The 72089-nt window shown below is 37.3% G+C and overlaps 1 protein-coding gene across 1 annotated transcript; it reads right to left on the reverse strand.

Annotated features, from left to right (window-relative positions):
- Positions 1-3084: 3084 nt before the first annotated feature.
- On the reverse strand, positions 3085-31463 carry LOC119877848. Its single transcript, XM_038583246.1, has 8 exons — positions 31304-31463; positions 25287-25411; positions 24903-25059; positions 24061-24816; positions 23150-23825; positions 22057-22240; positions 20911-21057; positions 3085-3328 (listed from the first exon to the last, which is right to left on the reverse strand). Exons 1-5 carry the CDS (start codon positions 31461-31463, stop codon positions 23638-23640), a joined length of 1386 nt encoding a protein of 461 aa, XP_038439174.1. The 3' UTR covers positions 3085-3328; positions 20911-21057; positions 22057-22240; positions 23150-23637.
- Between the last annotated feature and the right edge of the window lie 40626 nt (positions 31464-72089).

The raw sequence follows: 72089 nt of genomic DNA on the forward strand, positions 1-72089 counted from the left end.
CAATTCAATAGTTAAGATATGAATCCTCTAGATTATAATTAGCAATATAAGGAAGCTAATGGTACGTGTGAAAGGAGTAATAGCAAGGTGAGAACATGGAGCATTGGGTGGTCAAGGAAGGTCATGCTATGTTAAATCATGTAATAAGCAGACTTTAAACATTTCTGAAACAATTATAATGAAGGAACAAGACACAATGTGTTTGATTACATACTACACAGGAGTGACTTTCGGGCATCTTAAGAGAGAATATTTGAAGCCTACTCTCCTAGTTTCCTAACTTTGGTTAGGCAGTCATTTTTTTTTTTAAGCTAATGGTTAATAAAATTGTGTGAACATTTAATTATCTTAATTGGATTTAAGAGCTTTTTTTAGCGTGTCTTCTTCCATTATGGAGTTCACGATACTACAATTAAATAAAAAATCTATTTCCCTTTCTAGCTTGGAATTGTTTGCAAACATTTTTTTTTCCTTTTCTAATCTGATAGTTTTATCACTCAATTGTGAGTGTAAACAAGATTCAGAAAAACCTTTTCAGTTGTCAGAGTTTGCTCTTACAGACTGAGTTGATTTGACATGGTGAAAATACGTTCATATAACATTAAATTTCACTTTAAATAAGACCAACAAATCTGCACTTTATCTTCACTAAGTAATCTGGAGAAAACATTGGATTCTAAAGCTATTTCAAAAAAGGAAATATTTAGTAAGAACAGTAAGTCTGGCTGTATTTGACTGGAGTTAACAGCAAAAAGAAAACTCGAACTGAAGGACACAATTGTTATGTGGGAATATTTTTATCAGGCTGACATTATCTTCTGTTTGTTAATTTTGTTCCTTGGAAATCAGCAAGGTTATTATTTAAAGCTGCCTGTGGTGAAAGACAAACTAGTTGAAACTGAAAAAACACTTATTATACGACAGATTTTGACATCCTTGATTTCCTGTTCGGTTTCTCCCTCTCTAGTTCATACTCCATTATAAAGCATCATGACATCTATCAATAACTGCCGAAGGATTCTAACTTAGTCTATTTCCTTAAACTTGGGCATACTATGGTCCACTTACCTGCCCCAGCAATGAGGTGGGGAGTAGTGGGGAGTGAGGCAGGATTTGTATATTCTCCATTTTTACCCCCATCAAAATCCACTCTCAGAATAAACTGGAAAGATTAGTAATGACTCACAGCGCTCCTTCTTCTAGAGGGCACTTAACCTAAACTAATAATTTCCAAAGAATGTAGTTATAGAGGAAGAAGGTTTCTGATTATAGGACCCTCCCCCATCTATAATATCACTCCATGTAGACATAGGACCAACTCAGCAAGATGCTCAGAATAGATTTAGGTTTTTGTTAAGCAAAACATAAACATTATATCATAAAGTTCCTGATTAAACACTAATATAAAAATAAGGCAAGATTTACAGACACAAAGATTCATCCTATGATTTTGGTAAGAATATACTTATTGAAGCGACAACCCAATATTGACTATCGATATCCTTGAGAAATGAAATATTTTGCTGACAGTTTCCACAATGTTAAAGGCACAATTCTAACTAATAACTAGTACCAATGAAGACACGTTTCCATAGGTGTACAAAATATTCCAGGGGCTCCTGGGTGCCTCAGTTGGTTAAGTGTCTGACTCTTGACTTCAGCTCAGGTCGTGATCTCAGGGTCCTGGGATAACCCCTTCACTGGGCACCCTGCTCAGGCAGGAGTCTGTTTCTCCCTCTCTCTCTTCCACTTCCCCACTTTCTCTCTCTCTCTCTGTTGAATCAATCAATCAATCAATCAATCTTAAAAGAAAGGAAAATATTCGAATAGTGCCTTCAATTCCTAATATCATTAATTTTCTTGGAAAACACTAAAAGCCCACAAAAATAGACACAATTTTATGGCTGTATATTTGGGCACAGGAGGGATAAATGATTAAAATAATACAGAATCAAGAAACACAGTAACAAAATACCCAGTAAGGTGGGGTTTTGACTCACGATCACTACGTAATGCCTATGTACGTGTTTAAAATTCATTAGACATTTTTTCATCCTTATAATTTCTTGCAGAAATCCCCACTTGTGTTAGATAGCAGAAATGTTATCCTTCCCATTTTACTATGACCTTAGAGCCCTTCAAGGCCCTTGGAAGATGTGAGAGGAGGGGAGCAAGCCGAATCACACTGAGTTAGCACACTTCTTCAACTTGGAAAAAAAGAGAAAAATGGTCTGATCCAAAACCTTGCATGATATCTGTGCTGCGCCGCACACAATTGGCTATTGATTCTCACAATGGTCTTTCTGTGAAACTTGTGTGGTCCTCCTGAAGAAGCCAAACCGTGAGATAATGACAATAGTGCTTTTTATAAAAATCACATTTTTGATCACTATGTTCGCTGCCTCCAATTTGTGGTTTACATTTCCCATTATTAAGAAAAGCCAGCTGGTGTCAAATCACCCAGCAGGCAGCCCAGACTCAGCTCCCCGTCCTCCCATTTTCCAGGAGCCGGGGCCCCACGCACACCGCTGTCAAGCCGCTGTGCTGCTGGTCAGCCGCAGGCCACAGGACACCGAGGCCGGCCGTGGCTATGTGGGGGCACGCATGGGGCAGAGCCACTGCCCGTACGCAGCTGCCAACTGTGAGTTTATGGCAACGTCCTGTGAGAAGGGCAGGGACAGAAGAGCACAGCCCAGAACCCTCAGGGCCGGGGGCTGGGAGCGGCTGTGTCTCAGGGTGGCACCGCGGGGGGACCAACTGTCGGTGCCCTTAGATTGGAAGGCTTTAGAAAAAAAGCCAAATCTATAAAATTCCTCATGGGGATTGGACCAAACACATCTGTTTTTCTGAAATAATTGCAGGCCAATAAAGGTGCTGAATCCACAGGGAAGACGTTACTCGGGTTTGCCAGACATAATACGCAGCGTAAGCTTGCTCTTCGTCAAATGTCCCCAGAGCAAACTCAGCCTCTAATGTCATCAGTTATGAATGAAAAGTGCATTAAACAGAAGCTTTTCTCTATTTGAATAAACTGGCTTGCATTGCATATTGTTTACCCTGAAGTTAAGACACGATGCAAAACAGTTGTTTCTACATATCTTATTTATGATTATAGAACCACATGGAAGTGAAGATGGATTTGAAGCGTATACGAATGACTAAAGAACCCAGGTAAATTGCGGCACCGGGTGGCTCAGTCAGTGAGGCTCAGGTCATGGTCTCATGTGTGGGAGCTGGCTCTGTGCTCGCAGGAGCTGCTGGAAGATTCTCTCCCTCTGGCCCGCCCCGGACCTGCGCTCACTCTCTCTCTCTCTCAAAATAAAGAAATCTTTAAAAAAAGAAAGCATATACATTTGTTAACTTTATATGTCTATTACAATGCATATACAGATAGACGAGATTTGCAAATACCTGAAAAGCAATCATTTCTTGATGATGAAATTGGTAATTTTTAGTTCATCTCTGTTTTGTGTGACTCTCTACTGGGCGCAATTTGTTTATCAATATTACATTTTTGAATCTTTTGTTATGGAAATTTTTGAAAATAACTAAAGCACTGAGTAAACTAAAATGATGACTAAAGAATTTACAAATTAAATAATATCCACAGTGAGAAAAGACTTATGATTTCATATTTGTGCACTTTAAAGATGTTTAAAATTAAATAAAATCAAGACAGAAAAAAAGCAAAAGCATGGCTTCCCTGCCTGGTAATAGATTAAAGGTAGAGAGGATTTAGAGTGACAGTAAATTTCTAATGTTAGGAAGGATAGCTGAGTGAAGTAAGTCAGTCGGAGAAGGACAAACATTGTATGTTCTCATTCATGTGGGGAATATAAATAATAGTGAAAGGGAATATAAGGGAAGGGAGAAGAAATGTGTGGGAATATCAGAAAGGGAGACATAACGTAAAGACTGCTAACTCTGGGAAATGAACTAGGGGTGGTAGAAGGGGAGGAGGGCGGGGGGTGGGAGTGATTGGGTGACGGGCACTGGGGGTTATTCTGTATGTTGGTAAATTGAACACCAATAAAAAAAAAAAAAGGAAGGCTATTTCATTGATAAGATGCTAATGTCAAAATGTACTTCAACAAAAAAACTTAAATTAAGAAAAAACTACCTAAAATTTTTGGGTATTTTTACCCACACAATGGGCCATTGAGTAATGCACTAGATGATAACTTTTAGGAAAAATCCAAAAATCATGCTAGATCATATAAAATTAGCAGCCCTATTCCTGAAAACAGAGAAAATGAGATGAAAACAAATACAGCAATAATTAATATTAGAAGAGTTGAGACCATAACCCGTTAAGTTGTCATACTAAAGCCCAGAGTACATTAGGAAATAAGTTAATATAATGATTAAAAAAAATAGTTGTAATCGAAAGATAATTCACACATACACACAAAATAAGACATAGTATAGTTTGAACTGGTTGAGACATAGTGAGTTATTACAATTGATTTTTCACAGTCAGTTATAGATCAAACTTTTTGTTCTTTCACCTCTTCTCACTATTGCCCTGACTAGCCTTTGGAAAAAAAAAAAAGATGAAATTAAAAATTAAAATCAAATTATAAAGTGCAGTCTGATTTCTTGCAGATGTTGATAGATTTAAAAATTAAATTATGTACTTCCAGCAGTTATGAAAGATAGCATTCTGTGCATGATTTTATGTTTTCCTATCTTTTAATATTTAAAAAAAGACATTCAAATTTAAAACAATAGAAAAGTTGAGAAATACAGAAAACATCCCTTGAGTCTGCAAACTCTATTCCTATTTCAATGTTTTACGTAATGCAAATGGAAACGTATATTCAATGTGAATTTTAATCTAAGTGTAAAGTTACATTCAGAGTTTAAGAAGTATTTCCTTATTGTTGATATGTAGGTCGGAGTGGCCCCCTTCCAACTGAAAAAGCGTAGGAGGAAATTTTAAACTAATATAAGCAAAAGCAAGAACCGGTAAGAACACCTACGTTGGCTAGAGCAGCCTGAGGCTGGTTGGGGAGGCTCAGCAGCTCTGTCTCCTTCTACTGCTGGGCTCTGTGCGCACTGGTCTCCTTCAACACCTTGGAGTCAGGAAGCCTCCGCGATGGCCATGGAGGTGATGAGCCTCACATCCTCCCAGGCAAGCAAGCAACCCCAGAGAGAGAAGGCCTGTCCACCCACAGCCTCCATGTAACAGGGAAGGTCCCTACAGTTCTTGCTTAAATTCCACCTGTCACTGTGTCCAGCCGACGGGACTAATGATGGGTTGGTCCTGGGGATGTGCTCTGACCCTGTGTGTGTGTGTGTGGAACATGTTTCTGAAGAATTAGAATGAACACAAAATAAGAGTTTGGGAAGATAAAAAGGACTCCAGAGTAGGTGGTTTCCAATTACTTATTTGTATTTACTTACTCTTTTAATTCTGGCTTAAATTTTAAAATGTTTAGATTTTAGACTTTTAGAAAAAGAGCTAGGCTTTGGATTTATTCTTTTAGTTTACTCTTTCCACTTTCTGTGTTGAAGAACCGTGAATATTAGAGAACTATTTTTCTCTCATTTGGAAGCTTGGGATCAATTGCTAATAAAACTACCTGAGATCAAGAGATATTTAGTAGATCTCCGATTTTTCATGACAATTTATCTAATTTATCTATATAATAATTTATCTAATTTATCTCTTTTAAATTTTTGCTCATCTAATTTTGAAAGTTTTACTTGACAAATAAATCATTAATTTCATTGCTATCTTCTGTTTAATTTAATTATAATTGAGTATGTTTGTTTCTTTTTCATATCACCTTTTCCAAAATGAATTTGTTTGCTTTCATTTTTTGATTTGCCTATGGTTTGTCTAGTTTTAAAAATAAATATATTTTAGTCTATATACTAATCTGTCTCTCAAATTATATTCTGTCTATAAATTTTCTATATATTTCAAATTTATTTTTTATTTTCCTATAATTGTTATCTTTAGATTTTCCTCTTTATAAAATAATGCATTAAATAATTATATATTTTCCCTTTCTCTATATTTCTTGTTCCTTATTTCCTAGCTTATGGATCCAAGAATAGTTGTTCATTTTTCCTCTATTTAGCTTTTACTACTTGTTAGGATGTCATGGTGACTTCTAAACTTCTTACACCAAACCAGAACCTAAACATGTGAAAAGATTTTTAAACTAAAGATAAATTTACAAGCAGGGTCATTTAGGTTGTTTCTTCATTATTCTTGGATTTTAATATTATCCCTTTTTTCATTATTGTTGTTGGTAATTTGCTTCTTCTCTCCTTTTTTTCTTGGATAGTCAGGCTAAATATTTGTCAATTTTATTGCTCCTTTCAAAGAACAATCTTTTGGTTACATTCATATTTTACTGCTTATTTAAAATTAATTTATCTCTGCTCTTATATTTATCTCATTTCTTCTCCTTACTTTGGGTTAATTTATTCTTGTTATATTTGTTTCTTAAAATGAATTTATAGATCATTGACTTAAGATAATTCTTATTTTCTAATATTTGTGTCTTTTCCATAAATTTTCCTTTAACTATTTATTTATTAGGGCATCACAATTTTGATATGTAGTGTTTTATTGTCAATCCATACAAAACATTTTCAATTTTCTCTTTTTACTCCCTTAGTAACCCATGGAATATAGAGAAGTGTGCTGTTTTATTTACAAATATTTGAGGATGTTTCAGATATCCTGATTATTGATGTCTAATCAAACTCTACTTTAGTCAACTTTGTTTGATTTCAGTTGTTTTAATTGTTGAAGTTTAGTTTTTTTAAGCCTGGAATATGACTTGCCATAGTGAATGTTTCATACCTAGCATAGACATTGTTTTTAAGGGCATATAGAGCAATTACTATGGTAAATCCTACACCAGACTTTGTCTTGGCTGTCAGTTTTAGGGTTGGGTCAATCTGATTCAGAGTTGAGCTGGGTTTGAGTTTTAGTGTTGTCATGGTTACCACTGGCTCCAGAATCCTTTAGAATTTCTCATACTTGTGAGCCTGGCCAGAATGTTTTCCTCAAAGTTTCCTTCACTGGCATCTTTAGATTTTCCCTTTATGAGTGTGCCCCGTCAAAGATTCACCTATGTTCTTGTCTTTCATTAAGCAATAAATTGCTGTTGCATGATACTTGGTGTTTGCTACATTCTACTGAGGGTCGGGGTTTTTTTAGTTGTCCTCCAGCCTCAATGTTAGGCATGCCCTGTGTTCCCTGGGTTTTAGGGGTTCAAAGCTTTTTCACTCAAGGGTTGAGGATAATTTCTCAATGACCCTATTGATATTCCAGTGTTCAGAAGTCTGTAAAGTGGCTGCCCTAAGATTTCACTGATCCACTGGATTCAGGAAAAGTAATGATTTTCTAAAGTATAATGAATTTTCCTTTTTCTCAGGGTAGGATTTACATTATTTCGGCTTTCTTTTTTTTTTTTTTTTTTTAATTTTTATTTATTTATGATAGTCACAGAGAGAGAGAGGCAGAGACACAGGCAGAGGGAGAAGCAGGCTCCATGCACTGGGAGCCCGATGTGGGATTCGATCCCGGGTCTCCAGGATCGCGCCCTAGGCTGAAGGCAGGCGCCAAACCGCTGCGCCACCTAGGGATCCCTATTTCGGCTTTCCACATCTTAAGCTGAAGGCAGAAGTTTACCCTTTCCTTTTAAATTTAAAATAATACCTTTCGGGGATCCCTGGGTGGCGCAGCGGTTTGGCGCCTGCCTTTGGCCCAGGGTGCGATCCTGGAGACCCGGGATCGAATCCCATGTCGGGCTCCCGGTGCATGGAGCCTGCTTCTCTCTCTGCCTGTGTCTCTGCCTCATTCTCTCTCTCTCTCTGTGACTATCACAAATAAATAAAAATTAAAAAAAAAAATAAAATAAAATAAAATAAAATAAAATAAAATAATACCTTTCTGTATATTTTCCTCTGAGTCTACACTTGGCCCTATGTCATCATTTTTTATGTAATATATAATTGCGATTAAAGTTAGTGAGTCATTGAATCTTTTAACATTTAATCTCTCTATTAATAGTACAAAACCTAGATATGTTTTTCTTATTTTGGTTTCTAAAATATGAATAAACTCTGCTATTAATTTCTAATTTTATTACTTTATAATCAGAAGCTGTGATACTTACAATATCTGCTATTTGACTCAGAATATTACCATTTTTAGGGCTCTTTTACTAATTGATGAGAATTTAGATGCCCAGAGGAGTTGATTTTCAAATGGCACTGAGAATTAACTGAAACTCAGAATCAAAATTAGTGCTAAAAATAATTATCACTATTATATTCAACAGCATAATTGTAGAGTGAAGTCAAAGTAAGTCTTGAGGTTTGGAGGAGAAGAGTATTACTTTATTCTAGAATATACATAGTTCATATACTAATGTGACCTATATTCACAGATGTTTTATGTAAATTGCATACACTGTTGATTATTATTAGGGCAGCTGTTCACTAAAGCCCTTAAGATGCTTATCCAGCTAAACCAGTGTATAATTGGACATTTTGAGATTTCAACTTTATGGCTATGCCTTAAATTTATCTATGTTAAAACTTGCCACATTTAATTCGATCCCCATTTCATCCTGTCAAGGTCTTTTTGGGCGCTAATACTGTCATCCAGAATACTATCTCTTCCTTCCAGATTCATGTCATTTTCTATTTGGAGGATCATGTTTTTATACAAGTCATTTATAAATGGTGGTAAGTGTTACATAGAACCTGACTGGGAAGAAAGCCTTATGTTCTGTCACTGAACATGTCTCTTTGACACTTTTCTATAAATAAATATGTTTGGAGATGGCCATTTATCTTATTACAAATCGATCTAACTGCTGCCTCAACCCAGAGCTGCGTGCCACCATCTTTTCCACATGTATTACAGAAATTATCTGGTTTAATGTCATTTTGAAATTCAGATATGTCTCATCTACTTCACAATTCACTTGATGATTTATTCTGAACTTATGTTTGTGATTTTTGCCTGTATTTGGAGAAAAATACTGTGGTAAATTGACCACACACACACAAAAAATGGCTGAATTCATCTCTTCTGTCTCTATGCATACCTTTTGCATTGTAACATTACAAGTTTTCCAGTCAAGAAGTGGACTCTATTTCCCTGATCCCTGACTCGCTTTGGCCAATAGACTATGATGGAAGTATTCAAACGACACATCCATTCTCAGAGCTCGAGGAGACTTAAGCACTTCCATTGTTTCATGGAAATCTGTACCATCATGAACAACACATCCAGGATGACCATTTGGAAGATCAGAGACCACAGGAAGGACAACACAGTTCCTCAACAGGAACCAACCAGCTGAACACAGACAAGTGAGGGATCCCAAGGAAAATCTAATGGATCTGGACCACATTATCCACTTCTCATTGACTCGTGGAAAATGGAAAATAATAAATGTTACCCACGGGAATGTGTAGATTCAATGCAATTTCTATCAAACACCCAATTACATTTTCCAAAGAAAAAAAAAAAATCCTAGAATTCAACTCAAATCACAAAAGACCCCAAATAGATAAGCTTAGGCAAAAAGAACAAAGCTGGAAGTATCGGTTGCCATGGGCAATAAGGGGACAGGACAAAGTTTCATAAGTAACATAATTCAAGGAATCATCCATTCTTGTGCATGTGAGAAACTGGATTAAGAGGATTGGTGGAATTGGGTAGTTCTATGTAGATGACAGTGACAGAGGTTTTTATCAGCCTATATCTCTATTTCATGGAGCTGAAATTTGTACCTTAATTGTCTTCTTCTGTTGGGTTGACTCATTAAGTCAGAACAGCAATAGAAGTGTGAATGTTGGGATCCCTGGGTGGTGCAGCGGTTTAGCGCCTGCCCTTGGCCCAGGGCACGATCCTGGAGACCCGGGATTGAATCCCACATCGGGCTCCCGGTGCGTGGAGCCTGCCTCTCCCTCTGCCTATGTCTCTGCCTCTCTCTCTCTCTCTCTCTGTGACTATCATAAATAAATAAAAATTAAAAAAAAAAAAAGAAGTGTGAATGTTTTCCAAAATACTGGGGAAAATTTAGAATGTTTCAGATGACTAAACATTTGTGTGTTTGCTCATGGAGCTATCACTTCTATTATACTTTGTATAATAATTAACTTACCAAGAACTATGAGGATATTTTCTTGAAACATTTTATTTTAAAACAATTTTTAAAGATTTTATTTATTTATTGGAGAGAGAGAGAGAGAGCATAAGCAAAGGGAGTAGGAGAGGGAAAAATAGGGGCTCTATCCCAGGACCCTGGAATCACAACCTGAGCCAAAGGCAGACACTTTTTTTTTTTTTTAAGATTTTATTTATTTATTCATGACAGACACACACACAGAGAGAGAGAGAGAGAGAGGCAGAGACAGAAGCAGGCTCCATGCAGGGAGCCTGACATGGGACTCGATCCCGGGTCTCCAGGATCATGCCCTTGGCTGAAGGCAGGCGCTAAACCGCTGAGCCACCGGGGCTGCCCCAAAGGCAGACACTTAACTGACTGAGCCACCCAGACATCCCTGCCCTAACATTTTAATACTACTGTCTTAACTAACAAATACAAAATCCCAAAAGAAATAACATTTCCTATATATTTAGAATTAACTACAAACAGTTCCTCCTAAATATGTTTATAAAATAATGGCTTTATGTCACCTTCCCTATAGTACTTCAAACGATATTTAAAAATTAAGTAAAGCATTAACAATTATCAAATGATTCAAAACTTATTATACCTCCATAATTTATAAAATAGTGCCCAGAAACTCTGGAGGCTGAATGCAGTAATCTATTGCACATGTCCTCCAGGTGATTCTGATAACGTTCATATTCAAAAATCACAGATGTCTGGCATGTTCCATCACCAGTCACACATGTGTCTTTTCTTCCTTTTGTTCACACCCAAAGTTTACCATATATTTTCAGTTTACAGAAAAATTGAGCAGAAAGTACAGGAAGAAAAAAAAAAAAAAAAAGAAAGTACAGGAAGTTCCCACATACCCTCTGAACCCTCCATGATTAGTCTTTTGAAGGGGCCAAAATATTTGGTGAAGCATCATTTTGGTCTGAAACAAATGCATAATAAATGTCATCTACATTATCATGAGAATTGGAGATCTCCAGTATATTTTAACTTGTTAAAAAAAAAAAAAAAAAAAAAAAACTTGTTATTTCGCCTTGCTGATTTTATCAAAGCCTAGAAGGGGAAATTGGCTAAACATGTGTTTCTTAAGCATCTTCCTGTTTCTATTTATTCGAGTGTATAACCATATTGTCTACCAGGAAGAAAGTTTTCTTAGGACATATTTTCACAGCATTACCTCATGTAAAAAAAAAGGGAGCACTATTAGCCAAATTTAATTGAGACATAACATAATGTTTGCTAGGCTGCACTTCTATTTTCCTCATCATAGCTATTTTCAAAAATGTCTGAAAAGAGCCAGGTGACAATTTAAGATGTGATGGGAACTGTGTAGGATGATGACTCCAAAATTACCTTCTGATCGAGTCTATTCTTGTGACCAAACAGAGTCCAAGGAAAAGAGTGCAAAGTCATTGCTAAAGTGCAAAGCTGAGCTACCTAGTGACTACAACTGAAAATCTCTTAGGTAAATGTAACTGGAGAGTAAGAGCTGTACATGATACTTGAAGGAGATTCTCATTTCACATCAAGACTGTAAAATGTCTCCTTCGTGTTCATATAGGTTTGATTTTAAGCAGTTTCAAATTTTGTAGACTGTGCAAATCAGTGCATGAAATGGATACCCAGAATCCTGTACTGTTCTGTTCTAAAAATATTTGTCTTTGGGCCAATAAAATTTCACCCGCAACTGAAATTCCAAATTATTACTAAATTCAAACCTCTTTCTGGAGATGTACATATGTATTATATATAAACACATATAACATGTAAGATACGATATTCAGATATACATCCAGGAAGATGTTTGAATTTAGTTATAATAATAAGTCTATATTCATATTTTATATACACATCTATACATGTAGTGCACAATATATTTTTATTCTTTTTAAAATTTTTTATGTAAACAAAAGCAAGTTTTAAAAAATTAACATTGATTTTTATGACTTTTAAAAATGTTTTAGGTCATTGTGCTCATGGAATTCTTTGACCATATTTTAATGGAGCATGTAATAATGTAGAGAATTCAGCTATTCTTCACAAGACTTACAATACAGCTTTTTAACTAAATACATTCCTATTTGCTACAAATGCTATTATTTTACATCTTTATTCTTTTCAATAGATGAGATATAAGGTTATTTTAATCTTCTTGATGGGCCAGGTACTGCCATCCATTTTCTTTTTTTTTTTTTTTTTTTTTGCCATCCATTTTCTGTTGGCACTAACCTTCTTAACTGTCCTTCTGTGCTCATCTTTTTATCACATGAAGCTAGAACCGGAAAATTGCTTTCCCCAAGTCCCTGTCAGCTGGTTTCCATTTAGGTTCTGCCAAGAACCTGATCTCTGGCTCGAGATCAGAAGGAAGAGGAGGATGGAAAGTAGCTTGTTTCTGGTTCTATAGGCCCATCGGTGGTCCCCACAGTGGCGGTCGGCTCCCTCCCGACCCCAGCTCGTGGAGGTGCCTCCAGTGGGTAAATGGCCCTGGTCCAGCAGGTGGAGCAGCAGTAGCACCCTGCGTCAGCTCCTGCATGTTGGCACCTGTGGACGTCCAGAAGGTCAGGAGTTTGATTTGCTTACGTTAAATCTCATCTTTCACATGTGTTCCCCCAGCCCTTCCAGTATCTTTATGAGAGTTTTAAATCCAGTTCTCTTTATGTGCTCTTTTCTCTGCTTGAAATATCTAGAACAGTTTCTCTTTTCTCAACTGAAAAATGAGCTATACATGAGAAGAACTTGCCTTACTCATCGGGACAATCAGAAGACAAGACTGATGGGGGTATAGAGACCCCACACCGTGTCCGATGTTATGTGACAGAGGACAGGCCGCTCGCTGTTAGGTTTGAGGACATAATTTAGAGCAGATCCCAGTAGCGGAGAGAGTTAACTGAGATTTTCCAGAACCTCATCTATTCTTCACTGATAGCTAGGGAGACTGCAGGATTGGGAATAAATAAGAAAGAACCTCTTCTCAAAATAGCTGTTGTAACCTTGTGTGACTGTGTACACGTGTGTGTGTGTGTGTGTGTGTGTGCGTGTGCGTTTTACATCTACTCTGCGTCATTTCTTAACAGGTCATTCTTCTACTATCTTAAATATGCATAAATATTCAAGCTGTAGAATATTTTGGTTTGAACCTGGGCTTCTCTTCTGACCAGCTATAGGCATGCCAGTGTTTCCTACTCCCTTCCTCATTTGGAAAGCGAATGCTCTACCCCATACCTCTAGTGCAAGAGCCTTTTGCGAAGTCTTTCAGGATCAAATGGGATAATGCATGCGAAGGTGCTTTTTAAGAAGCAATGTTCCAGAGGCACCTGGGATGTTATCAAAGCATATTAGTCAACATTTGGGAATGGAAGGACAGTGACTCGAGAACTTAGAGCAAAGAAAGCAGTTCTTGAATAAAACTGACTGTTCACAGCCTCATATTGACTATTTTCCTCTTTATGTGGAGCTGGGACGGCGGGAATGGCTCGGGAATAGGATGGGAGATCCAAGACACATACGGTGGGAAAGAACAGAAAACAGTCAAGAGACATGAGTTGGCAGCTGGTACGTGTCCACATCATTGCTGTACTGGCTTGGAGACACTGCTCCTTGCTTCTCTTCCCTGTGCAGTGACTGTCAGAAATGCTTATGAATTTGTGCAACAGACCCAGAAGTATAGAAATGTCTTTAGAAACTGTATTACACAACAGAATCAACTGGAAAGCTTATTAAAGCATAGATTCAAGTGCAGCACTCTCAGGTTTATATTCACGGATCAGGATTTCACTCAAGATTCTAAGTTTTTCAAATGTTCCAGAAGGTTCTGAGGTATGGGTCTGCCCTAAAGCAGCATTTTGCAGAATCACTTCTGGATCAGTTTAATTGAATTCCTTTTTTACTTGTTTAAAATCCCAATTTCTGAACCCAATCCCAGATCGTTGAATCATAGTCTCTAGGTTGGGGATCTCGGGGTCTGTAATTCAGCAAGGAACCCAAGTGCTTGTTATTCATGCTTAATTTTGGCCTCTTAGGCAAGGTTGGTTCAAGGGCAAGTTCTGCACCTGCTCTCTCTCCTTGACACTCTCTCATACACTTTGCATCTAATTTAACTGCATTCCCAAAATAAATTATGCCTCTGTTTTAAATTAAAATCAGAGACAATAAAGTTTAAGATGCAAATACCTGGTAAAATTCACACTAACAAGTAAATCATGACTATAATTTTTCTAAGCTCTACTGAGATGAATCCTGGATCCTTCGTGGCTTCCTCTGTAAGCACTTCTAAGTTTGGCTTTATTCTTCCATTTTGTATGGGAGAACTTTTCAATATTCATTCCATTTGACAGCACTTGTCACTTTTGGGTTTTGAGCTTGTATAGTTTCCTCAACTTAGAATGCTCTCATTGAGTCACTCATCTGGTTCACCCCTACTTATCCTGCTAAGTTCAACCTCACTCCTACTAACCCTGCTAATTCTCAACTTCACCATCTCTGGGAAGTATTCCTGGTCTCTCCAGTCCAGGTTATTCAGAGCCCTTTATCTAGCATCTAGGGCCTTCTCATAAAATATACTACACGTTGTAAGTGTCTATTTGCTTGTCTGTCTCCTACCAGACCAGGTTTGTTGAACTCTTTCTGTAAAGCACCAGATAGTAAGTATTGCAGGCGTGGTGGGTCGTGAGGTCTCTGTCATAGTTACTCACGTCCATAATTGCTGTGGAAAAGCAGCAATAGATGATAAAAATCATGGTTTCAATGACATCTTGTTTACCAAATCAGTGAGTGGGGAGATTTGCCCCAGGGATTGTAGTTGGCTGACCAGACTGTTGGCTAAACATGTCCATTCTCATTCACCATTGCGGCCTCAAGTAGGAGAACAGCCCCTGGCCCACAGTAAACATACCATACAGGCTGGTTGAATTGAAACTGTATTGTGGGGATCCCTGGGTGGCGCAGTGGTTTAGCGCCTGCCTTTGGCCCAGGGCGCGATCCTGGAGACCCGGGATCGAATCCCACGTCAGGCTCCCGGTGCATGGAGCCTGCTTCTCCCTCTGCCTGTGTCTCTGCCTCTCTCTCTCTCTCTCTGTGACTATCATAAATAAATAAAAATTAAAAAAATTAAAAAAAAAAAAAAAGAAACTGTATTGTGTATAGAATTTTGTTCGGTTGAGAATAAACAAATAAACAAACGTTAAATAGCAGTTGAAATAAGATAGAAGCTCATTTGTCTATCACATGATAGAATTCTGATGGTAGGCCATCAAAGCTGCTGTGGCATCTTCGCTGGTCTCACTCAGTGTTTTAAGTCGCTGGTTCCCACCTATGACCTATGTCCACCACCATCTTCACATGTGACTTCTGTTCTTGAAGGGACTTCATTTACACATGGGTGAAGAAAGGAGGACGTTCATTTAAGGAGACCTCCTGGGCATCAGATCTATGTTCACTTACATGAAATTGTCCAGAACCTCATCATATTTAGCTACAAGAGAGGCTGGGAAATGTGGTTAGCTGGCCAGGAGTAGCATGATCACCTAAAGATTGCAGTCCAATTCCAAACGAGAAAACGGAAAACGGATGTTGGCTTTAGCATGCATGTTAACGACCGTTACTGGGGGGGTAACCTGGTACTGTTTTTCCAATGCCATATCTGTATGTCAGAAAATGAAGCCCAAATACCATTTTCCTGGAATGGCCAAGATGTGGCAGTGGGAAAGAGCAAAGGCCCTCCATAATGATCCGGCATCTATTATACATGTTACACGTTCAGATATGATACCTTATATTATCCAGATGTTATACCATAGCATATACCTTATGATATATTCATTTATAAACATAGGAAAATAACTTGAACAAGTTTTAAAACTCTCATTTTGGGATGACACCAGAAGTTCACAAATAAGTACCCTTCCTAAAAACCTTCATTTCATGATTAATGTGCTTGCGTTTACTCTAATCTCTCATTCTCCACTTCAGAAAGACAAATAATGTTTGTGTTGAGCCAGCTCCACCCACAATTTCTAAAGCAACTGTTTCTGTGCTTGAAGGGAAGCCCAAAACATGCATAATTACTAATGTTTACATCTGTTTCCAATCTCTAAGCTGAAGCCAGAATCACTCTTGTACTGGGGCTCACACAGTGGTCGCACTTGTTTATTTATGTTTTGGTTCTTGAGTTATATGTAAACATGCACAATGACAACGATGTTATAATATCTGACATCTGTCAGACAATGAGGTTAGTACACAGGAAAAGATTGGTCTTTTTTATGAGGAACGGACATTTGATCTTCACCAGAAGAGTTCTGGTGTTTCTAAAACATAGGAAACTTCTTAAAAAATAGAAACTTCTTAAACCTAATTGGTTTTCATTAATCAGTCCCTTTTCTTTTCCTGTGCAATTGTGTGCTTTACCCCTTTGTTGTTGTATTTGGGAAAAACGAGACCATATCCTTTCCTCTCTTTCTCTCTTTACCTGTCAACTTACCTTCCTATGTATCTATATGTATATATTTAGACCTTCCTCAATAATCATAAATCTGCTTTATTTTTGACATTTCAGTAGTCAAATTTGATATATTGTAACCCTTTTATTTGAAAATAGACACATTTAAGTATTCCATTTCTTAGCTCACCATTTTTACCATGATGACCTTGCTTACTTGTAAAAAGCTAGAACCTTGGAATGTTGGTCTTATTTATCATTTCACTGATACTTTTTTTGATATTAATGTATCATAAAGATAAAGCTATTTTATCATCTTTATCACTACATTAATTTTTATTTCTTTTCCATTCTCTAACATTTGGTCTTCTAACTTTGGTGTACAGAATAATCATGCACAGATAATCACATGGAGATCTTGTAAAAATACAAATCCCTGATCTGTCTGCTAAGAAATCTGAATTTTTAAATAGCAGCAGTCTACAGTTCATGCGTTTAGGGTCTTGGGTCAAGTATGTATTAGTCAATGTTTGCTTATTAACTCTGTTCATATAATTTTCTTCATGTATAGCATGGTTCGTGTGTGTGTGTGCGTGCGTGCGCGCACGTGTGTGTGTTTCTGGTTTAGTGGTTTTGGAGGTGATTTTCTCCTTCTTTCTAAATTAGGATCTTTGATTTCTTGGGATGCTGCTCTGAAGCATCTCCTCCCCACTCTCTGCCCCCCTTCTAACCCTGCACTACCTAATCTATATACAAAGCAATCTCAGTACTACAGTGCCTTCAGCAAAGTTGGGTGTTGTATCAGTAATTCTGAAGAAGTGTGTTATAAAAATTAGCTTAAAATATTTCCTTAATCATAAACCATTAGTTTTTTCTACTTTCAAATTACATGGATTTTTTTTTTCCATTGGATAGTCTTTCTGCTTTGTCAAAGATTAGTTGGCCATAGAGTTGTGGGTCTACTCTCGGTTCTCTATTCTGTTAAAAGACAGTATCTTCAACAAATGGTGCTGGGAAAATTGCACAGCCACATACAGAAGAATGAAACTGGACCACTTTCTTACACCACACACAAAAATAAACTCAGAGTGGATGAAAGACCTAAATGTGAGACAGGAATCCATCAAAATCCCAGAGGAGAACACAGACAGTACTCTCTTTGATCTCAGCCACAGCAATTTCTTGCTAGACATGTCTCCAAAGGCAAGGGAAAGAAGCAAAAATGAACTATGGGGACTTCATCAGATAAAAAGCTTCTTCACAGCAAAAGAAACAGTCAACAAAACTAAAAGACAACCTACAGAATGGGAGAAGGTATTTGCCAATGACCTATCAGATAAAGGGCTAGTATCCAAGATCTTTAAAGAATTTATTAAACTCAACAGCAAAGAAACAAACAATCCAATCATGAAATGGGCAAAAGACATGAACAGAAATCTCACCAAAGACATAGACATGGTCAACAAGCACATGAGAAAATGCTCTGCATCTCTTGCCATCAGGGAAATACAAATCAAAACCACAATGAGATCCCACCTCACACCAGTGAGAATGGTGAAAATTAACAAGACAGGAAACAACAGATGTTGGAGAGGATGTGGAGAAAGGGGAACCCTCTGCAGTGTTGGTGGGAATGTGAACTGGTGCAGCTACTCTGGAAAACTGGGTGGAGGTTCCTCACAGAGTTAAAACTAGAGCTACGGTAAGACCCAGCAATTGCACTGCTGGGGATTTACCCCAAAGATACAGATGCAGTGAAATGCTGGGACACCTGCACACCAATGTTTATAGCAGCAATGTCCACAATAGCCAAACTGCGGAAAGAGCCCAGATGTCCATCAACAGATGATGGATAAAGAAAATAATGGAATATTACTCAGCCATCAAAAAGAATGAAATCTTGCCATTTGCAATGACATGGATACAACTAGACAGTGTTATGCTAAATGAAACAAGTCAGTAAGAGAAAGAAAGACAAGTACCATTTGCTCTCACTCATGTGTGGAATTTAAGAAACAAAGGGATGAACGTAGGGGAGGGGAAGGAAAAATAAAATAAGATGCAGATTGAGAGGGAATCAAACCATAAGAGATGCTGAACTCAAGGAAACAAACTGAGGGTTGGTGGAGAGGAGGTAGGTGGGAGATGGGGATAACTGGGTGACAAGCATGAAGGAAGGCACTTGGTGTAATGAGCACTGGGTGTTACGTACAACTAATGAATCACTGAATTCTACCTCTGAAACTAATTAAAATGAAAAAAACAAAACAAATTACATGGATTTTTTTTTAAGTATTAAAATTTGAACTGTAGGCCTTTTCTGAGGGTGGGGGGCATTACAGATTTACTGGCAGTTGGGGAATGCTAGAGAGAATATTCCTGCTCATGCAGTTAAAGCTGGATAAATGCTATGAGATGAATCAAACTGGAAGCATATTTTTATTAGCATAAGTAACAGGAGAGCATTGTAGGGGATGGCACTTTTCAACTTTAAGTTTAGTCAGATAAATGGTACCATAGACCAGAGTGAAATTTTTCAGCGAGTAGGCAAACAATGGTAAAGTAAGTTACATTGTCTTCTAATGCATCAGGGAACAAGAGTAAGCTATGGTCCCATTCTTAATTTTATTTATTTACTTGAGAGACAGAGAGATTAAGACAGAACACAAGAGATCATGAGTGGAGGAGGGACAGAGGGAGAGGGAGAAACAGACTCCTTGCTGAGCAAAGGGCCTGATGTGGGGGCTCGATCCCAGGACTCCAAGGTCAGAACCTGAGCCAAAGGCAGACACTGAACTGATTGAGCCACCCAGGAGCCCATTTCTTGTTGGAAATGAAATATCTAGAACAAAGTCCACGCTAGGACTATTAGACCAACAACTCTGATTAAAGACAGAGCAATAACTTCCTGTAATTGACTTAGGAGAACATATTCTGAAACCTAACCCAATTGTTGGGACGTGGATTTTAGGACTGGACCAGCAAATATGGCTTCAAGATAGCTTCACAATAATAGCAGACATATTAAATTTTAAAAATTCCTATGGCCTTGTGTGTGTGTGTTTATGTGTGTGTGATCAATTTGAGATAATTACAGACTAGTGGTCATGAGCATGATATTTGATGTTATATTCTGTACATCTACTTTAAGAAAACATTTTTTATTCAAGTAAAATAAAGGTCGATTTAAAAATACATAAGGTTTGGTTCTTACTGATTTCTTATTAATCTATATCATTTGTCATTCCACGCATTCCTCTCTTTTTATTATTTTTCAATATATAAATTTGAAAATGGAATGAAGATGAGGTAATTATCCACTTTTAATAAATGTGAGGGAAAATTCCATTGTGAAGGGATGTTATTTGCTCAAGGTAAATGGCATGCTGTCTGAATTAATATCTTCATCATAAAGTAAATACAAGTGGAACTATATTTCCAGAAGACCGAATTCCAGAATTGAATTACCTCTTAAAGAAAGGAGTGCCACAATCAGCCAAATCAAAGTGCTCAGAATGATTTTGTAGTATTTTAAAGGAAATTACTTCTGTAGATATGATAAAAGCATACCCAATGCTTCAAAGGTAAGCACAAATGCTACAAGACCTATAAAACCAGATGCCAGTGACAGGAGAGCAGACCACTGAAAAGAAGAGAAACTGTCTGGCAAGATATGTTCTATCAAGTTTCCTCCCCCTGTGGAAAAAATCAAAAAGTTAAAAAAAAAAAAAAAGAAAAGGAGAGAGAGAGAGAAGGCTATAATACCCTCTTCATAGGAAACCAGTTCCTTTTTTTTTTTTTCTTTTACCATCAACCACTCCTTCAGGCTCATCCTTCATACAGAATTATTGGTCTTGGTTTTTATCTCCTCTCCATTAAACCTTTCTTCTTTATAGATAAGTTAATCTTTGCACAAATAAACCTATTTTGCATATGTCTTGTTTGTTATCTTCAAGGTGGCATCAAATAGCTAGTCCTTCTTTAGCTATTCATAATTTGAGAAAAAGCTTGTTTAGTTTTCATTTTTTCATAGTCATTATTTAATGTATCCCCTGTGTGTTGTCTGTAAGTTTGCCAGAACTTTAAATCGGTGTTGCCCAATCTCTAAATTCACTAGCCTTCTCCAAGTCCTTACTTCCCTTGATTTTTGTGTCATCCAAATGTGGATGCCACTCCATTACAGATTTATTCTCTTTGGTTTCACAAGGTTAGTCCTTTACTAGTTCTCTCTACATATCTGACTTCTCAGATTTACATTTCTTTCCGGACTCTTCAGATAGTGTTGATCTCTCAGTATCTTACCTGGCTCGTACATCTTCTCCTTTCCAAAGTCATGGTGTCAACTAACACCTCTTTGTGGTTGAACAACAAATCTGTGTATGCAGTTCAAATCCCAGTGAGTCATAGTCTCATATTTTCATATGTGTTCTGGACATATTCCCTCAGAGTCTGTATAGGAGAGCAAATTCAAGATATCCAAAATTGAACTGCATATACTTTTTGTAAATTTACCACATATATTACCATATTAAAGCCTCAAAAGTCCTATACACTACACCATACACATAAAATCTTTATTTACAATTCTCTCAATTATGCATGAAATTGGATTGTCTCTTTTTCTTTTTTTTTTAAAGATTTTATTTATTTATTCATGAGACACACAGAGAGAGGCGGAAGCCCAAGCAAAGGGAGAAGGAGGCTCCCTGCAGGAAGCCAAATGTGGGACTTGATCCCAGGACCCCAGGATCACAACCTGAGCCCAAAGCAGCCACTCAACCACTGAGCCACCCAGGCATCCTAGGTTGCCTCTTTTTCCATCCACAAAATACATTTTATTAGTATTTAGATTTTATTGATTCCTCTGTTGGAATTCAACTTTAACAATTTTCTCTGTTTGCAATACTGCCATCTGTTATCCTCTTTGCTATATTTACATATGTGTCTTATTTCCCTTATTAAATAGAAAGTTCAGGAAGGAAAAGTCAATTTCTGTTTCTTCTACATTTCCTAGCCCAGAGTCTGACACATTTAGATTACTCACCACTATTTAGGTAATACATACATTTTTTCTTTGAGCATAAGATGGATACTTATCATTTATATTTGGGATAAAAAATATAAATAACCCCCTTCTCCTTTTCCCTGCAACTTAAAACTAGAAAAGTCTTCATCAATATTCTAATTTCTCATTACCAGCTACAGTCATCTCAAAGCTCCTCTTGATGTAACCAGAATATTGGCCCTTAGAGAAATCCATAGCTATCTTGTTATGATTGCCTGGGTCAGTTAAGTACTGTGAAAGAGTATGCAGCACCACCAACTGTGCCATCTATTCAGGCAGTTAGAAACAAACATTTCATTTTTATTATGGATCTAAACTGTTTTGTTTCGGGAAATGTTTCCAACCAGTAGAAAGAAAGTAAATAGAGACAAGGTAAAACTCACCCTAGTGTATATATCGCAGGAGAGACATGATTTAGAGAGCCTAAGCTTCCCTGGCCTTGAACTTCTTAATTTGCTCCCCCTGGACTATTCCCAGGGGCTTGAATTGGCAACCAGTTCTAATTGTTCTGCTGAGAACTTTCTGGGTGTTTCTTGAGGCCAAGTGTCTTAGACTTGGAGAAATGTTCTCATGGCATAAATACAAACAGAAAAGACTCATGTTAGAAATTAGAAGTGTGTCCATGAAGAGATTCCTTTCTGAAGACTTACCATCTTAGGTGCTTTCCTCTTCCTGGAATGAAAAAGGCGTGCAATTGGCATGAATTTTTTACTTTAAGCTACTTTATTTTTCTTATACAAATTTCATTTACTTCTTACATCAGTTTCAATGTGAGGAGTAACAACTACATTATGCTCTTCAAAAACATGCTTGATCCACATTCTGGGATCTAATTTCTTATCTGTTAAGTACCTGGAGCAAAGCCTCTAGTCCTAACTATCGTAACAACTGTCAATTAGATTACACAATAACACAATAACAGACAGACATTATTAGCTCTGTCTTTTTGGAAATGTGGAAACTGCACTGAGCTATATTGCACTATGAGAACATGAATGAACTTTAATAGATTTGGTCAGCTATTGGCACATCTTTGACAGCTGTTACTATGTTAAGCTTCAAAAATTTTCACTAGCTAATAACCAAATTGTATTTTCCCCCGTAGTGTAGACATATCTTTCTGGAAAACATTTGCAATTTCTTATAAATTATCCTCTTAATCATCGGTTGAGAACCTTCTATGGTTTTTCCCAATTTTGTAGCCCATTTCCCAGACCTACAGATATTCTGGTGATCTGGGAACCTGGAGAAAAATGCTCTCATGTCTTTACTCTCCAGAAGAGTTTCCCTATTTCAACATAAGATTTGAAATGTAGCTCCTAAGAGTCCATTCATACCTTTCTCGGTAGCCATCTAAATACTGCAGAAAAATTAATGTGGTCAGCTATTTACTGACTATGCTGTATGTTCCAGGGTTTTACAGCATTCTAATAAAAACTTAAAGGCTTATTCTTATCCCAGTATAATGATACTTACAAACCAGTGTTGATCCTTGAAATTCTACCTTCATTTTTTTCATCAGATTACTGAGAGGGTCATGACCATTGTTTCAAACTCATTTGATTCTGTTTTTAAAAATTGTAATTTGTTTGGTATTCATACGGAGCATATGAGTTCTTAGCTACCATCTCGTGAGAATTCTAACCAGTTTTGAGTATTTCCAAATATAAGCAGTAAAAAAATTCCATGACATAAGGATAAAAAAAGAAAAAAAGACTCAAGGAGGGAATTTTAAAATCAGAGTAAGTACTCCTAATGCTCCACTTCCTGACTAAAAAAAAAAAAAAAAAAGCGCCACAACAACACAAAATTCCAGTTATTTGAAGGCGTTCCTTCCACTTATGATGTCCAAGAAGAGTCGTGGGGACTCAGAGGTGCTCCCTGGACAGTGGAGTCCATCCACACTGCTGCTTCCCCTTGCTGTGGACTCAGGCAGGAGGTGACAGTCTACGGAGACGCTGCGCTCAGGATTTCAAGGTGGAATGTGCCTGCTGGCCGAGGCGGCTGCGGCCCACGGCTGGGTCCGAGGCACAGGAAGGAGCACATGACTTTGGGGATGTATGCTGCCATTCAGAGCAGCAGGATACAGTAGGAATAGAGAAGGTCTCAGTGTGGTAAGGAATTGAATCCTGGGGTCTTGCTACAGGCATTTCTGTAACAGAAGCAGCAAAATATAATCTAAAACCGCTAAAACTAGTAGCATAAAAAATATACTTATTCCCTTGGAGGATGTCCCCCTTCACCAAAACTGCCGCTGGAAGACCTGGAAAAATTTCTCCTTGAAACTAGCTAATAGACTAACCTCCACATCTGCATGGTCACAACTTGATCCATGATTGCTTCAAACAAAGAACAAAATTCTGAAAAGCCAAATAACACATATTTACCCTCAGGTAAGCAAACATTTAGAAATGGTGAGTGACGCAGCTTAGGGACGGGATCTCCGCCGAGTGACAAATGTTTGATATTCTTCTTCTGCCTGACAGAAACCCTTCCGTGAGGACGCCTGCCTGCTGCTCTGAGGGCCCCGGCCCGGTGCGGCCTGCAGGGGCCTGCGCAGCACCGGCCGTCCTGACGCAGCCTCGCGAGAGGAGCCCGAGGCCCGCCGGCAGCTCTACCGGAACTCCGCCCCCGACAGAGCCTCGCGAGAGGAGCCCGAGGCCCGCCGGCAGCTCTACCGGAACTCCGCTCCAAGTGGGCATCTTGGCTTTGGCTTCTCAGGCTGTGGGCGGGGCGTCGGGCCCGGGCCAGAGGGCGCCAGTATGTTCTGTGTGTGGCTGGAGGCCATGACAAGGTGTGCCTGGGGGGCTTCGGGCTGGGGAGCTGCCCCCCGACCCCGGGCTCAGGGCGTGGCCGGGGTGCGGTTCCACGGGGGCTGCCGCAGGGGCTCGCCTTCCTCCTCCTCCCCCTGGAGGCCTCGTTATTGGCCGCCGCCGACCGCACCTTTCTCTCCCCAGGACTCCCCTCTGCCCCTGGCACTTCCTCCTCTCCCCGCCACCCCCCAGCCTTGCGGGGCCACACGTGACAGGAGCCCTTTGTTGATGTCAGTGAAAAGACGCCCCTGCTTGTGCTGATGTACTTGACCCACGTCCGGGGCTGTTCTGTGGGGGGAAAGGCATTGCAGAGCTGGTGCCTAGATTTGCCTGTTACTTACACTGTCTCAGAAATGAATAAAGTCTTGGTTATTGTCTGCAGTTTGGCTTGCTGACCTAAGTGACCACTTAGCAACCTGGCAGCCTGACAGCAGTGCGGGCCCGTCGCTTGCCCAGGAAGCGCTGGGAGCACCAGACAGCAGCGGACAACAGGTTAGGCGGGCAGGCTCCCGCTCTTACGTAGCCAGCAGCTGATATATCCAATCTAGTTTTATCTCTACTGAAATTGGCCAACTGCCCGCAATATAATTATTTCAGAACGTGAGATTTAAAAGAGAAAAGACATGAATAGCATATGTCTATGCGACACAAATTGCGTATTCCTTTGATAGCACGCTACCTTCCTGAGGATTATCCGGGCACGTCAGTGAACGCCCCTTTGGAAGCTAAGCTAAGCCGCTGCTTCACATTGAGGCCTACGGGGCACAGATAGTAGAGGGAGGAGACACTGCACATGATACCCTCTGACTGGCGTGAGGGAGTTGCAGCAGTTTCTCCTTCACCTTGAAGCTCAGGCTGGCCGGTGGAAGCCAGAGGAGAGGCGCAGGACAGCGGGAAGTGTATACGTGGATCTCGCCCCTGGTCCCTGGCACAGGAATCCTGAAGCTCTTGTAATTTCTTAGGTTGCTCTAATGAGATGACTCTTGATGGCTCCTCGATGACCCGTCATGGCAAAGACCAAGCTTGGAATGCCCAGTCCCAGTCCCCTTTCCTTGAGAAGAAAGAAAGGCTGAGGATGAAGTTAGTGTGCTATCATACCTACGTGATAAAGCCTCTACAAAAATCCCAATAGTATAGGTTCGGGGAGCCTTCAGGTGGGCAAACACACTCCTGTATCAGGAAGGAGATCGGGAGACATAACCCAGCTCCATGGGGACAGAAGTGTCTGCTCTCAGGACCCTCCCAGATCTGTGTATCTCTTCATCTGGCTGTTCATCTCTATCTTTTACCATATTCCTTAATAAATTGGTAAATGTAAATAAGTGTTTTCCTGAGTTCTGTGAGCTACTCTAATAAATTAAACCAGTGGCGGGGATTGTGGGAACCTCTGACTGGTAGCCAGTCAGACAGAAGTTGTGGGTAACCTGGGGACCTGTTACTCATGATTAGCATCTGAAGGGGGTCCTGTGAAACTGAGACTTTAACCTGTAGGACTGATGCTTTCTCCAGATAGTGTCACAATTGAGTTAAATTGTGCAACACTAAGCTGGCATGGTGAAGAATTGCTTGGTGTGGGAAAAAAACCCACAGGTTTTGTGACCCAAAGTCTTAGAAGTGAAATGTTCTGTGTGAATGGCAAAGGAGAGAGAGAACTATGGTTTGTTCTCCCCTCCCCCCCCCCCCCAATATAGCAGTATTTCGAAAAAGAGAGGGAAAGAAACAAGGGAGGAGAGTACATTCTTTAGGGTTTCTGTGCATTATATTAAAAAAAACAAACCTATGGCTAGTGATCCAGAGGCCTCAACCAAGTTCTGCAAGTCATCTTGCTCATCAGGAGGAGACCTTTTAACAGCCTGGGTTCCCACAGACAGATCCCTACTGTTAGGCAAGCATGTACCTCCCAACTCCAAGCCATTACACACGTGCACACTTTTCAAATGTCACAAGCATACAAATCAACCTGGTATCTTGTTAAAATGCAGATTCTGAGTTGGTAGGTCTGGAGTGGGACCTGCAATTCCATATTTCTAACAAGCTCCCTGAAGTGATATCACTACTGCTGGTTGAGGTTATAAGCTATAATGAGAAGGCACAACTAAAAGTGTGCACTGAACAACCTGTGCAAATGTTCATTGTGGCCTATTTCATCAGCACTTAAGATACTGCAAACTATGTTACCTATTATACTTTTCCTAAACGCCTTTAAAATAGGAAAGGAAAAACAAACACAAATTCCTCCCTTTCACCTACCACATTCTCCCTACCACTCTTCTAAAACCCAGTTCCTTGCTGGCCTCTTACTACTCTTACTCAATGGAAAAATCAGGGTGCATTGTTTTGTTTTGTATTGCTTTCTTTTATTTCCTCTTTTTTCTCTTTCTCATTTTCTTCGTTTACTCTTTCTTCCTTCCTTCCTTCTTTCTTTCCTTCCTTTCTCCTTCCTTCCTTCCTCCCTCCCTCCCTCCCTCCCTCCCTCCCTTCCTCCCTTCCTTCCTTCCTTTTTATTGTATACAATAGACAAATGTGAGATTTAAAAGAGAAAAGACATTTTCTTTATGCACTAGAGTTCAAATCTGCCATTTACTTAATGTGTGTCCTCAAAAGGACTATATAGTCATTCATTATTGCTAGCATAATGTTAGACGTCTTTACTCTGAATACTTTAATATTTTGAAGATTATCCAACGTTTTCCACTCTTTCTCAATAGACAATGAAAATCAGACCTCCTTCCTAAAAGTAAGATCCCAGCTTCTAACCATCGCTGCACTGTAGGAGTGAAATTTTATTTACAGGCTCTTTCCAATGTACATACCCCGGGGATTACTATGCTTTCTTTTTAAAGAGACCAAATGACTTACACTTCATGACATGGGGTTATACATATGTTAAGGTCCGCTTCAGGTCCTTGGTGGTTACCTGCGTAGCTCTTCATTCTTGCCTGGCATCAAATATTGTTTTTAGTATCCAGTCCAGATATTAGACAATGGCAGTCATGGAAAGTTCAAGATATTAAAAAATAGTCCCCAAACTAGGGAAGACTCAGTTTAATTGAACCACAGAACAGATTTATGGTTCCAGCCATGATGGAGTAAGAGGAATCACACTTATTCTCCAGCCTTACGCAATTAAGAACCTGAACAACATAAATGAAGCAATGGTTTTCAGATATTAGATATTAGGCAGCACAGGGAATTCATCTGGGAGGAAGAAAAATACACCCTACAATTGCCCAACTAGCAGAGATAGAGTTGAACATTTAAGGAGATGGAGCATCAATAATTAAAAAAAAAAAAAGAAAAGAAAAAGAATTAGAGTACTCTGGAGATGTGGAACCGATTCTCCTTGAATCATCAGGGGAGTACTGACCACCATGTGAAAAACCTACATGAGCCTGCAGAAAGGAGACAGAATAACTACTGAGGTCATGGAGGGCTGGAAATAGATCATATATTCAAGGGTTAGAAGGGACATCAGGTAAAGTACTCAGAAATTCATTGCCTCTGTATTGGGGCCAAAGTAGCCTAGACTAAGGACTATACTGATTCTGCCTTGAGCTTACAGAACCAGCTTCAGAAGAATCAAATTGTAGCCACATAAATCAACTATGTCTTAAAAGAAAGATTAAAAATATTTAAAGGGATACCCCCCCTAAATTTAGTATGTACAAATGAAATTTTACAGTATCTGGAATCCAATAAAAAATTACTAGTCATGTAAAGAAGTCAGAAGGATACAACTCATACAACAAAATTAATTCAACCAGTAGAACTGAACTTAGAATGATGGAGATGCTAGATCAGACAGGCATTAAAATTGCTATGATAAAGTATATGTTTAAGAAATTAAAAACCTAATCATGTTAATATTTAAAAAGAGCCTCATGAACTTGCTAGAGATAAAAAAAAAATAAAGTCTCAGATGAAAAATACACTGAAGGATATCCAGAGCAGATAAACTGCTACAGAAAAAAAGTTAGTGAACTTGAAGACTTAATAATAAAATCTACTTAATAAAACATAAAAATAAAACATTGAAAAATAATGTAAATCATATCAATGAGCTATGGGGACAAATTCAATTTAAAAATCCTATGAGGAGAAATATTTGGAAAAAAATGACTGAAAAATGTCCACATTTGAAAAGACTTTAAGCCTATAATTCCAAGAATTTCATAAAACCCAAATAGAAGAGACACAAAAAATTGCACAAGGCATATCATAAAATTTCTTAAACTAGTGAAGAATTGACTTAAAGTTTGCAAAATGGAATCCCTCACTCTCATTTATTTTTCACAGGTTGTGTGAAAGGGAAAAATGATATAATTCTATTGCAAAAGATTAATTACAGAGAATGTTTTATTTTGTTAAATTTTTATGTTTAGAATAAACACCTAAGCTTAATATTGAGAAATGCTTCACAACCATTGCTTCCAGTCCTTGGGACAGACCCCAATATATTTGTATTTTCAAATTAGCCAGTTTTTCATGTTGGTTTCTTAAAACTTAGAGGAAAGAAAACAAAAACAAATAGAAAAATGTCCCTTGCGATGTTAGATTATAATTTTAACAGTTCTATTCCCACCCTTTGGGGGATATACTGTGATATGGAATTTGGCATTACTTAGAGTCAATTTTTATGTGGAGAAGGAGGAATAAGATTTCTGCCTTTCCTTTGGTATTTACACATAGTCCTTCCTGTTAGATTTTGTTATATTCTCTGTTTCCATTCGTTATATTTTGCTCCATGTGGAACAACGTATACTGAATGCACACAACACTGTTATAGGTTCTCGAGAAACTCCAATGAGCAAAATAAAAACATTCCTCCTCAATAGATATTCTAGAATTTTACACACTTTAAGAAGATTTTTTTTTTTTTGTTTTTTTTTTGTTTTTTTTTTTTTATGATAGTCACAGAGAGAGAGAGAGAGAGAGAGAGAGGCAGAGACACAGGCAGAGGGAGAAGCAGGCTCCATGCACTGGGAGCCCGACGTGGGATTCGATCCCGGGTCTCCAGGATCGCGCCCTGGGCCAAAGGCAGGCGCCAAACCTCTGCGCCACCCAGGGATCCCCTTTAAGAAGATATTTTTAACCATCAGATCTCACATTAATTTTTGTAATAATGTTATTATAATGGAAAATTAAAATAAGCTAGCTTTTATTTTAATTAAAAGAGCTCCTTTTTCTGCCTCATGCCTGTTTAAGTATAATATTCAGACCGGGTAAATTGTGACTATCATACTAATATGAAATGAAGAGTCTTCAAAGATTTTATTTAATCCACTAATTAATGAAGGAAATAGCAAGCTGTTAAAATCAATTCAAATAAGAACTCTAGACCTTTTTGCACAAATCCATTTGCATTGCCATGAGCAAAAATCATTTACGTGGCTATGTAACATAATTCCAGGAAACAGTTGCATTACTTTGGTTTTTTTCAAGTTAACCTCTATGTATCACAGGTAGACACCTCTATAGATTCAAATAATTCCAGAATATCAGTTATGCAATTCTCATTATTTTATTCAAAGGACACCCAGTGATCTCTTGGTGCAATTCAAAGTCTTGAACCAATTCCTAACTTATTTGCCATTATGTTAGTGCTGTTAGAACTTTGCTAAAATGCGTTAAAGCATCGCAGTTGATAAATTAGAAAAATGTTATGTTTTATCATGATTTCTAAATTGACTCCTCCTGAAATTAGACCTAAGCAAAATAAATAGATAAATAGATAAATAAATAAATAATAAGTGATTTCTACAGAGAAAAGCTTTAACGTTTACTTGCTTTAAATTATATTTAACTTGTAAAAATTACAACATATAGATTCACAAACACTAAGTGAATTTGACTCCATTTGAGGTAAACGTTGATGTCTGGGAGCTAAAGATATTAATTGCTTCTCCAAATTGGAAAAAATATTAGCTAATTTGAAAGAAGGCAAGGAAAATATTTTTCAGTAAACTCTAATAACTTTGTAAGTTTCAAGGTAATATATCAAAAAATAACTATAGCCACTTATCTCTTATTTTGCCTCAATGATTTTTTCCATATTCTCTTTTACAGGTCAGTAAGTAGAGCATGAAAGGTGATTCTTCAATTTCCTGGGTGTTTAAAAATAAAAACCAAGTGATTTAAGCACCGTAAACTTAGTTGTATTTTGAGATTTATATTTACGTCTTAAAATTGTAGATGTGAATACTTAAGATAAAAAAACACCTATGTCTTTCTAACAATTGCCTTTGTTTTTCTTGGTAGCACTTGGATCCGTATGGTCAATCCTATGTCAACAGCTAAATGAAAGGAAGCTCTTAGGGTTTTTGTTTTGTTTTGTTTTTTACTCATGTTATTTCTGAGTATTTTAAACCTAACCACAACTGTAGTTTCGCACAATTTCGTGACTGTTTATGCTTATACTTGATCGGTAATGAATATGTAAAAGTGCAGAATTTAACTTCCATGCTGTAATGTGTTGCTTTAATCAATACTCAAAGATAGTTTCAGCTTATCCACACCTCCCAACGTCAGGATCAATGCAGAACCAGCAATTTCTTTTTCCCTACAGTGAGACAGAGTTCATCCATCTTGCCTGCTAACACATGGACCCTTCCACAGGGAATTAAAGTGATAGAAAAATATGTAATTGTCTCCTCAGCATCCTTGGGAGGCACCGTGTGAGCCGTTTCCTCTGGCACTTGTGCACCAACTTTGTTTCTCTGCTCTGTGACTACAGGGTAGTTTCATTTCAAGTCACGGATTCTGGATACCAACCAAGCTGGCAAATGAAAAATAACTCAGCCGGGGCCATTTCACCCACCAGTGATCTCTGTCTGTGAGATAATTCCTCCCTGAGGTTCCTTTCTCTCCACTTCTGTGTTCTTAAAGGGCAGCAGGCTGGTGCCACTGTTTAAGGTTTCAATTAAGACGTGTGCAGATATCAAAGGAGGAACAAGCAGGCCTCTGCAACGACGCCTCATGCTTGCCTCTCAGTTCTAGTTCAGAGATGGCAAGATGCTCAAAAAATGTAGTTCATTAATCCCCACAACAGACCCCGGAGGTTGAGAGGACAGAGAGGAGGCCAGCAAGAGGATCAGGTTTGAATGGTGTCTCTGTTGGTTGTGGACGTTTGGAGCTGACTGTGAAATCTATGCGGACACACTGAACCCTTAGTTAACCTCATGGTGCAAATGTGTTGATCAAAGGCTCTCTGTCAGTGTGTCTGATTAAAAGCCATGTAAGAGCACTGAAGACATTTCCTTCTGGTTAACGACTCTGATTACAGGGGGCTCCTGGAGTGAGTTTTCCTCTTAGCGGTCAAGCAGGACCCTGGCTCCCCCTGGAGCTCTAGGGTTTCCCAATGGCACAGCTTCCTGTTGCTGAAGGCTTCAATTCATTCACAGCTTGTAAATCAGTAGCCTGTAAATCAACAGATTGAGCTACTACTGTTTAAAACACAGTTTCCTCGACAAGCTTCCTTCTGGTTTTGTTTTCATATATCAAGGGTAGAAAAAAAAAGTGTCCAATTTTTAACACCTGGACCGATGGGGACTCAGCAGGAGAGGCATGTTACATCAAGCTCTGCAGTGTTGTTTTTGTTTCAGTGGAGCAAGGATTTAGTGGCTCCCGTCAAGATAGTTAGCATTTAGTTAGAGAAATGATAAAGGCCTGTCTGGAGGACATTGGAAAATACGAATGCTGAATATCTCTTAGCAATTTTTAATGTCTGATAAGAAATAGAAAGCTATAACTGAAATGAAAATCAAGACATGTTGTTATTTGTTTACTTTTCTATGTTAAACAGTTGTAGATAATATTTTGAAATGGGTATGAGATGCTTAACCCAACTATATTGAATATTTGATATGACCTAATGCCTGTTGAAACAGAACCAACAGCAAAGGGGCTAGTTAATTGCAGGAAATCCGTTGTTAATGATCAGTCATACAGAGTAAGGCATCAAAACAAATAACTGAAAATGTGTTAAATTTCTAAATGCGTGGCTTCACCTATTATTAGAGTGTTTTAGATGGCAATAACAGGGGCCTGGGTGGGTCAGTCAGCCAAGTGTCTGCCTTCAGCCCAGGTTGTGATCCTGGAGTCCCAGGACAGAGCCCCATGTCGGGTTCCCTGCTCGATGAGGAGCCTGCTTCTCCTTCTCCCTCTGCCTCTCCCTGCTTGTGTTCTCTCCCTCTCCCCCTCCTCTCAAATAAATAAAGTCTTAATTTTTTTTTAAATGGCAATAACAGGTACCATATACTCTATAAAATATAATAAACTCACTCATTATTGCCATTTCTATCAGAGAAGGACAGAATTCTGGGACAGACCACTTGTAAATTTTAATGTTAAGTTCAAGGTCAACATTTAGCATGCATATTTAGGAAATAGAATAGTTCTGTTTTATCCTGCCCCTTCTATTAAATGTACCAAAATCACATAGAAACTTTATTTATGACCCTTGCCAGGAATCTGAGACCATCTATGTATTGATTCCATTTATATGGTTGTCTCTAGGCTCTTTGATGACGAGAATTCTGGAGCTAATCTTTTGAAGAAAATTAGTAGTAGTAGTAGGAGGAGGACTAGTAGTAAAACAGACTTAAAGACTGATCCAGGTTCTTGGAAGGAAGTTTTCATAAACCAGAAATCTCCCTCTAGGGTAGAGTAGAGATGAAGAAATCTTTGTCTACTTTGGTAAGAAGAGCTAAGACAGCATCATAGATGGTCACACTACCAAACACACACACACACACACACACACATACACACAACCAATTATAACTCATCAAAAAATAAATATAAGCTAATAGAATATTGTGACAAAAATACTTAATATTAAATGACAGTAATCAAAATGTAGTGTCACTATCAAGGGAGCAGAAATGTTTGAACCTCTGTGCTCTTAATTAGTCAAATAATTTTGACAGATTTTTAAGAGAATACTAGTAAATAAGAACTAAATTAGTGGTAGTGAAAATGATGTAAGAACTAAAAATCATATCATATCAACAATGCCTTGAGGGACTGAGATCATATACCTAAGAAGTATAGACTTAGGAACAGAGAAAGGCATTTTGCAAACATCCAAAGGAGAGAGGTTAAACTGTATTCACGTAGTTTCAAGAAGGAGAACAAGGATCAAGAATTAGTAGATACAGGAATGCATATTTGTTTCAAAACAAAACATCATTTGAGTTATTAAATTTGGAGATATCTAAAACATCATTAGTTAATTCTTATCACTGGAATTATTTAACACAATTGGGTAGACAATTATAGCATGTTGTAGAAAAAGTCTTCATAATATGAAAGTTTGTAATAGCAGTTAAGATAATTCACTCCCAGTAGATAAAGCATGACTATAATAACAAATCTTACTGGTTACAAAAATGTATAAGCTATAGGGCCACCTGGGTGGCTCAGTGGTTGAGTGTCTGTCTTCAGCTCAGGTCCAGGAATTGAGTCCCACATCGGGCTTCCTGTGGGGAGCCTGCTTCTCCCTCTGCCTGTGTCTCTGCCTCTCTCTCCGTGTCTCTCATGAATAAATAAATAAAATCCTATAAAAAGAAAAAAGATGTATAAGCTATATCTCTACCCTCCCTCTACCCCTCCCTAGGTCATAGGCCCATTCCCTGATTACTTCCGTTACCAGTCTCTTGTATATTGCTCTAGGGATATTCTATCTGTGTGCAAGCATTTTACTAATTGGCAGTATGCTCCATGGACTTTTCTAAAATTCCCTTTCCCCTAACAGATAATTCCATATTGGTGCTTGAGACACTATCTTACTTCTCATTTTAGCTACATAGAGCTTCTTTTAATATATGTAGAATAATGTTAGACTAGTAATCATATGGGTGTTTTCATTCTTGTTCTGAGATGAATTTGAAAATATCTATTGATTATATCTAAATACATTAGAATATATGTAGGATAAATTCTTAAACATGAAATTTCCAAGTTCAAAAGAATTTGCATTTTAAATTATGATAGGGAATTGTCCCACACAGATATTTATTTATTTATTTATTTATTTATTTATTTATTTATTTATTTCCACACAGATATTTACATTTTCCCACACAAAAACGTGTACAATTTAAACTTTCACAAAATGTACTTCCTTTTCATTTGTCTTAACACAAATGACATTGGGCACCTCTTTACATTTAAAAAATGCATTTATATTTTTTTCCAGTACCTTGTTTTCATGACCTATACCGTTTAGTTAATAAGTTGTTGATCTTTTTCATATCAGTTTGTAGGAAAACTTAATGTGTTAAGTAAATAAGAATTGGACTATGATAATTGTTACAAAAATGTTTCCAAAACTTCCTGGTCTTTTATGTTATTTATTTATACTTTTGTTATTAACTTAATATTAACTTAATTTGGACTTGGCAGCATATTAAACGATTCTACCTCTACATCCCAATTGTATAAAACACTCTCCTGTGTTTTCTTTGAGTGCGTTAGGGTTCATTTTTCAGAAGACTTAAACATTAGTCCATAAAAATTGTTTGTTATAAGGAGTCAGATATAGATCTAAATATTACTTAGAAGGCTGCTCAGGTGTTAAAATATCGATTAATCCATCTTCTCTTCATTGATATGTAGTGACACCTTTATTATATGATATATTCTTTTTTTATATGATATATTTTTTATGTATGTTGGACTATCGATTAAAATATCGTTAAATATTAACGTGTTAAAATTAAAATATCGATCAATCCATCTTCATTGATATGTAGTGACACCTTTATTATATGATATATTCTTTTTTTATATGATATATTTTTGTATATATGTTGGACTATCCATTCATGGATCAATACCTATCATGGCATTTCAAATATATCTAATAATGATTTGAGCTAGTTTTGTCCAATTACTTTTATTTTTCAGACGTTTTACAGCTATGATTGCATAATACCAGAAGTATTTAATATCTGGACCTATACAGAAAAAGTTTGCTGATCTCTGTTGTAGATTAATATTCCATAGTTTAGTATATTTCCAAATTTCTGAGGTAGTCACTACATTTCACAAACACAAAGAAAAAACACACAAAAAATTGTATTTCTTGGGCCTACCATTCATTCATAATAATTCAGCAGGGGCAGCAGGTAGTTCTCATAATGGCTACTCAGCAACCCAGGTTAACAGAAGCTTTATCTCAAAATTTGTTACCCTAAATCCTGTAGAAAAATGCAGTAATAGAAACATGTTAAATTATCAACTGCCGGGCAGTCCGGGTAGCTCAGGGGTTTAGCTCCGTCTTCAGTCCAGGGCGCCATCCTGGAGCCCCAGGATCGAGTCCCACGTCGGGCTCCCTGCATGGAGCCTGTGTCTCTGCCATGCACTCTCCCTTTCTCTCTTTCTCTCTCTCTATCTCAAGAATAAATAAATAAAATCTAATCTAAAAAGAATATTATCACCTGGCACTTAAAGCTCCTTCTTGAAAGTGACACAAATGACTTCTCATTTTGTATTGGCCAAAGCAAGTCACATGGCCAAGTTTAACTTCAAGTAAGTAGAAAATCAATTTTATTACATGCTCAGAAGAAAATAAGAGACAAAATATATTTTGGTATGAGTGTTCATGATTGCCATCATTAATGCAAGGAGATCCAGCATGTCTTGAATATTGAAGCATCCTATTCAAGAATATTCTATGCTTGGGAAATTATTAAAATGTTATATCAGATCTTTTCATAGTATACTTATTTATTTCCATCAACCAGCTGTTAAACAATTTTTGATACATTTACTATTTAGTATTATCATTTCTGTTACTAATGTAAAAGGGATTTTAATCGTTGCTTATAAATTGAAAACTATTGATTTTTATGATTACTTTTTATTCCCGGCCATATTACTGAAGACCACTATTGTTCTTAGTGACTTATTACTATCCCTTGGATTTCCCAAGAACACAATACTTTCTTGAAAAATAGTAATTTTGTATTTGATTTAGTGTATATTTAAGGTACTTTCAAAATCCAAATTTCCATAAGTATGCTTGACCTGAATTGGTATCCTAAAATGTTTTGCTTCACTCATTCATTCACTTACTCATTTAATATCCAATTAATTTTTAACATAAAAAGAATATTGTATTATTTCTTACAGATTGAAAATTGAAAAAGGCAGAGGAAGTGCCTGCTTCAAGGAACTCATTTTATATAGACATTTATTAATAGATAATTATGCAACATGAAAATCCTATATGGAAGGTAGAAATAATGTCATGTGGGAAAGCCTAGCAAATATGTCAGATTTAATATAGAAATTTAGCAATGACTAAGTAAGTATAGTAATGTTCCAAGGTCAGTTAGTGTCATTGTAAAAACAATTACCCAAAAATCATGGAAAATAAACCTACTTGTATCTTAAAATGTTTGTGTCATTTTCCAAAATATATATATAGATATATAGATATATATATCTATATATATATTTATATAGAGAGAGGTATTTACTGTTTTCAAACTATTCATTTCAAAACATCAGGGACAGTGTTACCTCTTAAATGTCTTATAGTGCCTTATATTATTGTACAGTGAACTCTCAATTAATTGTGACTAAATTGGTTTCTATTTAAGATCAGGATATTTCTAGGACAAAGGAGAGATTATTGAGAGCTAACAAAGAAAAAAAGAAAAAAAAAACTTTAGCAGGTATGAATAGGTTTTCAAATTATCGACACTATTTTTAGAGAAAATAAACTTGATAGTAACCGTGATAGAGATAATTTCATTGTGAATCCACTTGCCTAAGCCTCCTACATTATTTTTATTATTCAAGACTGAAGTAGGTGAACCCTACAAAATTCAAGGACATTCACAAATATTTACTTTGCCAGGACCAGTTTTGAAATATCTTCACTAGGGAGGAAGTGGCCTTTGCCAGTTACAGGGGACTCACAATTCTCCTGCTTCTGTTTCAGAGGCCTGAGGTAATTTGATGACTGATACTTTTTCAGCTCCCTAGAGAATCTAGTTAAATTGAGAAGAAAACAATCACCATAAATCATACACGATGTCTTGAGACTTAACATTTTTCATATAATTCACAGACTACTCCAATCATGACACTTGAATGACGTACGATAATAAGGTACATGGACCTCCAATTATCAAGTCAGGGTGGTCTCAGAAGATGGTAGAGATTTTTTAAATCGCAATATATCGCAAAAAATTGTGATTAAACACTGGGTCAGGTTAGCAAAGAAATGGTCTCCTCTTAGTCACCATCCATTTCATTAGGTTGATATTCCAGCAAAGTGAGACAATTACAGAAGAAATGATGAAAACTGTTTATTGAATGGAAAGCACATACTGTGTCAGATGTCTTCTTTAAGATTCTCTCCTCTCCATTATTTGCAACTGTATTATAGAAATAGACATTATTACAGAGAACCGGGTTACAATTCGAAGTAATTGCTCAAATATACACAGTATTCTTTCATTATTTTGGTCTCAGAGACCAAATATTTTTCTTCAACTGTCAAAGATTTATACATGTTGAAGCTCAACACATATACATTTAAAAAAATCATTCCTCTATTTTGCTTACATTCTTTGCTTACATTCATTTAAATATCACAATACTTTTTATCCCTGTTAGTACCTAAGAGATTTATCATCAATTGCTAAATATGATTTTATGTATTATCTGATTATTTATGAAGGAAATAAAGCTCAAAAACCGAGACTAAACGTGCAATACCTCCGTTTTATCTACTCTCCCACCTGTCATTCCCAGAGCTTTCCTCAACCCATTTTCCAAGTCTTTCACTGTTTCCTTAGAGTAAACCAAGCTGAGTTACTCATGACTTCCTGCACATGCCTCATACTTTCTCCCTTGTTTTCTCCAGCAATTTGTACAATGACAACATCTGTGAAGACTACACTCATAATTTATGAACTTTTTCAAATGTCTTATTTATGTGGTTTCTCTAAACTCAGAGAACCTAGCCACAATGCCTCCCGAACTTTTCATGCCATGATAACACAACCGAAGGAACCGCACACACCAAGCACGCCGTTTCACAACTTTGGACGCAAACTAACTGGAGGTTCCAGATGCCCCTGATCCACCCCGCTGGGCCAAGATTAAGAATGGGGCACAGGTGTAATCGGGCAGGCAAAGCTGAATTCTATACCAGGTTTTGACCTTATGTCAGGTGCTGTTTTATATTGTGACTAACATCATAGTCCTTTATTGCTCTCTCCTCGCCAGGTTTCCAGAACAGATCACACACTTTTTGAAAGTAGGGGCAATGTATTATTTAAAATTGTGATAAATTATATCTAACGTAAAATTTACTGTTTCAAAAATGTTTGTTTAGCTCGGTGGCATTAAGTACATTGACATTCTGAGCAATCTGTTGTGCCCAAGATTATGTATCCAAGAAACCACCAAGGAGCCGACACCGATGCAAACACACAGGAGGGTTGATTTACAAGCTGGAGCAGGGACGTGGACCCCGAGGTGGGTTTCAACTTAGTTTTAAGGGCTGGTCTCGGGGACCTCCTGAAGGGCTGGAGCAATTCCTCAAGTTCTGTTTACATTTTGATTTGGGGCCTTCAAGGGCATTGAGCTCTGTTCTCATTCTAATAGAGGCTTCCTGCCACTGGCTTGGGCTCTGTTCTCATTCTAATAGGGGCTTCCTGCCCTTGGCTTGGGCTCTGTTCTTATTCTAATATGGGGCTTTCTAGGGCGTGAAGCTGTAAGCTGTTTTCTTCCCGTAACTGAAGTAATGTAAATCTCAGCTCTTATTCCAAGGGGCCTGGGATGGCTAAATTGTGCTAACGCTGAACTTAAAGTGAAATGGCCTTAATTTTCTCGGCCTCTACACAATCATCGCCACCCTCCATCTCCAGAACTTGGCTCTTCAAGGTTTATTTATATTTGTTTTAAAACATGATAGTGATTAGCATCCCAAACAACACCCAGAAGAGACAGATAGCTAGAGATCTATAAATATATATTATTTATTACTCATTTCCCTCTAAGCAGCTTATATTTAGTAGCAGCAATTATGTGTTAAGAGTTAGGGGCAGCCCCGGTTGCGCAGCGGTTTAGCGCCACCTGCAGCCTAGGGTGTGATCCTGGAGACCCCGGATGAGTCCCACATCAGCTCCTTGCAGGGAGCCTGCTTCTCCCTCTGCGTGTGTCTCTGCCTCTCTCTCTGTATTTCTCATAAATAAATAAATAAATAAATAAATAAATAAATAAATAAATAAATAAATAAATAAATAAATCTTAAAAATAAGATGAAAGAGTTAGTTTCTGATTACATTAGAAAGAGTTAGTTTCTGATTACATTAGAAATTTTGAATCATTGCTAAGCTTTACTGCATCTTATATCTTTGATTTCCAGTCAAATTCTTTGATGTGAATCATTTGTTTGAAGGCGTTATGACTGACTTAGTTACTAATGGACTTTGATGTATGGAGTGTAGTTTATCACACAGGCTTCAATTGACCCTAATAATTCAATTATTTTAAATTAGATTATTGTGTCATAGTCATTAATAAGACCATGTCTTTGATATTTATTGTTCTTTGGAGGGTTTCTAATAAACTGTTGAAATTATTGTTACTATAATTTACCATTTTCCTCCCCAATTTGTTACTGACCTACCAATTTATATAATCAGGTTTAGTACATTAAATTTCTTTCTTATGACTTATGATATTTAAAGTAACGGCCACATCCCCTGGACTAGATTCTGTCTATAACCTATAACATGCTGACAAAAACCAACAAAAATCATATTAACATTAAGATAAAATATTTTTGGGAACAAAATAGACTTTTAAAACCAATACTGAGAAAATTTCAAATTTAAGCTTTTTTTCCTGCTGTCTACATTCTCCCATATTTTGCAATTTTTGTTGTCCTATCTCATTTTATGACTCAATTTTCTAAATCATATTGTAAATGAGTTTGCTCAAGCAGTCCTCCAAGCAATCTACTTGCAGTATATTGGTGTAAATGCTTATTTCATCCTGAGGTCTTTATTCCCTTCTTTTATATTTATTCTGAATGTTTTTTTTGTTGTACCTCAGCAACTTAAGTTATGATTAACTTTGAAAGCTGGGATCTGATTTCAAAATACATATTGGCTCTAAACAAACTTAAAATTATTAGCTTACAGTAATATTAACAATTATATAATAATACATTTAATAAAATATTTAATAGCAAGCAACAGTGATGGCAATTGAGAAAATGTAGATATTTTCCTACTTCACATTGCTCATGCCCTGAATGTGCTAAAAATCGAACCCATTTTTCTGCCCAAATTTCCTAAGTTTAGGTCTACAATAGTTGATGAGAGGCTGTGCAAAAAAAGTTAGGTTATTACAATAAAATACAATGTTAATAACATTTTTGGGAAAATGTTATAGTGCCAATTTTAAAAAGAAAAAGAAGATCTGACATTGATCTTGCTAATCTGCTGCACAGAATGAAAGACTTGAGATTTATACATATAAGTAGGTTCTCCAACAACAATTATGTGGGTCACAGCATTCTCTTCTTGGGAAACCTCAGGGATTTTTTTCATAAATCCTATGAATGTTGCTCAAACATTGTAAGTATGCTTCTGAAGTGGACAACATAAGGAAGTATGATGAATTTGTAATTCATCAGATACTGTCGATCTCCTAAGCCAATAATAAAACAGACTATATAGTTTACATAAAATGAAAATCCATATTTTTTCATACCTATTTCTCTGAGTCAGACCATAATCACTGTATCATTCAGAACACGGCCAGGAAAAGAGAAGCCACTCTATGCAATTGAAATATAAGTTGTTCAACATGGATTTAGATCATTGCTGTAAAAACTGGTAGAGTAGAAGTCAGTGAAATGCACATTAAAGATCAGATAAGCTGCTACTAAATGTTCAGAAAGTGTATGTTGGAAAGTTCAGTTTAGAGCATCAAACTATGCTGGTCTCAAAGGCTTGCCAGAAAGCTTCTCTGATTTTCAAGAAACTCCATGAGGTGTGCGCCTTTCATCATGGTCGACAGCAGCCAAACTCAGGGTGCTCAGTGGGCAGTGGGAAGCCAGTGAGGATTTCACATCCCCCATGCATTTGGATACCTTTGATTTCTCCTGCTTTTGGCCTTTCATATCTTGGATTAGGTCCCTCTCATTAGCGAACTAGCCTTTAATCCAACAAGGAAAACGTCTGGGCAATGATTTTCCCAACGATACAGTAGAGACCTGGAAGGGAACAATGATGACGTCAAGTTGAAAGTTGGTAATTTGACAATTTGTCTTCAGTGAACATTGTTTTTCCACCTTTTACTTTTGAATAAGCTTCAGGCTTTCCCACATGACTGAAGAGATGCTTGCTCTCTCCTTGAAAGGAGAGACAGAAAGTCTGATACACCCACCTCATAGATCTCAGCATGGGGTTCTGATCAGTCACAAAACTATCCAGATATGGCTCTGTGAAGATCTAGTTATCCATAAATAAAACATTGAAATAGAGGGCTAAATAATACTCATGCATTTATATTAAGCATAAGGATTGACGGAGATGAAGATAAACTCCAAAATAGTTTATGTGCATAACATTACATATCCCAAACAAGTAAATGTAGCATATGTACTAAACAACTAAACAAGCACATGTATGTAAGTAGATACATGGTCACGGATGATATTTAATTTCTTTCTTCCACTAACAATTCATGTTCACTTTGCTCTCAGCTAGCATCTTAGTGTATCAGGGTGCTTTCACCTGGCGGGGTGATCCGAGCCTTTGTTCATGAAGGATGTGTTATTAATGGTCCAACCTGGATTCAGTTGCCATACTTTGCTTTAACTTTTACTACAGGACATGAGAACCTCTATATAGACCCTCATTATATATTTGCACCCCTGTGTGGTCAGTTATCCTAGCCAGGAGAGTAAGCCTTTTCTTTGACTATTGATTTTTGTCCATGATGAGAATGATGAATGTGACTAAAGATGGATGACCATCTGATCTTCCTACTCTATTGTACCTCCGTTATTTCCACTGATGAAAACATTCCCATCTGAGCAAAGCCCGGGGTGGCTGGGAAACTGGCAGACTCACATACATAATATAGATGCTCTTATCCACCTGATTAGTCAGACTCATGTGCAGCTAGTTGGTGAATATCCAATTTATGCTCTTATGAAAGTTCCATCCAAACACTTCTTTCCTGGAACTTCTTATCAAGCAGTGTTTTTTTCTTTCAAATCTCTTAACCATTCAGCCAAACTGTTAGCCTGTTTCCATGAAATAACATAGATCTGCATCTCTGGCCGTTTCTCCTTCTAGACAAAGAAAACACGAAAATGTTGAACATCCAAATGTAATGTTTGAAGTGTTGTTGAGAGGGTTACCTTTACAATTGACTGTTAGGATCACTGTTGAAGAAGTAAGGCAAAAATGTAATAGATGCACATACATCAGTACTGGTCATAATAATCAATAAAGTACCACAAATGTTTCTATGAGGAAAACCATTTTCATTATTATTTTATTCTTGCTACTCATTATAGTAACAATGCCCATCCTGTGTCTGATGGGGAACTACTGAATTGTCCTTTCTTTCTCCGAGCTTCTACTATCCCCATTGGATTCAGGATACTAATTTCAATGGTGGTATCTTTCATTGTAATTCTTGGCCTAAAAACGATTTTTTTTTTTTAATGATGAAGGTACTTCCTTCAGTTCTATAAAGAGAAAGCTAAAATCCTCAATCGGAGAACAAGGCTACTAGTTCAACGAAAGTAGGCTTACTGGGGGATAGTATTGGCATTAGTTTGTGAGGGTTACCATAACCAATTACTATAAACTGAGTGAGTAAAAAACATAAGTTTATTGCCTTACAGTTTTGGAGGCTAGAAATTCCACATCAAGGTGTCAGCGGGGTTGGTTCCTTCCAAAGGCTATAAGGGTAAATCTGTCCCATGCCTGTCTTAATTTCTGGGGGTTTCCTGAACATCTTTGACATTTATTGGACTGTAGATGTCTCATTCTGATTTCCACTCATGCTCACATGTCATTCTCTGTATGTCCAAGTCGTGTTTATGTGTAAATGTCCTGGGGTTTTTTTTTTTTTTAATTAATTTATTTATTTTTTATTTTTTTAAATGTCCTGTTTTTAATGTACACACCAGTCATATTGAATATGGGCCATCGTAGTGAACTTATCTTAATGAATTATACTTTCAATAAACCTATTGCCAAAGAGAATCACATTCTTAGGTACTGCATAAATTTGAGCCAGACACACTAACCCATGACAACATGGAAGGTATTCAGATTCATCAACATATATCCAAACATTCCTTTCCTAGTCTCAAGATTCTACTTATTCCTAATCAATGCCCTAATTTTTAACAGTAAAGAACTGACAAGACTATAGGCTGATTTGCTCTTAAAATAATTTAGCTATCCACAAGAAGGTCAGACTTTGAGATTTGTATTCACAAATGTTGGCCCTGAGACTATAATAAATAAATTATTTCAGAGCCTTGGCCTTGAATTGGAAATTAAAAGCAATGAATCTATTTTCTATCTTCAAGTTTTCCAGTACATTTAAAAGATGCCAGGCCATTTCACAGATCTTGTATTTTTTCCCCTCCATTATACTGTATTGCTATAGTCTCCTAATGTCTGTCTTATTTAGGTATTTGATTATCTGTGATGATTTAATTCATTGTTTCACAACTGTGTTCTAAGGACTATTAGTGTTTCAATTTCCATTTTTCATTGACAATGAAGCTATTACTAAATTAAAATCCAATAGGATTACAAAACTAGTTTCAGAGTCCCATCTTATAGATTCTATTACTTTAGACTTATAGCACGGAAACTGCATCAGTCAGCGTTAAGTCAGGAAAAAGAAAAGCAACCCAATATAAAGGTATAAGTTTTAATGCATTACTAGGGGCTTACATGATTATTGGGAAATGTTTGTGGAATGAAGATGCAAGGAACCAAAGCCAGAAGTAAGGTTGCTGCCACTGAAGGTTAGGGAAGAAAATATTGACTTTCCTAGCCTGAAGCACAAAAATGATTCTCAAAAGCTTGGAAGAGAGCTGCCGCATTCTCACAAATCTCTAAAATAGTTTGTACCGTCTCATTCTGCAGCAGAGAAGTGAGTGGTTACTATGAGCTTCTTAGTGGCCTGCTATGAACTTCACGTCTTCACATTCTTCTGGCTGCAATTCTATCTTGAGGAAAATAGCTTTCCCCTTTCTTCTGCTGTTCAAATCATGTGCAGGGTCCTCTCATTACCAAAATTGGGAACTGTATATATAAAAGAGGATTCTGGTATATGCATGTTCTAGCTTCTCCATGCAATGTATTCTTCAAGAGATGGCACTTATGTTGGATTGAAAATAGATAAACTCTGACAATGATGGTTTCTTCCAACAATTACATATATGACCCTTAACCTCCTTCATCACTTTATTCCACTAATTATTATCCTAAAATACAATTCAAAAACATCACTGCCCAATGCACCTTCTCAAAAAATTAAATAAACAGCAAAGACTTTCTGTAATTTACCTCCAACTTCCTTAGTCTAATCTTCAATGCTTTCAGAAAGTATTCATTCTTTTCAAGTTTACATGGATATTCTTTGGGATAAAACATATGCTAGGCTATAGAACAATTCTCAATAAAGTGAAAAGAATTAAAAGCATACAAAGTTTGTTTTCTGATCACAACAGAGTTAAATTAAGGATCAACAACAAAACAAGAAAAAAAAAACAAAAAAAAAAGATTTTAAATAAGTAACGTAAACTTCTACCTTAAGAAACTAGAAAATGAAGACCAAACTAAACCCCAAACAAGAAGGAAGAAAATAATAAATTTTAGAGCAGAAATTAATGAAATAAAAAAGAGGGGGAAAAAAGGAAATCAATGAGCCAAAAGTTGCTTCTTGTTAAAACTTAATTGATGAAAAATAAAAAAGAGAGAAGACCTAAATCAGTAAAATCAAGAGTGAAAGATGGGATGTAATGCTGACCTTATGTAATCAGTGGATTAAAATGGAATACTCAAAACAACTATATGGGTATTTGGTGAAGTACACACACACGTACACACACTGAGCTGAGGAAGGGAGAGTGAGAGAGAATTTTGTTTTTGTTTTTGTTTTTTAAGGGTAGTTGTAGATTCACAACTTTTAAAATGGAGAAAGTACAGAGGTGTCCCATATGCTCCCTGCCCTTACACATACATAGCATCCCCATTATCAACATCACTCACCAGAATGATACATTTTTAGCACATGTGAACATCATAATCACCCCAAATACATAGTTTATCCTTGGGGTTTACTCTTGGTGTTATACACTCTATAGGTTTGGATGGATGCCCGATGACATATAACCATCATTATATAACATACAGAATATTTTCACCACTCTAAAAATCCTCTGTACCAGATATATTTTTAAAAATTCAAAAATTACTTTTCAGAATATATTTCATTTCATTTGACCAACACTAACCTTGGGGAAATACATTCTCATTTATAAAACAGGATGCAGGCTGGAACATTAGATATTTGAGCCAAAGTGACCCAGATTTAAACTCTACCCAATACCTTTTTGGAAATAAGTTATTGAAAATATTGTTCAGCTTTTTGAGTTTCAATTTCTTTATTAGTATAATGAGAATAATTATACTACCATATGAAATAAATATCAGAACTGAGAGGTAATATGTATAAAGTGCTTAGCGTAGTTTCTGGCACCTAAATGTTCAATAAACAGTTTTGTTATTATTATCCATTGTTAGAGTTTATTTTGAGAAAAAATTATCAATAAAAAATCACAAATTGGGGCACTTGGGTGGTTCAGTAAATGGAGCATCTGCCTTCTACTCAGATCATGGTTCCAGGGTCCTGGGATTGAGCCCCATGTCAGGCTCCCTGCTTGGCAGGGAATCTGTTCTCCCTCTTCCTCTGCCCCCACTCATGTTCTGTCTCTCTCACTTTACCTCAAATAAATAAAATAAGAAATCTTTAAAAAAGAAAGAAAGGAAGGAAGGAAGGAAGGAAGGAAAGAAGGAAGGAAGAGGGAACGCTGGGTGGCACAGCGGTTTAGCGCCTGCCTTTGGCCCAGGGCGCGATCCTGGAGACCCGGGATCGAATCCCACGTCGGGCTCCCGGTGCATGGAGCCTGCTTCTCCCTCTGCCTCTCTCTCTCTCTCTCTCTCTCTCTGTGACTATCATAAATAAATAAAAATTTAAAAAAAAAAAAAGGAAGGAAGAAAGAAAGAAAGAAAGAAAGAAAGAAAGAAAGAAAGAAAGAAAGAAAGAAGGAAAGAAAGAATGAATATCTAAGAAATTCTAGTTAAAATGCAATTTTTGTTATTATATCATTAAAATGATTTATAAATATAGTTTATGTATGGGTAAGAAAACTATTATTCATTGTTACAGTCAGATGGATTTCTAGGCAGAAAGAATTTCTTAGAAAAATGTTGCAAATTGACTCATAACTATATGTGAAACAAGAAACAAATATGCAAAGAAATTATTAAAATTTCTACAATTCTGTAGTGCAGGAGCTTCTTGTTTCTATTCAAATAAATGTTGAGAATGTGAATGGGTTTGTACTTGATGGGTGATCTCACTGACTTGAAAGATCCTCTTGCCCTCATTTAGTTCCCCTGAGTTTAAGAACTTCCTGAAAAGAAATGCTAATATTCTGAAAGGCTGAGAGAAGAGTAAGTGCCAATTATAGTCCCAGTTGAGACAACACAACTCCCCTCATCAGTGAGCAAGTGAATCGTGGGAGGAGCTCCTTATATAAATGCTGCAGTAGATGTGGTGAGTCTGTAACAGGATATTTCGAAACACAGTATATAACTTTTGGATTTACAAGCAATTTGCTAAGAATGTGGACACTTACCTTCCTCTGCCATGATTTTAGTGCTTTTTAAGAAATGTACTTAAATTTTATCCCTTCCCCAGAATACCTGGCTCTGTAATATGTTCCTGAGTTAAGAAGAAGCATGGTTTCTTCCTGTAATTAATTTTTTTAGAAGATTTTATTTATTTATTCATGAGACACAAAGAGAGAGAGAGAGAGAGAGAGAGAGAGAGGCAGAGACAAGCAGAGGGAGAAGTGGGCCCCACACTGGGAGCCTGACGTGGGACTCGATCCCGGGTCTCCAGGATCAGGCCCTGGGCCAAAGGCGGCGCTAAACCGCTGAGCCACCGGATCTGCCCTCTTCCTGTAAATTAAAAGAAGATGTGTATTTCCTAAATAGACAAACAAGCTCAAGCTAAAATCTGCTCATTATGCATTTCTGAAATCCTATAGTCTTCTACAGTAAAAAAATAGAAGAAAAGAGAATCAAATATATAATTTCACATCCAAAAATGAAAGAATAAGCATTAAATAAAACATGGACAATTGACAAATTTATTATTCTCATTGAGGCACATTCAAACTACGATCCGTTATAGATTGAAGCTATCAATATAGCTACATATTATTTAAAAAATAATGTAACTTGGGGTACCTGGGGGCTCGGTGGTTGAGCATCTGCCTTTGACTCAGGGCATGACCCCGGGGTCTTGGGATGGAGTCCCACATCAGGCTCTCTGCATGGAGCCTGCTTCTCCCTCTGCCTGTGTCTCTATCTCTATATCTCTATATATATATTAAGTGCTACTTGTCGACTTACTAGTGTATCACAGTCAAATCCCCTTAAAATCTGTATTTATTACATGTATTAATGATTTTTAATAATTTTAAATTATGTAGCATAACTGTGAGCTGAAATGAAACTGCGATTCTTTATGGAAAATAAAAGCCACAAAACAATCTAGTAGTTTTCCTTGGGAAAAAAAATAAACAAATCTTTAAAATGATGGACAAGTTTTGAAGAGAGGATCCATTTTGTGTCCCAGGTTTGGCTAAATCTGTTACATGTGTTACATACTTTCCAGCAGCAGGTCTGCTAGAGGCGCACACTGCTTTCCGGAATAGTGGAATAGCAGAATTTATTTCAGGGCATGATAGACGTATGGCAAAGAAAAGGAAAGAACATCTTCAACTTGACTCACCTTGTTAACACAAGTACACAGATCTGTGTTTTGCGTGTAGTACATTAGCATACATTCAAAATATTAAGTTCATGTTGTGGTTGGAGAGTTAACACAGCATCATGGTGAAAGATTATGGTCAGTGGAAGGGGGTCTGGGTGGCTCAGTCGGTTGAGCACCTCTTGATTTTGGCTTGGGTCATGATCTTGGGGTCCTGGGATGGAGCTCCAGGTTGGGCTCTGCATGGGGAATCTCTCTCTCCCTTGCATCTGCCCTGCCCTCCCCCCTAAATAAATAAATAAATAAATAAATAAATAAATAAATAAATAAATCTTTAATTAAAAAAAGTATATGGTCAGTGGAGTTAAATTACATAGATTTAAATACTGAAAGACAAGGCTAGCTATAAGATATAAGATTTTGGGAAATTTATTCAGTCTCTGTGTTTCATATTAACTTAAAATGGAGATTCTTTATCCTAAATGCTTTTTGAGGGGCTAAATATACAATCCATATAAAGTTTTTATCATTGTCTCTGGCCCACAAAAATGCTTAAAAGAATTAACTATTATCCTTATTATTATAATCTTTGAGAAAAAAAATTTAAATACATTTTAGAGTTTTTTTTGCCTACTATTATCTGTTGCTCTATTTACTCTGTTTTTGTCATCTGTACAAAAAGTATGGGCTATTATTTCTTAAAGATATTTGTTTATATATTAAATAATCCCACAAACATTTACAAAGCATCTACTGTTTTGAGCACAGTTACTCATTAATGAAATAATGGTCACAAAATACATTTGTTCTCTATTTATGTGAATCTCAAAATACATGCAAGGTGGACTTACATAAACTTAAGAGGGGAGTTTTCTAGTTTATTATAAGACAATTGCCATCCTATCTTTAGTTGAAAATTAGTCCACCTGCACACTAATTACTTAAAATGGATCTTAATATGGATTGGATATAGAAGTTGGCATTTTCTGTCTAGCAGCAAAATGCTGCCATACACACAAGCACAACATTTATTCTTACAGTCATTCATCCATCGAATTGAATAATTGTTGAGTTCTTCTCTGTGTGGGCTCTGGGAGGCACTCTCAACCAAAACACTGATAAGAAATTCTTATCTTCACCCACTAAGAATAGTGGGAAAATAGATATGTAAACAGAATGTGAGATTATTTAGAGTTAAAGGTGTGAGCAAGGAGCTGTGGAAAAAAGAAGGAAGCAGAAAGAAGGAACACTTTAATTTTAAGTTTAAAAGTTGATAAATGTAGATACACATATAAAAAACAAAAGCTATAAATATGAAGAGTCTACATAAGAATGTTATAGTTCTTAATATATAAGCAATAGTCACAGTAATTAAGTAATTGCAAGTAATTATACGTAAGTAACACAAATGTGTATTATAAGCAACATGTATAAGCAATAGAAGATATATTTGACTAAGAGTAGAATTGAAATTACAGAGATAAAAGAAGAAAACGATAACAGAAACTGACTTCTGGCTAGAAAAGAATATTATGAGAAAAGAATGAGCAGTACATTCTCATTGAAGACAGTGCAGGAGAAATCCAGCCCATGGCTCCAGAATGAAGAGTCCCCTCATAGCACTGGGATCTATCTCAAGACAGTTATGGATTACATTTGTGAGTATTCACCAGTTACAATATAGGGGCTTTTTTTCTTGAAGAGGGAAGGCATATGTCATTTGCATTCATATAAAATAAATTAAATCTTGCAGCTTAAGATAACCATCAGCAGGATGCCTCCAAGGCTGCTCAAATTTCACTCTTACCATTGCCTCATACAGCAGTCTATCAATTTAAAAAAAAATATACACCATCTTTAACATCTAACATTTTGATTCATAGGTAGCAAGGTCACATTCAGAGTTCTGACATAAGGATGTCTTATTTACCAGAAAAAAGACCTTGGGACACCTGAGTGGCTCAGTGATTGAGCGTCTGCCTTCAGGAGAGGTCATGATCCTGGGATTCCGGATCGAGTCCTGCATCATGCTCCCAACAGTGAACCTGCTTCTCCCTCTGCCTGTGTCTCTGTGTCTCTCATGTAAAATTAATAAAATCTTTTTAAAAAGAAAACAAAAGAAAACAAAAGAAAAGAAAAAAGAAAAGAAAAGAAAAGGAGACCTTGATTATTCGTCAAAAAAGATAATGGGAAGTTGTTTTAACAACGGATAAAACACAATTGCCCTGCTCTTCTGATGACAGGTGTAATCTCATTCTCTGTTTCTGATGATGCTTGCTTGACCCCACAAACCAAGACCACAATGACAGCAACTCTGTGACTTTTATCTAAGGGCTATTAAGTAATCTATTGTTTGTTAGAAATTGATTGAAAGAACATCGCATGTTTGGACTGAGTTATGGCTGTATTGAGTGTTAGGTGTCTGGTTTTATAGATACCTAAAAAATGACCAATAGAGTCATTTATGACCACATATCATCTACCCAAGAGAGAATGAGCTTTAAACTCCCTCTTTTGACTGGAATTTTTAGGTTGGAATTTAGACTCTCAAGGACTAAACCAATGGAAGTGGAAATCCTTATGGAGGGCCTTAGTGTACACTCTAGAAATGGTAGAAATTATTTCTTTGGTTGAGTGATGCCTATTTTCCTGTTTTAATGGTTTTTCTCTCATTTTAAAAGTAATAAATATTATATTTACATGAGTTGGTTGGGGTTGCTACCTTTGCTTTCTACAAACCCATGCTGAATAAAAGTTAAATTACATCAAGAAAGAAAAAGCAAGTCAAATATTCAGGCTAAGACCTGGTTCCATAGTAGACTGACAAATTTTAGGAAGTGAGCCCTTAAGTCTCAAAAGCACCTGAATTCAGTCTATGAACATTCTGCTACCCCTTGGCTCATTGGACCTCAGATACATTCCCTCTTTCCCCCGCTTGGCTGAGTATCAAAAAACACTGACCCATCCAGGCTACATTTTCTTGAAATCTGTGTGATGTTAGTCTTACCAATGGCCTCATATAGGCTTAATTTGGCCAAAGAGAAGGACTAGCAGGGCCCAGAGGCATCTCTGACACAGCTCCTTCTACTAGACTGGCCTCATTGGTTCCATGTTCTAGTGAGGATCTAGATTCTTTGGCTCTGGAAACAATACGTCCTTTGCTGGTCTCTCCAAGCCATGGTAAAAGATTCCTGTTGTTGCTCATCTTGGGTTCTCTTTTTTTATTGTCTATGTAACAGATTCCTTGAATAGATTATATTTGTTTAAATATTCACAGTAGCACTTTTATAACTGGTTTGAATTAACCAATATAGTTCTTGGGACCAGAGGTAGACCCAAGACAAAAATCCTCAAGTTGAACTTCTGAGATTAATGATGCACCTGTTTAAATGGGATATTGTTAATCAGTGATTTGCAGGAGTATTATGATTATGCCTGTGGTTACTTGGAATGCCAGTCAGAAGCAAGACTTTAAAATAGGAGGTGTAACTCCGCTCGACCATTCACCATAGAAATAATGATGCAAGGTAGAATCACCACTTCTGCTGACATGAGAAAGCTTATAGGCAAAACAAGTCAGATCTTTGATGTCTCCATTCAAAATACAGGGAGCAAAAAGAAAGCTTCCAATCTAGATTTAAGAAAGTCCACTTCAAGCTTCAGGGAAGACATTGCTGTTAATTGGGGCTGAAATCTACGGTGAACACATAATTGTTATATGTGTTACATAGAAGTAAGGGTATTGTTGGAGAAGGAGTAAGACTGCAGTACTGGGTGAGCATATCTGAGTGTAGGCACCCAAGCAAGCCTTAGAACCATTAAGCCCCAAATTTCCCTGAAATCCTTTGCAAGCAGAAGAAATCTGTTCTTCCTTCTCTGAGGAAACTAGGTATGTTAGTCACAGTCTACTGGAAACAGAAGACCTACTTGTGTAGGATTTTGAAGTTAATCTGATGATTAAGCTTCTTAAACATATTCCAGTATAAAGGGGGGGGGGAAGGATATTGAGGCACTCTGGACTTGTAACTGTGGTAATCTTTATTATCCGCATTATAAAAAAGCAAAAAGAAAAAAAATGAGATCTCAGTCAGGCCTAGGGTTACTCAATAGGAGCTCTACTTGTAGAAACAATCAATCATTTGGATTTATTGGAAATGCAGCCCAACTTCTTTTTCCACCAACTTCCAATATTGCCTATTGGTAGTTGCATTGGCCAAATCCAAGTAAAAGCCAGAAGTTAACAAGGAATGGTTGACCTATAAGAGCTAGCATCTAACACTATATGTAGGTAGCAGAGTGTGGAGAGTAGACCTGAAAGTGGAGGAGAGAAAATGTAGACTCTAAAGTATATTCTACTCCTCTTGCCAATTTTTATTCATTCCAGGTATTTACTAGAAGGAAAAAATTCTCAGACCAGAGAGACATTCTCTCATTAAAGGATAATGTTGCTCCTAAGTCCAGCTTGGAAGGTTCAGGAACTGAATAAAAGACGAGAGAGACACAAAATGGCATGGGGATCAGGGGACCAACGCGAAGCCACAAAGATCCTGAGCTCATAAAGGCTTCTGCTTTTATTAGGTGCATTGCTTAATCCTACATGTTGGAAGGACAGACCTCTACATTAGGTAAGTCTGGTAGTACAAAGAGGCAGGCTGAAAATAACTTCTAACAAACATCCCTCCCATACAGGGTGTACGAGGAAGTTTCAAGTATGATGAACAGTCTACTCTGGTGTTCCGGCTGGTTCCATCCTGCGTTCAGGACTTACTGTTCTTCTATATGCAGAAACTTCCCTTTGTCACCCCATGGGATGCGTTTGTCAGGATCATATATTAACAGCCTCTTTTCTTAGATCTATTTATGATACAGCGGGCCTGTTTCCCACAGATAATCTCAAACACTATTATAACATTAACCATTACCTTTACTTTTCAGAAAAGGTAGCAGAGGATGGTTAAGGTAGAGCCATCAGTGCCCAACTGTGTACCTGGTCATTAAGCTTAACACAGATAATTAAACCTTTCTTCTTACACCAATTGTTCTATATTTTTACTCTCTGAGACCGTCTCTTCCTGCCTTCTGACAGCATCACTACTTGGCAGAATGATCCCAATATGTATTATTATAGTACCCAAGCCCTCGCCGGATCTGCCATTGGGCTGATGCAGTTTCTCACTGATGATTGTAACCAGATAAGGGATTAATAAGAGATACTTCAGTGACTTCTCTGGACGAGTCCCCTTTGCCCCTGTGGTAGAGTAGAAGACCAATTTTCCCTTCATAATTAGGGATAAGCACTTTGGCCAGTGGACTGATCTTATTCTTTACATCTGTTTCAGCATCACAGGTGTCTCAAAAGGCCTGGTGTAGCCTCAGTTACCTAATTAACAGAACCATGATCGTGTTCCTTGGTATAGGCACACTTCCTTTGGCCTCTGGTATCTGCAAACCTACCAAAGCCAGGCTGGAGAGGTGAGCAGCAAATGTTCAAGAGATGGATTATTAACTATATCAGTGAAAGGGGCCTCTGTTGAGCTTGGTTCCCAGACATGTACATTCTAACTGAAGAAACTGGAACCATACATTGGACAGCGTTATAACTATGGGGAGTAACTGAATCTTCCATAGGCCATCACACTATTCTATCAAATTCTTTTTTTCTTTTTTATCAAATTCTTTTTTCTCATAAGTTCATAGTAAGCCAATGAATCCCTCGCACATGAGCCCACTGTTATGTTTCTTTCACTTTAAAATGAGTTCTTTGTTTGCAGCCAATGATGTGTGTGATAACAAGGCCATAAATAAAGCATTATGTAAAATCCACTAATGGATGTTCTGGCACAAGTGTTCCGGACAGGAAGGCAGGTTCATACTTGGAATATGTACATATATTCTCACGAAGATGAATGACTGCCTTCCATCCAAGAGAAGGGGTAAAAACTAATCTAACTGTAACACCTATTGGAAGGTTGGGCAGGTGGCAGCCAGACCAGCCTTAATGAGGGAAAGCCTATGTGTTTTGAGCCAAGGTCTAGCCCGTGTCTCTTCTTTGTACGTGGCCCATTGAGGAGACAGTGGACTATTTGGACAAGGAGTCTGATCGACATCAACAGTATGGCCCATTTTGTCTACCCGATTATGGAGTCTCTGAAGTAGGTGCTTCTAGAAGGTACTTACATGGTACGTGATTTCTTTCCCTCTTTGCTCATTCTGTGATGCCCATTCATATCTTTCCTGATCCTCCTCGTCATAAGTATTCCAATTTTATTTTTTTGTTACAAGCAAGACAAGATCTAGCCACTATCCAAGAATTACTATAGATCCATACCACACCCAATTTTTCTTTAAATAAACAAATATTTATTTATGTGTTAATAACTAGATATACTGCTTGACATTTGATTAAGAAAAGATTTCTCCTTACTATTGTCTTCTATAGCCCCAAGTTGGGCTGTAATGTAGCAACTGTGTACTTCCTAGTGGTACCTGCTACCGTGCACACTCATCTGTAAAGCAGGCCTATTCTTTTTTTCCCTTTCAGTTAACTGGTTCTAAGGAACTTCCCTTGAGTTCCTATGTATGAATCGAGGAAGAAGTGGTGAAGCTGTAAGAGTAGGTATTTGCTAATTTGAGCCATCTGCTTGTGCTAATTACTTGCGCAATCTAGACCATTGATAGTTTGGTCTCTCATGTGCCATTTCCATTCATTTCGCAGTGAGATGCTTTGGTTAATCTACTATCATCATAGTTTTATGGGTATGCTAGGCTCAGTATATGATTGAAGGAGGAGGTATGGGTTCTAAGCTTATTCCAAAGTTGGGGCTTGCCAGAGGCTCCATTTAGCATCTGTATCTGCCACACAGATTTCCTTCATGATTTTTTATTGTTGTTATTGTCCTTTATTAATTATGCCACGTCATTAGGTACAGGTGGCAGAGCGGCTTACATTTCAGACTGGGTATGCTAAGAGTCTTCTCTTGCTCTGGGTTCCACTCAGCACTGACAGCATAATGGATTTACTGGTAAATGAGACAGAGCAGACAATACAAAATTTAGCAAAACCACAAAGCACTGAATTTGGCTTCTTTCTTCCTCAACAGCAATATAAAATATACTAAGTTATCTTTCACTTTAGAAGAATCACCCCAACATTCCACCAACACTAGAGGAAATCACTAATGTGGGAGCCTCTGAAACTTCTCAGGGCTCACGGCTTGTCCTCTGGCATACACTTATCTAATTAAAGCATGGAGGAGCTTGCTAATTCCTCTCCACCAGGATAGTTAGTAAAAAGTTCATATTGTAAAAAAAAAAAAAAAAAAAAGTTCATATTGTTAGGGAAGAGTGATCAAGATAAATATAATACATTTGCTCCAATATTCCCATTTCCTAACCCTTTGGACTGCTTTCTCTATATAGTTTGTCAGGAAAGTTCTGGCACCTTAACTTGACTCTAGGCCATTGTTGAGTACAGGATTTCCTTATCCAACAAATCAAACCATTGAGGTTCATCCTAGGGGCTGGAACTAACATTTTAAATCCTAAATTCCAAGTAATTCCACACATAGCAATACATTTCACCTAAAACAACTTTGTATTCCATCCTCCCCTTTTTAAAAATACAGTGAAAAGCTTCCCCAAAATGGATTGGAGGAGATACCTCCAAGGATAAATAATTAAGAGTTTTTAAAAATTAGTATCTGGTTTCCTCAGACTGGGAGAAAATCTGATTTTGCTTCTACAGGGTGTTCAGGGGAAACTGAGAGAGTCCAAGTTTCTCAGCTCTGTTGAAATCTTCTAATATTCTTCAACTCACTATAATTTGGCTTCAGTCTTCATAAGGATGTTCATACACTCAACCAATATTTATTGACACCTATGTCTATAAGTACATTGGTGAATAAAACAAACCAAAATCCCTATTTCACAGTTACATTACAGTAGGAGAAGCAAATAACCTGATAAAGATAATATAAAATCTTATTAATTATTCTTTCTAAGAAGAAAATAATATGGGAAGGACCCTAGGTAGAACACATCACCGATAGAAAAATTGCAGTTTAGATAGGTTCTGGGTTGGGCACTCACTAAGAAGATGGCATGGCAACTAAGGACATGAAGGAATAGCCCATTGGGATTTCAGGGCGCTGAGCATCCCAGGTAGAGAAAACCTCAAGGGCAAAAACCCTGAAGCAGAAGTGTATTAGACTGGCTCTGTGAACAAAGGGAGGCCAATGGAGTTGGAGTGGAGTGAGCCAGGGGGAGAGCAGTCGGAAATGAGGTGAAAAGGGCCATATCTAAGAGCTTAACCCTAACCCTAACCTAACCTTAACCCTAAAAAGCCTTGTAGATCATTTTAGGAACTTTAGGTTTTAATCTCTGTAATAGGTTGAGGCTGGTTTGAGGGAGAGGGTATTTGGGAGGCAGGGAAATTAGGATATAGTTTTGGTAATATAGAATAGCCAGGCAGGTAGGTAGGTGATTGAGGACAGACATACCCAGTGTGAGTAAGAAACAGGTTTCAGTGAAGAAGTTTCAAACCTACAGGAAAATGAAATCCTTCGTTCTTTTTAATCCTTCTCCAATCAGATTTTTACCATTTAAACTACTCTTGTTAAGTCACCAATTGCCTGCATGTTCTCCATGCTCTGTCCTCTGCTATCCCATTTATTTAGATTTCAAACATTAGAACAATTTTGTATAGAGTGGATAGTCATGGTAGAAACATCAGTCTGAGTTTAGGAGCATATGTGCCAAGGCTTCTCTGAGAACACCAGCTCCTTACCACCAGAGGAGCTGGTTTTGGGGGTGAGGGCAGTGGGGAGGTGAGACCTGGGCTTCTAGAGAAGCACGGTCCCTTCAGTCAGGGAAGGACCCTACTCTCAGGCTCTTTGGTCCCTCAACCAAACCCTCTGCACTATTCATTAAACAACTCTGCTTTGGCCTTCCATGCTTGCAAGAAATAACAGTGGCTTTCGTTGTGATGGTAGCAATTGGAGACAGTTGAAAAATCGTCAAATTTTGATGTTTTAAAGATTTAAACAGCCATATTTATAGGAAAACATAATATGAAAAAGAGATGACTCACAAATGACTCTTGTATTTCTGACTGAGGAACTAGAGAATAGAGTTGCCCCTAGCTGGAATTTAAAAAACTGTATCTGAGTTTGAAGAGTAGTAACAGAGCTCAGACTTGGACGTACAAAGTGCAAAGTACCTATTAGTATCCCAGAAAAAAAATCTAGCATTTGAAGAAGTCTGGGCTGAAGATATAAATTAAGATACAAACATGGGCACTGTCACCAGAGAGTTGGGGCTTAAAGTACCACACCCAGATGAGATCATCCGCAAAGTGACTGTAGATATAAAAGACGAGATGTCCATACAAGGACTGAACTTAGAGTACTCTTAAGTTTAGAGATAAGAGAAATGAGAAAAGTCAACAAATGACACTGAGAAGGATAGGGAGGATTCTGCAGAAACACCAGGAGACTACTATCTCATAAGCCAATAAAAGAAAACACTTGGGAAGAAAGTGATTAATTGGGAAAAAATGCTTCTGAGAAGTCAAGATGAAGAAGGAGGGTTGGCCATTAGCTTTAGAACATAGCACTAATATGATTCAACAAAAGGATAGCAGTCCTCCCTCATCCATGGGGGATAGGTTCCAAGACCCTCAGTAAGTGCCTGAAACCACAGATAGCACAGAACCCCATATATATTCTATTTTTACCTATACATGCATACCTGACATAAAATTTAATTCATGAATTAGGCACAATAAGAGATTAACCACCATAACTAGTAATAAAATAGAATAGTTATAACAATATGCTCCAAAGTTATGTAAATGTAGTCTCTTTTTTCTCTCTCTCAAAATGTCATATCAAACTATATTCACCTTCTTGTGATGATAGGAGGTAAAAAAGTGCCTGAGTGATGAAGTGAAATGAGGTGAACAACATACACATTGCAACATGGTGTTAAGGCTTCCACTGACGTTCTACTACTAAGTCAGAAGGAGGATCATCTGCTTCTGGATCACCACTGACTACAGGTAATTGAAATGTCAAAAGTGAAATCTAGTTAAGGGGGGAGACCTCTGTAATTTAGGAGTGATTGTGAGTGTAAATATGATAAGGATGGATTCAAGGTTGACTGAGAAGAATCAAGTTGGAGAATGCTCATTTTAACAGTGTTGCTGTAGAAGGAAGGCTGGCAATATGGTGGGAGTAGGAAGGAATTTGGCATTTTTGTATGTAGATAAAAATTTTAAAAAAGAAAAAATAATGAATAGTGGAGGAAAGAAAAGGAAGAAATGATGGGGCAATGTTTTGAAATAAGTGACAGATAAAATTCAGAGCACAGATTAAGAGGTTGGGCTTGCCTAAAACACACAGTTCATTTGCTAGAATAGAAGACATGGACAATAACGAGGGTAGATGTGGTTATGGGAGCTGATGAAATTTCTTTCCAGGTTGCTTGTATTTTCTTAGTGAAATAGAAAGATCATCAAGGCTCAGGGGTGGCTGTCAGCTAAGCATCTGCCTTCAGCTCAAGTCCTGATCCCAGGGTCCTGGGATGGAGCCCCATGTTAGGCTCCTGCTCAAGGGGTGGCATCTGCTTCCCCTTCTCCTTCTGCTCCCCTCCCCAACTCATGCTCTCTCTCTCTCTCTCAAACAAATATATTAAAATAAGCTCAATCACCATTTAGGGCATAATAGCAATAATACTTAACTTTTATTAAAAACCTAATATATTTCAGGAATTTGTATGAGACTTTATACATGTTATTTCATTTGATACTCAGATCAGTTTGGAAGTCAGGAACCATAAGAGGAAGCATAGATGACTTTTTCAAGAAATTTCCTGTGATGGAAAGAAAAACAGTGTGATTGTTGGAGAAAATGGTAATGAGGAGATTGTTAATTGTTTTTAATTCCTTTTGTTTGATTTTGCTTTCACTTTTCAAGTAACTTACAGGGATCTTGAATATGTTTAAATACTGATGGGCAAGAGTCACTAGTGTAGGAGACATTGGAGATATAAAGAAGAGACAGAGAGAGAAATTGATTCATAGAGAAAAGCCTCTAAGGAGACGAGGATAGAATCCAGAGCACAGGTGGAAAATTTTAAACAATAAACTTCAAATAATATACTGGGCACTTTTGGTATTACAAGAGAAGGAATATATAAAAAATAGATGGAAACACAGGTCCATTTGTAAATTTGGTGGCATAATTTGAGAGAGAGCCTTTCAGATCAATTATAATAGTAGGAGGCAAGACCATGTGTTAAAGAGTAGGGCAAAAGGAAAATGATGAGGTCAAAGATTTTGTTAACCTCTCTAAGAATAGAGAGAGAGGGCTGCCATATGAATCACAATAGGATTGACAGTTTGTATTGAAAATAGAGTTGACTATTAAAACCATACGGTCTTATTACACCAATAATAACACTAATAGATCATGCTCGTAAAGCATTCATATGAACCAGGCACTGTTTGAGGCATTTTACAATATTAATTCATCTAATTGTCACTGCGGCTTTAGTATTATTGTCCTCATTTCATGGATGAAGAATTTGAGAATAAAGAAATTAAGTAAATTGGCCAATGTTATAAGCTACTAAGTGGCAGAGCTGGAATCAGACCCTACCATACCTATCGGCCATTGTTTTATACCCCGGAACTGTAAAGGTTTATGATTTACCCCAGCAATGACAAATAACTTGGGTACAGTCACAAGGGAACGGGACAGTAAGATGATAGGTCAAGTGGACTGAGGTTGTTGGCAAGAAGGTGGAGCTAATCCAGTTAGATGTGGAAGGCAAGCAAGGGCGATTGGGAGCAAGTGTGTCTTGTGCATCACAGAGGGTGTGAGAGCATGCAGTCTGCATCGGAGAGCACAGACGTGGAGAGGATGTCCCCTTCAATGTTCAGATATAACGTTAAAGATTTATTTTAGAAACCCCAAATATTGATATCCCCTTCAGTTTAATTCTTTTATAGTAATAGTTTGATTCTGGACTTTTAGGAGTTGATTTGCATCCTTTTCATTTTATTTTCTAAATACAAATTAAATGCATTTAGGGTGCACAACATGATGTGTGGTATAGACATACATGTAGTGAAACGACTACCACGGTTAAGCTAATTAACATATATTCCCCTTGCACAGTTACCACTTTTATGTGTAATAGGAGCGCCAGAAATCTACTCTCTCAGCAAATTGCAATACGGTGTTATTAACTATAGCCATCCTGCCGTAAATTAGCTCCCTGGACTTATTTACCCTCCATAACTGCAACTCTGTACCTTTGACCACCATAACCCCATTTCTCCCACTTCCCCATTCCTGGCAAGCACTGCTCTACCCTCTGATCCTACGCATTCAACTTTTTTAGATTCCACATGTAAGTGAGATCGTGTGCTTGTTTTTCTTTTTCTCTTTCTGGTCTGGCTTATTTCACTTATCATAATGTCTTCCAGGTTCTATTCATGTTGCTGCAAATGACAAGATCTCCTTTTTTAGGCTCAATAATATTATATACATAACATAATATATGTATAATATTGTTGATTATTAAATACTATAATATTATTGATGTACATATAGCATTTTATCCATTTATTTGTTGACAAATACTTAGTTGTTTCCATATCTTGACTATTGCGAATAATGCTGCAACGAACTTGAGAGCACAGATTATCTCTCTGAGGTACTGATTTCACTTCCTTTGGTATATACCAGAAGAGGGATTGCTGAATCATATGGTAATTTTATTTTTAGTTTTCTTGAGAAACCTCCATACTATTTCCATAATGACTGTTAAAATTTACATTCCCACCAACCGTTATACAAGTGTTCTCTTTTCTCCATACCTAACTTTTTTTTTCTTGATAATTGCCATTCTAGCAGGCACGATGTGATATTTCACTGTGGCTTTGATGAGTATTTCCATAATTTGGGATATTGAATATCTATTTATATACTTGTTCACCACTTGAGTGTCTTCTTTTGAAAAATGTCTATTTAGGTCCTTGGTCCACTATTTAGTATGGTTCTTTGTTTTTTGATGTGGAATTATATAAGTTCCTTATATATTTTGGATATTAACCTCATAATATATATGTTGAAAATATTTTCTCTCAATCTGTATGCTGCCTTTTTGTTTTTATTTATTCAACTGGTTCAAAATTTCAAATGAAGATATATTTTTAAAGTATATATTATAAACAAACAAGTGTCCAACCTCAATATAATTTCATAAGTCTTACAGTCCATTATTTTAATTTGTTTTTTCTTTTCATGGTTGAGAAGAGATGTTCTATTGAAGTACTTTATAATATGCTATTTCCTCAGTCTGTAGTAATGAATGAAGTTACACTTATTATGAGACATTCTGTTTCAAGTTTAGTGAGCAAGGTGATGCTAACAAATACATCGTGGAAAGAAGATGGAATTTAAATCAAACACTTCAATTACTGGTTTTGTAATATTAAAAAGCTCACTGATGCTTCTGTTTTTACCTTGGTAAAATGGAACTAAACTAATTTTGGTAGAATGGTGTTATAGTCATGATTTAAATTAGGGAAAGTACTTGAAAAAAAACTAAAATAGCACATTTTCTTTACTGGTGAGTATTATATTTCAGCTACTGAATAGCCATGTATATTAGCTAATGATTATACTTTGATAACCCTAGATAGGTTCAGTCCTGGCCAAGAGTACATACCTGAGGATTATGCAAATTCTAGCAACTACTTGGAGCATATTTGTATTATTTGTAAAATTTTAAAGAAACATTAATCCAATGCAGAAAAGCTCCTTGTAATACTTTCCTAGGGCTACCCTAACAAGGCACCACTACCTGAATGGCTTGAAACAGTGAAAATTTATTCTCTCATGGTTCTGGAGGCTAGAAGTCCAAAATCAATGTGTCAGCATGGTTGGTTCCTTCTGAAGACTCTGAAAACAAACCTGTCCATGCCTCTGTCCTCCACTGAGAACCATCAATCCTGGAAATTCCTTAGTCTATAGATTCATCATCCAATCTCTGCCTCCATCTTCACATGGCATTCCTCCTGCGTGTCTGTCTTCACATGCCAATCTCCTAATGAGGATACCAGTTATATGTGACTAGGGGCCCACCCTGGTTCATGATCTCATCTTAACTATTTATAGCTGATTATAATCACAACCCTATTTACAAATAATGTTACATTCTGTGGTACTGGGGGCTAGGACTTCAGCATATCTTATTGTGGGGGGCACAATTCAACTCATAATGCTGTCCTATTGAAATACATTTATGGACATAACTTAAAATTTAAAATTTTTCCAGGCAACCAACTAGATTTAAACTTGTTCTTTTCCTGCAGATTAGCTGATACTATTAATCTTTATTACGAACGTTGAATTATCTTTATTTATGATAAAAGAAGGTCTATAGAGGAAGCCCAAGTTAGATTAATTACAGTGTTATTGACCTCAAAGGATGTAAGCTTGTAACCAAAATGTTCGCTTGAGCCTTCAGCTTCCTGTTCATCTCTGTTCGTAAGAACAGAGAAGTTAAAAATTATAAGATTTAGCTTTGTTCATAATATGGAAATATTAATGTGTATCTAATTTCTATTTGCCTCAGTATCACTAGATTTCCCACCGGTGGTCCTTTTTAAATCCAACTCCTTAATGTTCAAAAGCTTAAAATCGGTAAGCTTCTTATGTATCTTATATGATAGACAGAAAGAAGCAGCAAGATTTCATATGCATTAAAATTGTCTTATGAAGCAGAACGCTTAATGGTCAAAGCATAGGCTCTAAAGTTGACATGTCTGAGTTTGAATCCCAAGGTTTCTTCAGCTCTTAACTATGTCATCATGTATAAGATGGAGAAAAGTTCATATATCTTAAAGAATTCGAGAAAAGATAAAATCTGCAAAGCAGACAGCATAATGCTGTTACATGGTCGATACTGATAAATACTGATTTCTATTTCCTTGCTGTCTGACTACATGTGATTATTGTTTCATTGATGTACATCTTTATCAGGAAAGCAGTCCTTTCTACTGATGTCTTTAACACTGTGGAGAAAGTGCAAAAATACACCTTGTGAACAGAATCAAATGATAGTGGTTAAGATCTTATGAAAACCCATTGCTGTAAGATCTAGGAAATGGACAGGGTAACATGTGTACCCTGTGTTGCCAGAATTCAGGGGGACTATGGGACCTAGAAATGTGGGCTTATAAGTGTATCAGAGGCCATGAAGCCATTATTTAAGTGCAGAGGTTCAGAAATGTACTCCAGAGATCTCAAGTAACCTCAGAAGGTCCCTATTTCACTGGAACCCTTAAACAAGATTTAAAAATACCTCTCACTCTCATTTTGAGTACAAATGCATAATCAAACTAGAGATGTTCTCCTAGTCTTGCTCCTACGTAAAATTGTGCTCCAGGAAGATAGGAGATATTTAAATATAAGGATCATTTGTGTTATGTATTCAAATGTTTTTAAACAAATATTCTTTGGTGATCAGTGAAGGACTCTCAGAAGATGTGGAGTCTCAGATAAGTACTGAAGGAGGAAGAACAATTAGCAAAATGAGGTTGAGATAGAAGAGAAGATAAGCTTTATAAGCAGAGGAAATAATAAAACCTAATCCAGAGAGAGGGAGAGAGAGAGTGATAGATTCAAGGCACAAGACATAACTAATTAGAATTAGATTGTGGAGTTAGGGGCAGCCCATACTCTTGGGTCCTATAAAATGTAAGGATATAGATTTTATTCTGAACAAAATGAGGAGGTGTTGAGGGATTTCAAGCCAGTCCTTTGACTGATATGTCCAGTTTTGTGCTTTAGAGCAATTTGAGAACGGTTTACAGGGGTTCCATACTGGAAGCTGGGAGACCCATGCTGATTCAAATCAGAGTACACCTACAGCAATGGTGGTGTGAAGAAAGGGAAAGAAAAACAAAGACCCTCTAACATTACAAGGGAAGCCAAAAACATAAGACCTGGGGATCAATTTGATATGAGAATGAAGGAAGAGTGGTATTTAGGATGATCCAACAGATTCTGGAAAGGATGAGAGAGCAGGTGGTGTGGCTGTCTTCAGCTTGGAGAGCACAGGGGGAGGAGAAGGCGTGTTGGTGAACGGGATGATTATGATTACTACCGAGTCTATGCCACATTGCGCGGGAGACTGATTATGATTTTGCAGTGCAAATGCTGTACATCACCAAGGGTGCCTTAAAGGCAGGGACTTTCATACTAATGTTTCACTGAAGCTATCCTAGAGCTGACATTTAATACATATTCAGTATTTATGTATTTTCTTCATTTATTTATAAATACTTATGGAACATATACTTTGTATTGGGCATTAGCCTAGGTAACTCATTCTCAATCATGACTGTACCTCAAAGCAGCCAAGAATGTTCAACCACTGAGGACTAGGCCCCAACCTGGACCCATTATATCAAAATATCAGCTTAGAAAGCAAGTGATTATAAATAGCAGCCAAGTGACATCCAGCAAATTCCATTCAGTATCCAGTGTTGAGAACTATCATTTTAGGAACTGGATATGTGTTTGGCAAAAAAAAAAAAAAAAAAAGACAGCCAGAGTCCCGCAGTATTTGGGACTTGTATGCAGAGATTTTTAAAGGCAGAAAGAAATAAAGGTGGGAAGCCAGAAATAGCTGCTGTGCTAATTTAAATGTTCTAATATTTAAGCAAATAATAGTAATAGAAAATTATGAAATAATTATAAACAGTATAATCAAATCATATAATAAAAATGTATATCTCTTACGTGGCAGTCCTTACTTGAGGCCTTATCATCTGAGAATAATCTTAAGTTTGTAAGTAAATATATCATAAGTTCATCTCTTCCAACTTAAAATTCTGAGCCCTAGGGCTTGTAATCATCTGTGAGACAGAATATGTTTAATTCATTTTATTTATTTATTTTTTTTTTTAATTTTTTTTTTTTAATTTTTATTTATTTATGATAGTCACAGAGAGAGAGAGAGAGAGGCAGAGACACAGGCAGAGGGAGAAGCAGGCTCCATGCACCGGGAGCCTGATGTGGGATTCGATCCTGGGTCTCCAGGATCGTGCCCTGGGCCAAAGGCAGGCGCCAAACCGCTGCGCCACCCAGGGATCCTGTTTAATTCATTTTAAAACAAGCTCTTGGGGGGCAGCAGTTTGGGGCCACCTGCGGCCCTCAGTGTGATCCTGGAGACCCAGGATCAAGTCCCACGTTGGGCTCCCTGGAGCCTGCTTCTCCCTCTGACTGAGTCTCTGCCTCTCTCTCTCAATCTCTCTCTCTCTATCTGAATAAATAAATAAATAATCTTTAAAAACAAAGCAAAACAAAACAAAAAACAAGCTCTTGGGGGCACCTGGGTGTCTCTGTTGGTCAAACACCTGCCTTCAGGTCAGGTCATGACCCCGAGGTCCTGGAATCGAGCCCTCACATCGGGCTCCCTAATCAGCTGGGAGCCTACTTCTCCCTCTCCCTCTGCCTGTCTGCCACATTCTCTCTCTCTCTGTTTGTCAAATAAATAAAATCTTTAAAACAAAATTTTAAAAAATAAAACAAGTCCTTGGTTTCCAGGTATTTCCCTGGCTGGGGCGCATACACTAGAGCCTGTGGAGGGGAGTGATGGGTGAATGGGCCCATGTTACCTGCTGCAGAAAGTGACCTCAGGACTTGAGAAGAACAGCAAACATGAAGACAGAGAGAAGCTGGACCTACTTTGGGTTAAAACAGCATTACCCATTCCAGATTTTCCTCTGTTGCTGGATGAATAAGGGGCATGTCATACATTTGGTCTCAAAGGCTCCTGCATGTATCGTGGTAGCAAACATCTATTAATTTCATTTACCATTTGCCTTCAAGTAAAGCACGAGTCATTCATTAAGAAATAATGAAAATATGATGGCAGCATATTCATACAGACTCAATAGGCACAAAATATCATATAGCTATCATGTATAGATTTGCTGCCTTTGATAAGACTTATATACACAAATAATTTAATCAAGACTAATAAATAAAATGATATCTTTATCATTACTTTAGAATGTTACATATTATAGCTTTCTATATATTTCCACTGGCTTTAAATTATTTCTGGTTTGATTAATTTGTTTACTTAAAACATATTAGCATGAAAGCAAGTACTGAAGGGGCACCTGGATGGCTCCTTGGCTGAGCATCTGACTTTGGCTTAGGTCATGATTCCAGGGTCCTGGGACCGAATCGTGATCGGGCTCCCCACAGGGAGCCCACTTCTCCCTTTGCCTGTGTCTCTGCCTCTCTCAGTGTGTCTCATGAATAAATAAATAAAATCTTAAAAGAAAAAGAAAAAGTACTGTATATTCATATTTATCAAGTACCAAACAATGTACTAGGGATTTTCTCATGCAATTTCACAGTAATGTGTACAAAGTCATTCTGGACAAACACAAACATTCTCCTCAACAAATTGATAAATTATTTAATATTTAATGAGTTTTAATATATGAGTAGGTAAATTTTTGAACATCAGAGAAACTGGGGGATTAGTCATGGTTCCAAGCTACTGAAAAGCAGAGTAAGGATTCAAAAACTCAGTGGTTCTCCAAGCGTGGCTCCAATTGCATAGAAATGCACATTCTTGGGCCCCACTGCAAATAAGAACCCTGGACGGAAGCCCACTCACCTGGTTATAGTCCTCTAGCTGATTCTGATTCAAGTTAAAGATTGAGTGTGACCAGAAGAGTCAACATGTACTTGCTGTGTCCTACAACCCCTGTGACAGTGAAATGTTAGTCACAAGAGCTTTAGTTTTTCCCTGCATTTCTGCAGATCCATGCTTACCCTTCTGTGCCCCACTCTGCACCCTGAGAGGATGACCCACATAGACCACCACAAAGATCTCCCTTGACATTGGACTTCTATTCAAATTCTGTCAACAGATGACCATGGTGGTACATTTAAAGAAGAGAAGAGAGGGCTTCTGGTGTGGTTATTACCTCGGTTCTTTCCCTGTCATGTTGCTGCGGCCTGGCTTCATCCGGTGATTAATTTTAACAGCACCATTTTGGCAACACTTTCGGGGCAGTTTTCTCCCTAGTTTAAGGTAACTGTCTCACCTCTTTGCACCTTCGTTATTAGAGGTACAAATGAAGGCCTGTGGTTTTCCTACATCTAAACTGCAACTTTTTATTGTACTCTTTTCAAGTCTTTCCCAGTATAAGTGTGCCACAAATTACTCATACATTTACTGACAAATTTACCTTCATTAGCAAAATTTCTGTTTGTCAGGCTAAAGCATCTATGGAACAGTGTACGTCTTCCATCTCTGTCTTTGATGTGGGAGCCACAGAGATACTGATGACACTGCTTAAAAGAGGACTTCCATCTCTTTTGTCAATTTTTGTATGAGAAAAAATGAAGAATGTAATAAAAAACACTTAAAAAGTAAATAAAATGTCCTTTATTCATTTTGAAATATATAATCACTCAAACATGCTCAAACTGATTCTAATAAACTACATCTAAATTTTAAAATCTGATTTTCTTATATTTATAATTCATTTAACAGTGTCTGTGGCAGTCAGGTTAGGATGAGGTATGTTGTAATAACAATTTACAAAATCTCACTGATTAAACACAATAGAAATTTCATTTGTTCCGACCTTGGGAACACAACCTGAGCCAAAGGCAGCCACTCAACCCCAGAGCCATCCAGGCGTCCTGAATAAAATGTCTTTATGCATTTTTTTTTTGCTCATGGGAAAAATTCCAAAATTTTAGCTGGTTGTTGTTTTCTAATTCATGTCCATTTATTGTTGTTCTGCTGGGAGACGGGTCCAGGGAACTTCTCATACAGCCATTCTGGGAATTGTCAAAGGGTTGTTTACACTTCTTTTAATTTTAATTAATTTCTTGAAAACCCATTCTTCCGATCAGTCAGAAGACTAAAACCTCCATCATTCCATTAAAACCAGGGATTTATTCAATATTGAGGCCTTTCTTATTGCAAAATACAGATGGAAAAATAAGCAAAAATTTGCTAAGGTCCTAGTTGTTACAGACTGAACTGAGTCTCTCCCAAAATTTATTTATGTTGAGGCACTAACTCCCAATATGATGGTATTTGGAGAGGGAGCCTTTGGGGGATAATTAAGTTTAGATGAGGGTAGGGCTTCATGATGGAATTAGTGCCCTTATGTACCAGAGAGCTTGTAGTCTTTCTTTCTCTGCCACATGAGGACACAGAAAGGAAGAGGCCATCTGCAGGAAGGTGGCCAACTACAAGCCAGGAAAAGGGCTCTCACCAAAACCCAGTTGTACTGTCACCTTGACCTCAGACTTCCAGCCACTGGAACTGTGAGAAAATAAATTTCTATGGTTTAAGCCACCCTGCCTATGGTGTTTGTTATGGCAGCCCAAGCTGACCAGCCACTGGCACTTTTGCTTTTGGCCTTATCATATATGATGTTGTGGTTGGACGCTACTCCCACCTATTATAATAAATACTTTTTCATAGCAAGGGCCCCATCTTTGGTGAACCAGTTCCCTCCACCAGTGTTGGTATTGGATTTCCATGTAAGAGCTTTTTCAGTCCGTTCTCACAGGCACAACTCACACTCCTATACCACTGACATTAATTCCAAAAACACTGCCAGCTCTAGCCAGATATGTTCTAGAACTGGACCTTTCATTTAAAATGTCAGCCCTGATGGTGAGCCTGAGTTAGCAACAAAAGGATTCTCTTTCTCCTGGTGAATTTTTAAAAAAATTCTTTCTAGTCAACATCAGTTAGGTCAATGGCATTCTAACAGAGAGATGTTAATAATATTAAACCTCCAAAAAAAAAAAAATGGTTATGGTCCCAATCTCTTTCCTTTCAGAAGATGTTTTTGTTCCGATTCAAATATGTCCATTTTCTACCTACAGATCAGCTCTGCACTCCAGGCAGCTCTGGGACAGATTTCAGGCCCTCTTTCAGAACTTTCCAGATACAATGGCTTCTTATTTGGTTTATATTTACATATGTAAATATGTGGGGTCATTGCAACCACTGTTTCCTGAATAAGCAAGTTCTCCTCTAAGGTGATCTACTCTGTCCACCAATAAAGAAAGCTGATATTATCATTTTGTGGAATTTTAAAAGCTTTTTAAACATTCACTAAAAAAATCACATTGCACTTTTAAGAACACTTTCATTGAAAGATTAGCAAAACTAAGTACTGACAAATCATTGAATTAATTCTAAAATATAATGCATTTACATTTCTGCTACTTTTTATTATCTCTATCAGTTCTGCATAATAAGTAATACATTTTGGTTCTTGCCTTCACAGGTACACACATATTTCACAAGGTGGCTGGTGATATATTTTCTATACAAATCACAAAATGTAGTTTACACACAAAGCTATGGCTTTTATATATTTATTCCCGAAGGATATTTATATTTGATAAATCACTGATGGAAATCTGAGGCAATTAAGTTGTGATGACCTTGGCATACTAGTGCATGTACTTTCCATTACAAAAATGTAGTTGTTTATTTAGATCTGAGTGAGTAAAAAAAGAGTCAAGTTAGGCCCACATCACATTTAATTTCTTATCTTTCAAGTATACACAATGTTTTAATTCACTGATCAAATCTACCAATAGCATCTTGCTTTATTAGGCTAAGTTGAACGCCTTGCTGAGAATTCCACGCTCTAATTGAACTAAAAGCTGTGAATATCAAAAGGCAAAGTGAGTGTCTAACTTTCCAGTGGTTTTTATCTTTTACTTTCTCTTTTTGAAAATTTAGAGGAGAATTTTCTCCTCTATCCTACATTGATATAATACAATATTTGAAAATATTTAGATTATAAAATATTCCAATATTCTAAGTTTATAGGGTGAAATATAACCATTTACATTTTATTCCCATTCTCTTTCCTTCTCAGAGGTGGCCTTTCTCACTAGCTACTATATTTTCATGCAGGTGTTTCTATGCATTTCTAGACACAATTTACAGGATGGTGAATGGGACTTATCCTCTTATCTTTTTCTAGAGTAATCCTGACAATCTGGACTTCCCAGAAATTCTGTGAACCATCTAAAACCCTTTAACAAATTATTTTTCTGCTTATGAATTCAGAATATATCCTATTATTGATAATAAGAACTCTGAATGACACAGACTTTTCTTGACTCTTTTCCTCAGAAGATCACCATGGGTAATAAACTTTCTGGATTTCTGATTATCATTAAATAAATTTGCCAAATGATAATTTAGCAAAGTGCAATGCTTTTGTGCAGGTGTATTTTCAGCTCAGCACCATATAGATGCCATTTTACTTTTTTCTAGTGTCAAGGTTGCAGGTAAGTCTGATGGTAACATAATTTTTTTCTTTGAAGGCATCTTGTTCTTTCAGCCTTGAATTTATGAGATTTATTTTTTCTTGATTCTTAGAGTTCAGAGGTTTTACCAGGAAATGCTTGGTTTTGTGTGCTTTTTCTCCTCAGTGTGATCGTTGAATTCACTGAGCTTTTTCTCTGCTATGTCTTTATTTAGTTCTTCAATTCAGGAAAATTGTCTTCTAATTGCTAAATTCTTATCTTTCCATTATCAGTTTGTATTTCACTTCATAAAGCTTCTACAATTTCACTTGACTATGTTCTCCAACCTCTGGTCATCTCCCCATGATTTTGTAATTTTGCTCTTGGATCTGAGCTATTATTTGCATTTCATTTTCCAACCACTAATTTGGGTTTGAATATTTACTATTCTTCCCCTCAATAGAGTTACTGGGTTATTTTTAGGAAAGTGGTTTATTTATTTATCTTTGAAGTCGTCTATGGACTTCACCTTCTCAATTTCCTAAGAACTCATATATATTTTTCTTATTCAGATTGTTATCTGTCATCCCTACTCCCATCTCTATTTGCTAAATATATATTTTGTTTGTTTTGACTCAGTGTTTTTCTTTGGGGTCTGAATCCTTCAAAGGGGATGTCAATTATCCTTGTCATGTCACTAAAGCTAGCTGTTGGCATTCCAATGAGCATCTGCCATGTTATAAGTGGTGGATGTATGTGGCAGGTTACCACACCACTAATGCAGGGCCTTGACCTTATTGCTTATACTTGCCCAGTTTTAGGGTAAGGGACAATTTACTTCCCCCCTTTAGCTCCTGTGTGGCCACTTATGGGCTGAAGAAACCCAGCTCAGGGCAGCCCAGGTGGCTCAGCGGTTTAGCGCTGCCTTCAGCCTAGGGCGTGATCCTGGAGACCCGGGATCGAGTCCCACATCGGGCTCCCTGCATGGAGCCTGCTTCTTCCTCTGCCTGTGTCTCTGCCTCTCTCTCTCTCTCTCTCTCTCATTAATAAATAAATAAAATCCTTTAAAAAAAAAAAAGAAAAAAGAAACCCAGCTCACTTACACAACTCTGATGGTGACCTTGCCTCCAGTCATATCTAGGTCTCTGCAGAGATCCCTGGCCTTCCCATGGAGGA

This window comes from Canis lupus, chromosome 33 (assembly GCF_011100685.1).
Source record: "Canis lupus familiaris isolate Mischka breed German Shepherd chromosome 33, alternate assembly UU_Cfam_GSD_1.0, whole genome shotgun sequence".
In the NCBI taxonomy this organism is placed as follows: domain Eukaryota; kingdom Metazoa; phylum Chordata; class Mammalia; order Carnivora; family Canidae; genus Canis; species Canis lupus.

Coding starts and splice junctions, on each gene's coding strand:
- LOC119877848 (XM_038583246.1), bottom strand. CDS start 31,463: ATGAGGCGTCGTTGCAGAGGCCTGCTTGTTCCTCCTTTGATATCTGCA. Junction 25,412..31,303: donor CTCACAGACAGAGATCACTG/GTGGGTGAAATG, acceptor TTCCTGTGCCAG/GGACCAGGGGCGAGATCCAC. Junction 24,817..24,902: donor CACTGCTGTCAGGCTGCCAG/GTTGCTAAGTGG, acceptor TGTAAGTAACAG/GCAAATCTAGGCACCAGCTC.